The following is a 70218-nucleotide window of genomic DNA, read 5'->3' as shown; positions in this document are numbered from 1 at the left end:
TCCTGACTGAAACTATTTATTTCTCCTCACCAGTTAATTTTTTCAAACTCAGCTTTGCCACAGAGCTGACAGATCTAGCCAGAAAGGTTCATTTATGTCCATATCCTCAGCCACACAAAATTCAGGGGTCCCAGTTTACAGCCTGTTGTTGGGGAGTTTGAAGGGTTGGCACTCTTATTTGTGTGAAAACAGGAGACTACAAAACACTCCAAGGACCTGCTTTTAAGAATTAAGACCAGAGTGCATGAAACATCAAAAAACATATGTGTATTTTCATTAGACTCAAAAAGGATCAAGGGAACAGGAAATGGAAACTAGGAGAATGGTGAAAGTTCACTGAGGCAAAGCAAGCCAGACAGATGCTGGGAGGCATGCTGCTGGCACAACAGCCCCGCTACCTGGCTCTTAGGGCACTTTATATGGAGACTTTTATCATAAAAGATGTGTTTAAATTTATAGCTGGCCCTGTTTCTGTTTTTGTTGAGCTGGTGGTGCAGCTGCTTTCTCCACTTGGAGCCCTGAGTGTACACAGAAATGCATGTTGGTATTTGCACTCCGCCTGAAGACCAAAGGAAACTAAAAGCAAGCCTAGTCTGAGCTGGTACATGAGCAGAGTATTGCTGAGGCAGACCACAAGGAGGCAAGGCTGCACAGAAGCAGGGTGCAGTGCGGCACGACCAGGGAGGAAGGCGTGCTGGTCTCAGCAGTCAGGTCCCTCGGGTCCACCCAGACAACGGCCCCTTTGGGGTTCAGCACAGAGCAGCTGCTGCACCACTGACTCGTGTGTATGAAATGTCGCCACGGGCCTGCTTGTGAGGGCTAGGACCCACTTGGACAGATGGAGCCAAGCCCGAGAACTTGTCTTCATCACCTAACCGAAGAGTCAGCGTATCTTCTCCCAGCTCTTTAAGATTTCAGGTGCTGTGAAAAGTCCACAAGTTAAAGAATTTTGTAAGTGGCCCACTCACCTTTTGCTCAGGGGCTGACTTCTCTTCGTGAGGCCCCCAGCAGTGACTGAAATTGCAGCCAACACTGCTTCCTCACTCCACCTGCCCCCCACCCTGCCTAAGTTTCTTTCCCAAACTCCTACCATCTTATTCTATTAGGTCGGTACAACAGTAATTGCAATTTCAGAGTGTGAATTTCACGTCATTATAACTAGGCTCAAACACATCTTCATTAATCAAAATAGGAACCATTACAATCAATACAATTGCCAATAAGAAATAAGTTTGTTTACTCCTATAGCATAAAAATCTGTGCTTTGGGATTCAACAAACTCTTAGAAAGCATTTTATGCATCCCGCTGGTTGTGGAAGCGTTTTCCCTGCAACAAGTTTTCAAGATGCTTGAAGAAGAGGTAGTCAGTTGGCGAGAGGTCAGTGAATATGGTAGATGAGGCAAAACCTCATAGCCCAATTCAACTTTTGAAGCGTTGGTTGTACGACATGTGGTCAGGCATTGTTGTGGGGAAGGACTGGGCCTTTTCTGTTGACCAATGCTGGCTGCAGGCACTGCAGTTACCGGTGCATCTCATCAATTTGCTGAGTATACTCATCAGATATAACAGTTCTGTCGAGATTCAGAAAGCTACAGTGGATCAGACTGGCAACAGATCACCAAACAGTGACTGTGACCTTTTTTGTAGAAGTTTGGCTTTGGGAAGTGCTTCGGAGCTTCCTTCGTACTACTGGTTGTCATATAAAACCCACTTTTTGTTGCATGTCACAATCCCATCGAGAAATGGTTGTTGCATAGAATAAGAGAAGAAGACACTTCAAAATGGCTATTTTTAAAAAAATTTCAGTCAGCTCATAAGGCACCCACTAATTGAGCTTTTCCACCTTTCCAATTTGCTTCAAATGCCAAACATCTGTAGAATAGTTGACGTTGAGTTCTTCAGCAACTTCTCATGTAGCTGTAAGAGGATCAGCTAAGTTGATGGCTCTCAGCTGGTTATTGTCAACTTCAGACTGCCGGCCACTACGCTCTTCATCTTTAAGGCTCTTGTCTCCTCTGAAAATGTCTTAAACCACCACTATCTTTCATTAGCAGTTCCTAGGCCAAATGGGTTGCTGATGTTGCAAGTTGTTTCCACTGCTTTAAGACCCACTGTGAACTCAAATAAGAAAATTTCTCATATTTGCTTTTTGTCTAACATCATTTCCATAGTATAAAACATGTATAAAATATAAACAGCAAGAAATGTCATTAGCAAAAAACATAAAGCAAGAAATGTGCATTAAAATGATGTATAACATAATCACATTTAAGAACATATTCCAAAATCAAACAGCAAATTTCAATAATGCAAAACCGCAATTACTTTTGCACCGACTTAACACATCATATTTTACAGGGTGTGATTTCCTCAGCACTATCATTGCTTGCTGTCTGTCTCATGGAAGGGCAGAGGCCTTGCCTGCTCGTTCGTGATAGATCCTGAGTGAGTGGAACAGTGAAACACGTGACTGGCCCTCGGCACATCTGCTCAGTGAATAAAGAGAACTTCCTTCATCTCTAGCCTTAAATCCTTCCACAATCTTGTTCAGCCACAAGTAAAATCGGGTTGATCAGGGGGACCAAAAGCCAGAGGTGAGAGTAGATACCACCAGAAATGACCTCCTAGGTATAAATAAAAGTTAGAAAATGAGCTAAAAAAGTTTATTTAGCAAATGTTTATTTCTATCAAAATACAAAACATTTCTGAAGCAGAGTAGTTACATGAGAAGCAGTTAAACCCTAAACTTCTTGAATTTTCACTTGCAACACTCCCAGCATTCCTCCACTGGCTACACATCTCGTCTCCCTGTGTGCCCTCTCTTCTCCCATTGCTCGTTTGCCCATGTCTGTCTTTGCTTGTTTTGCCTTTTAACTCATGATATGAACATGCAGTGTTACTGGCGATGCATTGGTTAGTATCTGGCAAGCCTGGAAATGCCAGCGAGGGGAGCCCAGCATGGCAACCCAAGCCAAGGCTGGCCACACGTCCTCTCCTAACTGAGTCTGGGGTGACACTCAGCTTTCAACTGGCAGGAGCCTAAGGCCAAAAGTCACTGTCTGTGGTAGGCAGGGCAGGCTTTATTGCTTAGGCCACAGAGCAGGCATGGTCAAGGGGCACCTCCGGCTGGGTCTTTTGTGTGGATTGGGAAGAAGGGGTCGGGCAGCCTGAAGGGTGGCAGCTAGAACAGGCCAAGGCCCAGGACGGGGGGTCAGGGGACCCTGCAGGAGGAACCCCTTCTATAACAAAGCAGCCAGAGCTGAGGGGAAGCAAGTTCGCTCCCCGTCCTGGCAGTCTGTGATTTGGTGGTTGGCGGTGCCTGCCTCTTGGACAGGCCCTTTATAAATGCTTAGACTTTGGAGATCTTGAGGAAAAAGCACCTGGTTGAGAGTGTAGCTATTTCCATAAACCTCCACTCCCTGACAGAGGGGATGGGGAAGGAGACAGGAAACGGGAGGAGGAAGTACCCTCCCCTCTCATTACAACCAGCCCACTCCAGAGCCAGCCTGGGTCTCCCCTTCAGGCCCCCAGTTGGTGCAGTCACTTTGGCATTGTGCACCTGAAACACACCCACTCACAAATGTACACACACATACCCTAGTCCCCCCCCCCACATACACACACACATGCACACACACACACACACACACACAAATGCCTGGTGTCTTCCCAGAGTCTACTCAGGATGCAGATGGTGTTCCATCTTCACCATTACCCTCTGCTCCAAGGGGTCTCCTTGGCCCACAGGTTCCCAAGACCCAGCCCCAGGCTTGGCACATGCTGGCATTCCCAGGCTTTTAAGAAGAGGGTGACAGAACAGGGCACTCACCAGAGACAGGTGGTACAGAGTGTAGGATTATGTTCATATAAGGCTTTGGTACAGCACCGGTTAAATGTTCTTATCATTTGACTTCTAAGTTATCTCTTAGAAGAAAAAAAAAGCTTACTGAAAAAATAGTGTTTTTATTTACTTTTGAGTTACATACCTGAAGTTCAAAAAGTAAGCCTCTAGTTGCCATTCAGATTCACACTCAAAGGTGTTCTGTGTGCAGCTGTACAATTTGTTGATTTGTCTTTAATAGTTAACCAAAGTCAGCCAACCAGTACCATGAAGTCAGCTGCCCATGATTACGGACTTTACCCAGTGCATACATACAGGAGAGAGAAAGAACACAAAAGCCACCCCTACATCTCCCACCCCAACCCCCTAGGGGAAAAATAGAGGACAAAATACAGCAAGATTTAAGGAACCAGTGGGACGAAGGAGGTTCAGTCCAGCTGGCCTCATCAAGAACAGCACCATAAAGCACCCTAGCGCAGTTACGTGGTAGTATCGACATTCAAGAAATGGAAACGAGGTTTGAAGGGTCTTCATGAGAAGACCTGGCATGGATGGGGGAAAACCCCCAAAGAAAGTTGAAGGAAAAAGTGTGCCATGAGAGCAGGCACTCCCACCAGCACGCCGAGTCATACTCAGATTCCTAGAAGAAATGAGGCGAGAAGCCCCTGGACATCCAGAGGTGCAGAGCAGTTGGGTTCTTGGGAGGTGGCCGCGGGACCCCTCCCAGCCCACCCTCTGTGTGTCTACAGCCCACTGGGTGAAAGAGGGGAAAGAAATCCACACACATTGCTTCCAGGTGTGCTATGGAAGAATCATACCCAGGGTGATAAAGTATCTCCTGGTGGAAGAGAAAAAGTCGGGGACGAGAGGAACCAGGCATCACTGACAGGAAGCTGCTATAGTCCCTTCAGGTCAGCAGCTGTGGAAAGAAGCAGCAACTGGTGGGAGCACCACCGCTGTCCTGTGCCCCTTCCTCTGGCCCCACAGATGGCAGTTCAAAAATGAAGTCTGAACGAGGTGTTAAGACCTTTGGAGATTGATGTATACAACTTGGCAAGGGGGGCTTTAAACTGCTGTTCTTCCCTAAACCAGCCATTCAGTCTGAAGTCCCAGGGATCAAGACCACTGCACAGAGTGTCCCCCCCAGGCCCTGGGCACAGAAGAGAACCCCACAGGCCGACATCAGGGCCAGACCCTTCGGGACAGGCAATGTGCTGCGTGGGTTTCTCCTGCTCTCCCCGCGACTGCTTTGACGTTGCCCCAAGTAGCTCAGCACAAGCACCTGCATCAGACAGGAGATACAGGGTCAGAGGGCAGTGGGAACCCCACTTCCCCAAGCTACCGCTTGATGCCCATGGGGGAAGGATGCACCCACGCTGACTTTGGGTGAGGAACACCCAGTGACTCTGTCCACCCCAAACCCTGGTTCCATGAAGCAGCCGGAGGTAGCAGAACTAAAACAATCCACAGACACCCTCAGCACCCACCAAAGGGGAAGAGCACCAGCGTTCAGTGAGCCTCCCACCACGCGGGCACCAAGGCGCAGGCACAGCCTATGGGGTGGCCTCAAAGACCTAGTCAGCACACTCGTCCCACCAACCTGTCCTGTTAACAGAGGTTCAAAGGCAGATGCTGTTCCTCTACATGTAATCAGATCTCCATCATCTATTGGCCTCACGTGCCTTTGTGAAAGGCCGGCCCCGCAGAGAAATTGCAGGTCTTGGCTGGGCTACCTACCCTTTCCCACCTTCCCAAGGCTCAGGGTAGAGATAACTTTACAACCCCTCCAAGCTCTAACGTTTCAAGGTAGGGCAATGTCACTTGTCTTCCCTTTTCTTCCTGTAACTGATTTCAGTTAGAGGTAGAGGGGTGGGATGGGAAGGCTGAGGGCAGTGACTCCTTGGTGTGAAGGACCACACCTTGGGTTTCATGTAAAAAGCAGTTTCAGAGTAACCCCAGACCTAGTGCAGTACTGTGATGCAGAATACCAGAAGTGGGACAGGGTCTGTGGAGAAAGAGAGGATCACTCCGAGAGTCAAAAGAACGGTAATGAAAGCCCTCCTGTCGTGGAGGTTTGGGCAGGCTGGACAGGAAAGAGACTGTGTTGCCTTCTTGCCTGGCCTCCCTGAAAAGTCTTACAAGGAACGTCTGGCTGCATCCTCCCCTGGTCTCCTGAGAAGACTGCAGGAACAACTGGTCACCTGCCAAGCACGGACGTGGCCACTGGACCCCATGCTAGAGCTCCCCCAGTGCAGACTAGACAGAGACCACCGTCCTCCAGTGTCCTTGGGAAACGGAAAGCGTCTTGAGCAGGTATGCCAGGGGCTGAAGGACAGGCCTGAGTGAATGCCAGGGCCCCTTAAAGCTACACTGAGGCACGAGATGGGTCAGGGGTCAGACTCGAGCTGCACCCTCACCACCTCTTCTCATGGTACTCCAAAAAAAGCAAAAAAGCCCCACCCATGGCTGAGGCATGCAAGCTCCTCTAATGACCAAGTTCCATAAGACAAAACCTCTTGGCCCATGTGACGCCCTGCTTGGGGAGGAGGGGTCAGTATTGGCTCTTCAGTGGACGAGCGGGATGCGAGCAGAGACTGCACCCACAGGTGTCTCCTGGCTGCCTGCACTATGCGGCCCTGCACCAGCTTCAAACACATGACCCTTGGCAAGTCAGAGAAAGCGCTAGCACCCAGGGACAACTGTTGAGCCACGAGGTGTGAGATCCTTGCAGCGTATGTGAGGTCTCGAGTTCTCAGAGAGGTATTCTTCAGGGCACACACTTTCCTGCTCAAATGCTAGTGAGTACCTGTTCCCCCAGAAGCTCCAGCTCTGGGTCAGACTCTACGATACTCTGCTCTGTTCTAGAAGTCTCTGGCCAGGTGCCAGAAGGAGGCTTTGTTAAAATTAAATTTTCATATGTCCACATTTCCATCAGAAAGACCCAAGCGACTCTGAACAGAGAATGTCTCAAAAAACAGATGAGGCATGGAGGAAGGATGGAGGGCGCGGAGAGAGGGCACCAAGGCATGAGCTAGAACCCAGGCCACCCCAGGTGGTCGTGCTCCAAACATGTCTAAGCACGAGTACAAAAATAAAGCAAACTATGACTGCATATAGATATATAGATATATAGACAAGCTAGCTAGCTAGACTTCATATATATGTGTGTGCCGAAGGCACAACCCCGCTCCTCTCCCCAGCTGCGGTCCACTGCCCTCCCATCTCCCACTCCCCAAAGGCCCCAGCTCCCAACCACGACTATTGCGTTTGGTCCCTGCACCCACCCACCCCCTTACATAAGCTCCCCTCTCTCCTTAAAATAGAACAAATCATATATATTTATATAATTTTATATACAATCTCCATAAAAAATACACTAAAGATGGCATATTACTAATTTCACCCTCCTACCAAATTAGGAGTTGCCTCGCAAAGAAAAGAATCAACCAAAAAGAGGGCCTGCTAGGCCTGAGGCTACTCAGGCAAATTAGTGTGTCCCTACAAAGCTTTCGTACACACACACAGCACACTCAAATGCATACCACACACACACACACACCACACACGCACCACACATACCACCCTCACAAATGCACACCACATACCACACACATAGGCACCATACATACAGAACATATCACACACACACACACACACACACACACACACACACACACACACACTTACTTCCTGAGCCCAGGAAAGGAACAAGGACAAGATAGCCACCTGGGGCTGGAGGCCACAGAGCTAGTCCGGTGACTGCAGAGGGCCAGGTGAGAGAGCCCCACCTCTCTGCTCCAGCCAGGACACTGTCTGCTCACAACAGACCCTTCAGGTTCTCAGCAGGTAATAGAGATTTCCGATGAGAGTGATAGACAGTTTCCCTTCAAAGAACTGCAAGATGGCTATAAGGACATCTGTCCCCATGCCAGAAACAAGATCTCTTAGATGCTGTAAGCCAAAAGGGGCAAAAAGCCTCTCAGCCCTCATCACCAACACGAGGAGTCGGCATCAGCCCCTTCCCTCTACACGTGTGGAAACCCCACACACCATCAGAAGCACACTCACAGGGCTTCTAAGGTGGAAAATGGAAACCACCCCCACGAGCCCAACCCTTCTCCCCTCTCAGATTCCCTTCCCTACCCAACCACCTCCCCGACACAAACCATGCACGAGGTCAGGATCCCTGGAGCCACGAAGAAGTGGGGTGGGAAGGAAACGAGGTAACTACTATGTATATGGGGCGGAAAAGAGAGCCTGGTCCTAAAATAAACCCAGAGAAGCCAGGGCCAGGGAGAGACTGGTGGGACTGGTGGGGCACATTTCTTCAAGATTCAAGAGGCCCAGCAGCTGTTTGTGTCACCATCAAGGCGGCTGGGACAGACAGACGGCAACGGACCAGGGCCAGGGGCTGAGAACTTGCAGCACTTCTCCCTACCACCCAGCCCAGCTCTCCCCACCAGCGATCTGCAGCAGACACTGTTTCCTCAGGCTGCTTCAGACCCACCAAGGAAGACTGGCCCTGTGATGTCATTAATGGCTGCTGTCTACCGAGGATTCAGCAGTCCAGATGCGCCTCTCATCTGGAAGGGACAGGCGCCAGCAGGGCTGTCTGCACATCCACCCCACTCTTCCTCATCCTACACAGACACCCCGGGGTATGGGACTGTCTAGGGATCAGACTCAACCTATTTATTCTTCCAGCTTAGAATGGGTCATGAACACACTTCTACCCTCTCAGTAACCCAACATGCAAAATAGTACATTTGCTCATAGAAGCACTGATGAGAGCCCCACAAGTAAAGCACTGGACCAAGGTGGACTCACTGCTGGTCAGTGGGGTAGTGGTGGACACCCCAACCAAACTCCCAGTTGCTGAAAGCAACTCTTCTCAGAGGAGCAGTGCAGCCCCAGGGGGCTCCAAGCTCCAGCTTCCCTTTATTTGGAGAAGAAAGAGCTGATCAAGGATGCCCACTTCCTTGAGGGAGCCCCCAGGTGCCTACCTACCTCTGCCTCCCTGCTGCTCCCCAACAATCCCTGCCCCCCAAAGCTCCATCACATGCAAGCAAAGCAAGCCCCAGATTAGCTGCTAGCTTTTCTTTCCCTATGTTTCTCTATATGGTAATAAAATGTACTTTATGTACAATTCCTCCCCAGCCCACCCTCAATCCCCTAAAAGGCTTTTTCTAACAAAACTGGAAGTAACAGCTCTAGCTGTGCACACTTGGGCCCTGAATTCTAATCCTGGAGAGTAACAAGGTCGCCCTGTTGCTCTCTGAAGTCTGCCTCCTCCCTGAAGCTATTTTGTCAAACTTAAAAAAAAAAAAAAAAAAAGCCTAGGAAATTTCACATCTGATCCTACCAGGTTTCCTCTGCATGAAAAGGGCACAAAGAAACAGCTGAAATCAGTTTAACCCCAAATATTTTAGATACCAAATCAAAAAGAGATAGCATTGTAAAATAGTAATGGTGACTCCAGTCCACCCTTGCACTTGAGATGCCCCCATGCACAGGATCACAGGTCATGGGCCTCCTCAAAGAGGGGGCAGACCCTGCCCACCCACCATCCCCCTTTCAGACCCGTATCTCTGGGGAAAGTTGAGAGAGACAGGCTGAGGGCTTGTAGACAGAGATCACCGAGTGCTGGGCTGCGTCCATACTCAACCCAACTGATGCCAACAGCAAATCGAGAAAAGGCCCCACCTTCTCCTTATTGCTTGCTTTCCCCCAGACAGCCTCAAGCTCCCTCTGGCAGCACTTCAGCCTTTCCCTGGTCTCCAAGTCACCTAACCTGAAATAGTGCAGCCTCCAGGCACGATGCAGGAGGAAGGGTAGGCTACTTCTAGGCAAGGTTACCGGATGGGCCGAGGGTCAGTCTGGAGGACACCTGATCTCCCGCAGACTAGGGCCTGAAAGTCAGAGGAATCTTCAGAGTCGTCCCTGCACTTGGTGACGGGCAGAGTGCAAAGGGCATCTGGTCCTTAGACATGGCTGCACGCCCATGCACGTAAACTCACACCTGCACACGCCCAGCACTGGAGCGTGTGCCTGTAACAGCCCTGTCTCCACCTCATGGACAGAGTGGACTGTATTCTGCTGATTTCCATCACAGTCCTTACAGTAAGTGCTGAGCCAGCTCCCTGGGGGCAGGAAGGCCCGTGTCCACACACACTGTCACAAGAAGGAAGCCCTCTTGGGAGGAGTAATGAGCCCAAAGCTATTGAGAGAGAGGTCGGCCTGGTGCCCTTCCCCAGTGCTGGGGACGCCCAGAACAGCTGACACCCAGCAGCCGGCAAAAAAGCACAACGCCAACCACTTGCTCTTCTGTGCTGAGGTACCAGGCCTGGCCAGGGGAAGGCAGGCAGGCAGGAGTCAGCACCGTTGTTACCGCTGGCAACGGTACACGGCAGGGCCCTGAACACCATCCCTTCTGTCTCCTCTCCTGTTGTAATCTCAGGGCCTACAGTCCCAGCCCAGGGCTCAGATATGGCGGCCTAGCTCACCCTGAAGATACACAGCCCTGACATTGCACGCATGGTCCACCAGGACCTGCTCCACTCAAGAAACAGCCACCATGAGAGTCCAGACAAAGGCCACAACCGACCCCTGGGCCCAGTAGAGGTGCCCGCGAGCCCCCTGTCGGGCACAGCGGCAGAGGTAGTGCTGCCTCGGGGAGGAAGCAGAGTCGCTGCTTCGCTGGAGCCGCCACCTGGGTGGGGCTTGGACACGGGGTCAGTGGTGGGCAGGAGACTAGGCACAGCCACGAACACTGCTCCTGACACTTCCTTCTCCATGATGGTCACGTTTGGAGAGAGTAGTTGTGTGACGTGTGAGGCAGAGCCCCAGGGGTGGACCGGGTCCCCACTCACCAGGCGTGAGAAGGAAGCACTGGGCTGAGGATTCACCCCTAGGATGGACGCTCCCACACTCAGGTTAGCCTGCCAAGGTCCCCAGAATGAGAGCCAGAGAAGTGTCCAGTGCTGTGACGGGGCCAATATCCAGGCAGGTAACTGGGGACAGGGGCTGTCCCCAAACCCACCAAGACAGCAGCACCATGAAGGAGGTACTTGCAGGAACCTGACTGCCACCGTGATTCTCGGGTGGCCAGAAGGGCAAACTCTGGCACAAGAGGAGGAGAAAGAGGCCAGATGCACCCTAGCCACACACAGGCCTTCTGCCCACCGAGGGCAGTACCACACCGCACACGCGCGAGAGAGAGACCTCTCCTGTCGCCGTCAGACCACCTCGCAGAGGCTTCTGGGTGCTAAGAGTCTGAGTTAGGAAGAGAACTCAACAAAGAAAGGATGAAGCCCGGCTCCCACCTCCCACTCTTTCCACCTTCAACCCCAGGGCTCAGACAGTTCTATACATACAGCCCTGGGGGAAGGGGGGGCCCAGAGCACCCCCAGAACCCAGTATCCAGGCCCCCAGCTTTATCTGATCCCATCCTGTGGGAGTTCAGGTCTGCGGGGGGGGGGCACATGGGGAGCATGGAGAGGAGTGTGGGTGGGCTCCCCACACGTGGCAATTAATCAATCTGGGAAATTAGCTCCCACAAAAGGAGAGGAGGAATCCAATCAGAGCTTTGGAACAGCGCTCTGGAGGGCATGGGATATAAATAGAGCCGCAGCGCCGGGTGCTCGGCACAGATGGCTCTGGAGCGGGAGGCCCCCGGCCACAGGGCTCCGGGCCCGGCTGGACCCAAGGGGCTAATGAGGAGCTCCAGTCTGGGCACAGGGCCACCTCCAGCCCCGCTGCTAAGCAGCTTCACTTCCGAGCCAGACCATGAAAGCAAGAGAGATGCCCGCCTGGCCGTCCACCAGCCACCCTTCTCCGCCCGGGACCAAGAAATGGAGGCGGTGTTTAGTTCCATGGTAACGGACTGTTGAGCCCCCGGAGCGGGCAGCGGGCAGCATGGCAAGCCCTCACTCTGCCCGGGAGGTGATGAGGTCAAGACAAACAGGGGACCCAGCTGAGAAGGCGTGAATCCCATTTCAGGGGGACTCATTCCCGAGACAGACACCAGGGCCCCCGCCAGCTCCCGCTGGTCCTCCTTGCCCAGCCCACATGCCAGCTGCCCTCTCCCTCCTTCTACTGACCACAGAAGTGAGCATTTGCTCCCACGTACATATATATACATAGAGAAACCCACAAACTACACACATACACATTTGCATCTATAGCTATATATATGTGGAGTCTGGAAGACGGCGGAGTCCAGCCCTCTTTCAGGACTCGAGAAACAACAGAAGCAGGGCACAGCGCGAGCCACTGCTTGCTCTCTCACTCCACTGATATCTGAGGAAGTGGAGAAATCCACCTAGTGAAGCGGGGAAAGGGGGGGAGGAGGCAGGTCTCCCCCTGTCCCCAGTTCACTGCCCAAACTCCACCCACAGCCACGCTGGCCAGCGAGCCCTCTCTCCTCTCTCCTGGACACGAGGCCAGCAGGTCGGGAGGCGAAGGAGAGGCCCACTCAGGCCAGAGGGAGAACAAGTACACCAGGGTCTGAACAGCCCTGGAAGCCAACAGCCGGGCCACCGCTCCCCTGGCAGGGGAGGACGAAGCCCCGCACACCCATTGCCCCGTGCCAGCCCTTGCCCCTCAGCCAGCAGCCTCGCTCAGGGGACACTTAAGTGGCAGCATCACAGCAGAGTGGCGTGGCCGGAGTCGTCGTGCTCCACGCTACTGAGTATTGCCTTCTGGTCTTCCGGGAGCTGGCGGTGGCACAAGTCCGACAGACGGGCGAAGGGGTCGGGCCGGGAATGTCTCTTCTTCCTCCGGAGGCAGACAGCTTCGTCGGGCCACAGGACCTGAGAGTTTGGAAGGTGCTGAGCCTGGGAGGCAGAACCATCTAGGAAGGGGAGCAGGTGCACACAGGACAGGAAAGGAGGAAAGTATGGTAAGAATGAGAAGCCAGTGGTGCACCCCCGCTGCCCCCTGCAGGGCATGCTGCCTGGCCCCCAGGGCCACATGCTGGAGCCACCCTCCTGCCCAGAGACCAGAGCAGAAAGTACAACAGAGAAGTCAGCGCTCCGGCCACCCCAAGTGCTGCTCTAGTGAGAGCCGGAAAGCAGGGTGGGCATGGCTGCACCTCCTGCAGACCCAGATCTAGTCAAGCAACATCTCTCATCTTATATTTAATGTTGAATATATTCAGTACCTTTTATTTAATTTTTTTCTTCTATTTTTTTAAAGAAATATTTACCCATCTTTCTCAGTGCCTCCTGGGTACCAGGCCAGCATTCTAGGCACGGGGCTGGGACTCAGCACACTTTCCCCCCACCCAGTGCTGCAAGCAGGGATGGATGTCTCAAAAGATTTTACTTGTCCACATCACAGTCAGGTCTGGCCCACCCTGGACTGCCGGGCCATCCCTCTGCTGCATGGTGCTTCTGGGGACACAGAGGTGAAGCCCTCTCGTTCTAGAAGATTATACTTCAACGTGGGGATGGGGAGGAAGAGATAATAGAGATTTAAAGACTACAACCGTAAACCTTTCAGATGCTGCAAGTACTACCAAGAAAGGTAGCCCAGAACCCTGAGACAGAAAATCTGGGGCGCTGCTTCTGCCCTGAAGGAGCAACACCGAGGCGAGTCTCGCATTATGAACCTTCCACAGGCCTAGGGGAGGAATGTTCCCACAGTGTGACAGCCCCAAGCGAGGGGTGAACGCGACACGAACTGGAGCCCAAAGGAGGGCCGCCACACTAACACAAAGGGAGCGGAGGCGGTGAGGCAGGAGGGCAGGCAGAAGCCTGTTCTGGTTGCAGGGGGACCTTCCGGAGGTTTTAGCCAGAAGTGAGTGTGTGTACGTGTGCTGCACATGTGTGTACACACACTCACGGGACTCTCTAATACCACTCTGGCCACTGTGTGTTGAATACACTGCAGGAGCCGGGACGGAGGCTGGAGGACCAGATAGGAGGCTGCTGTTCTGGTCCAGGGGAGAGACGGGAATGACTCAGAACTTAACTTTAGCATCTGAGACAGAGAAAAGTGGCCAGATATAGTGTGTGTTTTAAAAGTTGAGTCAACAGGGGACTTCCCTGTTGTTAACATTTTGTCTTCCAGTGCAGGGGGGTGCAGGTTCAATCCCTGGCCGGGGAGCTAAGATCCGACATGGCTTGTGAGCAAAAAAAAACCCAAAAACATAGAAACAATGTCACAAATTCCATAAAGACTCGAAAAATGATCCATATCCAAAAAAAAAAATCTTTAAAAAACAAAGTGGAGTCAACAGAGCTCACCAGATGGACCAGATGTGAGAAGAGGAGGGGAATCAAGGAGCCTGAGCAACCAGGCAAGGAGGAGAGCCTTTTATGAGACTGGGCAAGACGCAGACATGGAAGATTATCCATAACTATTTGAGACAGAACACCCAGAGGCATGGGCAGCAGGCACCCAGAAATATGAGACCAGCTCACAGACAAGGGCTGGGCTAAAGACAGAGCTTTGTGGAGTTGTGAACACGTGACAATGGACAGGACCACTTAAACAAAAAAAGAGAACATAGGCAGCTCATGGGACTTTTTTTTTTTTTTTGCCAAAAAACAAAAAACAGATGATAGATATATATTATATATAGATAGATAGATAGGTAGATAGAATGGGCTTAAATGGGTTGAAAATTCAGCTTTGGACTCTTCTCTCCCAAAACCTAAAAAAATTTGTCTTCTTTCTCTAAACTTCAGTATCCTCAGCTATAAACTAATAGGATAATAGTACCACCCAAAGGCCAAGTGAGAACTGAGAGCTTGCTGCATCCCAAGGGCAAGGGCCTCAGTGTCTCATTCTCCCACATGGAAGGCTCTCTGTGGTAGATAAGAAAGACCAGCAAAGAAGCCGTGCAGTGGTCTTCTCAGACAGCCTGTCACAGCACTCCAAAAACCACTGGTAGAATGAGAGCATGTGATAAATAGTAAGGAGTTTTCTAAGTCTGAAATAAGGCTGAACTATTTTTGCAGTATCTTAGAAGCTATGTACAACTGCTGGGTAAACAGCATCCATTTCAGCAGAGATGTCCTTTCTACGAAATAAAGCAGTTTCACTCTAACTCATGGAGAGAAGTCTGCCCTGCCCTCAGACACTGAGTCCATGCCACAGGGACCCCTTAACACCTAGTTCAGTTCAGTTGCTCAGTCGTGTCAGACTCTTTGTGACCCCATGGACTGTAACACGCCAGGCCTCCCTGTCCATCACCAACTCCTGGAGTTTACTCAAACTTATGTTCATTAAGGAGCAGATGCTATCTAACCAGCTCATCCTCTGTTGTCCCCTTCTCCTCCCGCCTTCAATCTTTCCCAGCATCAGGGTCTTTTCAAATGAGTCAGTTCTTCGCATCAGGTGGCCACAGTATTGGAGTTTAAGCTTCAGCATCAGTCCTTCCAATGAATATTCAGGACTGACTTCCTTTAAGATTAACACTGAGTAGGACCCCAGAATTCCCATGTCCATCCAGAGGCCTGATAAGGAGGAAACACATAAGGAAACAGGGATATGTCCAAGGCATATGGCAGACTGAGGGGAAAAATACTATTTATATTGTTAAAAAAAAGTACACTAGGACTTCCCTGGTGGTACAGTGGATAGGAATCCACTTGCCAGTGCAAGGAACACAGGTTCGATCTCTTGTCCAGGAAGATCCCACATGCCCTGGGGCAACTGAGCCCGCGTGCCACAACTACTGAGCCTGCATGCTTCAACCACTAAAGCCCGTGAGCCCAGGGCATGTGCTCCACGACAAGAGAAGCCACACAGCAAGAAGCCCACACACCACAACAAAGAGCAGCCCCTGCTCACCACAGCTAGAGAGCCCACGCAAAGCAACAAAGCCCCAGGGCAGCCAAAAATAAACATTTTTTAAAATACACTAAAACAATGCCATATATTTTCTAAAGGTGTACACACAAAAGGGTTCTGAACACACATGCCCCCAGGAAGGATGGTCCCTAGGTTGGATGAAACAAGATTGAGAGGACAATCAGATTTTAACCTTATTTTTCTCCTTTTTTGACATGAAAACTCTATTTGTACATCACTTGGCAATTAGCACTAGAGAGAAGCAAAGAAGAAGACACTAGAGGAGCTGACTCTGCAGAGAACCCAGAGCTGGGATCTGTAAAGGCAGGTCGGGGTGGGGAGAGAGGGATGGCACGCCGCTCCGCATTTACCGGATCGTTTCTTTGACTTCGAGGAGCCCTTGGATGACTTTTTGGGCTTCTTTATCCGTTGGTACTTCAGAGCCTCCAGCCTCTCAGGTGCAGCAGCATTCCCGGGTGCAGGCGGATGTGTCCTGGAAGGGACAATTGGAGAGGCACAGGTAAGCTCGCAGACGAGGGAGTTTTGGAGGAGGAGCTGGAGAAAGCCAAGCAGCTGTCCCGGAGAAGACACCTGCCTCCCTGCTGCTCCTGGAAGAAAGAGTCCCAGTGGAGAGCTCCTGCAGCGGGAGGCCCATCTGCCGGGCCACCAGAGACCTGGGAGAGGGAGAGAGACAGGCTTTAATGGTGAACCCATCATGCGGCCCTAAGCTGGGGAAGGCAGCATGGAGAAGAAAGCAGCTTCCGTGTCTTAAGTTCTTGGACCATCACAGTCAAGACCTTTAAGTGAAAAGTACAGGGGCAGATTAAAGGGGTTGGGGGGAGAGCAACCCCACCCCTGACTGTTCCCCCCGCCCCCCAGGAAAGATAGGCCCGGCCAGACAGGGCCCTAGTGTCCCGTGAGATCAGCCGCTCCTTTGCCAAGAGTCAGGCAGAACCCTGCAGCCAGCAGCAGCAAATGGCTGTCATCCACCCACATTTCGGCAGCAGACGGGGCTCAGACTTCATGGTCACATGAGAGAATAGACGAGCGCAGAAGTGGATTACGACAGTCAGTGCCCAATCGGGCAGTCTGGCAAAGCCCGGGACACCTGCAGTGAGTGTCTCCACAGTTTAAGATACAGAGAAACCGAGGTTGTTGGGAGAGGAGACCTGTGTCGGAGTCCCCTCCTGCCCCAGCTGAGGAGTGGAGGTAGCAGCTCACTTAACAGAGTGCCTGTGCAATTAGGTCAAAGGCAACACCCAGAGTCCATGCCGCCAAGATGACAGAGAGCTCAAAGAGAGCCGAGAGGATGGGCTGCGACGACCTGCACGCACTGGAGGGAAGAGTTCAAGAGTCAGAAGAAAATCTAGAAGATCGTTGCCATTTCTTCTCAGAGGAAGCCAAACTTGGAGCGTGAGGAGTAAAGGGGGAAAGAGAGACATGGGTCGCTCTTTCTTTCCGGCCTGTGATGCTCTCAGCACGCCATCAGGGAATCAGGGCCACCCCAAAACGCTGCGGGCTGGCGGGGAGTCACTCTTCCCATCTCCCTCCCCACACCTCACTCTTCCATCTCCATTCCAATCAGTGCTTGGTAAATCCTGATTGAAGGAAGAAGGATAGCCAAACCTGTGAGGGGAAAAGAAGTCCCCAGTAGTGAGCAAGCAATCTAAGGTTAAAAAAAAAAAAAAAGAGGGGCGGGAAGACCACAGCCACATCTCCCCAACCTCGGGGATCTTTGTAGGGACAAGGAAGAAAACACAGAGGCTAACTGTAGACGAGCCTCTGATTCCTGGGGCTTCTTGATCCAGCTGACAGTAAAGCAACCTGCATCTTCTCTGATGGATGCCATCCTTCCACAGCCTGTCCACATTTACAGTGTGGGGCAGGGAAGCTCCTCCCAAGTCCAGGCCAGAGACAGCATCTCAATTTTCATCAGCCCCCTCGAAACACAGAGCTAAGAGCCCCCCTACATGCACACACGGCCTCAGAGAGAAGTAGGCCAGCTCACCATCAGAGGTCTGGTCTTCACCCCGAGACCCAGCTGCCAGCTCCCCATTCCTTCCTCTTTCACAGACACCGCCATCTACCCCCGGAGGCCCTATATGGCAGCAGCTGGAAGGAATTCTGGAAGGAGACCAAGAATGGAGACGGCCAGGCCACGAGGGAGCGTGACTCCCCAGAGCCAATGCGGCGGCTTCACCCCGCTCAACCTGGACTAAGGCTTCCTGGTGCTGCCTGGAAGGAAAGAGACATGAGTGCATGGCTCGGGTCATCCGCTTGCTGGTGCTGGCCAGCCTTTTCCAGGGGCAGACAAGTGAGCAGCACACCATCCGAGGAGGCATATGACAAGCCAGCAGGCCAGGGGCCAGTGTGCAAACAGCACAGTGCAGGGTGACCCACTGGGCATGAGAGAAACAGGTACAGGCTGCCCCCCAAAACTGCAAGGGATTCTCCCAGGCAGCTAAGGCTTCCAGGGTCAGTATCATTATTGCTCTCATCACACAGAACTGGTTCGCCACTCACCATGCCAGGCACTGATCTATGTCCTCTGCAGTAACTCCCCTGAACCCTGACAGCATCCCTAAGGGGCAAACATGAGACGGACCCCGTTTTTCAGATGGAGAAACTGAAATTAAAGTGCTTATGCCATTTGTCTCATAATCCAGTTGTCAACGCGACACAGCCAAGACTCTCAACGTGCCGTAAGCTGTGTGCGCAGCTTCTTCCTGATGGAAACAGGCACAAGCCCCACAGGAGGAGGACACTGCTCTCACCCTGCAGCGCCCCCATGCCCCCAAGCAGTCAGCCTGCCCTGGACGCCCACGCTGCCATCTTGGACATTCACCCCGTCGGTGGCAGAGCCAGAGAAGACAGCCTGGGGAGGGAAGCTGGCTCAGGTGTGCACTCAGCAAGGATTCCCAAAAGGAAGAAATAAGCCACTGGGAGGTGGACGCAGGGGTAGCCAATTTTTCTTGTGAAGCAACCAAGCTCCAGCCCTTCCAGGACACCTGCTGTCCACCTGTTCCTGCATTTGGCTCGGTGTTCAGACTCTGATGCACACAGGAGAAGCCCCGAGGCACTGGGCTGCTTGCCAGCACAGGGGACAGAGATAAAAAGGCAGGGTCTGGAAGAACGGGGGTGTGGGGAGGGGGACACAATGGGCCTTCATATTCAGTTAATTAGGCAGAAAAGTTACATGAAGCATCCCAGCGGGCTGGAAGCCAACTGCCCGCTTCTCTGGAAAAGGGGACCCTGTCCCCTGTCCAGGCTAAGCCCCTGGGGGACTTCTGGGCAATGCACTTTGATGCCAAGGAGCTCAGACAGGCAGGTGAAGCCAGAACTCTCTTTCCATTCAGCCCCAGTCCTTCCAGAACACACAGAGTCATCAAACTTGGACCCCTCTCTCAGAAAGTACGAGCATTACTGGAAGGTGAGGCCTCAAAGCCTGGCATCCCCAGTGAACTCCAGGTCTATGTCCCACAGTATTTCTCTATGGTTCAGACCTACCAAAGATGGCCTGAAATATACCTTAACACTCTTTGCCTCTTACTCATTATAAAATTCATGCAAAACCGAAATTAGTCACAGTCCCAGAGACCTCTCAGCTGCTTTCGCTGTGCCCACCTGGAGCAGTGAAGGGAAGACACAGCCCAGCTCAGAAAGGCAAGCCACAGCGCAGGATGGCTGAAACCCTCCTGGCAATGGCAAAGCAGAAGGGAAAGAGTGTGGCCTTCCTCTCCTGAGTGCACACTCTGCCTGTCTGTCTATGGGACTGGGGAGGAGACCAAGCAAACCCACTCCCATCCACGGGGTGGCCAGGACGTGGGTGAACCCGCCTTCCATCGTAGCACAGCCACCAGGACTCTGCGGAGGGGCGCCCTCCTGCTACACCCACCGACGGCCCCTCCAGCGGGCCAAGTGTGTGGCCTCCCAACTCAGGACAGGCTTTTACCAACGGGGCCGCCTTCCCCGGGTTCACCCAGTACAAGGGTCCCCAACACACTCCGACAGGCCTGCCTCATGGAGGCCACAGTCAGCATGAACAGGAAAGGGAACCTGAGAGAATGGGAGGCCCAGGCGGCTGCTGGTGTTCAGACAGGGAGCTGAGAGCCCCGGCCACTAACAGGCCGAGTCCTCCCAGAAACCACTCGCCACTGCCCGCCCTGAGAAGGGAGCTGGAGGAGGAGGAAAAGGAGAGGAGGAGCGGCCCAGGACGGCTGTGGGCTGGGAGCAGGGAGGGGGGACAGAGCGAGAACGCACGTAGACGAGACGAGTCACACCTTCTCCAACAGACCCAGGGGGACACAAGCAAAGGGAGCAAGACGGCAGCGTCCATGGGGGAGCCCGGCGCCTGCGGGGGCCCCCCGGCCTCTGCCCAAGCTCCTGACAGGCAGCGCAGCGAGGGCCTGACTCTCGAGGCCGAGGAGCTGGCCGGGCCAGGCAGAAACTCAGCTCCCGCGTCACACCCCTGGATTCTGGGTTTGTCACAACAGTGAGGGGACACTCAGCCTGCAGGTCTAGGACACCAGGGAGGGGTCACAGGGGAGAACAGGGCCCAGGCACTTTTCAAGAATGAAGGGGGAGGGCTGGACCCGGAGTCATCAACTCCTTGAGGGGGGTCAAACTGGGGTCAGGGAGGAGAGAGGGAAGGTGGAAGGCCAGCCTGTCACTGTCACTCAGCTGGCCGCTTGCAACTGCTGTCCCTGGGCTCCCAGAGCGTGGCATCAGCCAGCTTCACAGGACCCAGACCTCTGGCTGCGGACACCTTCCCAGCTGCAGACCATGAGGAGCTGGCGAACAGGCTCTGGTTTATGGGAGGCCACTCTCATGACTCGAGGAGACAGGCAGCCCCCCCCTCCCTTCCCCCCTGCTATCTCCAGGTGGGAAGGAGACGAGGCTTCCTCCTGGAAGCCAGAAGTACCCAGGGAGGCTCCCCTGCTGTCCGAGTGCCTGGTGCCCTCACTGGCTAGTCCCCAGAAGCATCCATGGCAAAAAGCAGCATCTTCTTAGCCACCATGAGAGTGATGGGGTTAAGCTGACCACAGAAGCCTCTTTAAGAGGCTCGGTACCCTTCTGCTGTCAAGTTGCTGAGATCCCCACCTGGAAGAGGAGGCACCCACAGGGGAGCAGAGGGAGGAAAGCGGTGTTTGGTCAGCCTCTTGCCAATCCCCTGCCCGGGGCCGGTTCTCTCCTCTAGGGGTCTCCTCCCAGAAGCCCCCAAAGCTATGGCCCAGAGAGGACAGGAGTGGCTGCTGCAGGGGCCTTGAGAGCAGCGAGCCTCCGGGCGAGGTCTGCGCCTTAGTCCTGTGACGGCCAAGAACAGGCTGCCGTGAGGGCTCAGGAGTGGTGACCTTCGCTGCCCAGGGCCCTCACAGGACGACACGGGGCCTGGACCAGAGAAAGACCCAGCTGGTGAGGAAAGGAGCAGGCCACAGCCCAGCCCCAAGCTACGGGGAGGACCGGCTATCAGTAGGATCCCCAGAGGACAGGGAGGGAACAGGGCAGGTCAAGGGGCCAGGGAGGGAGGGGGCCTCTGTGCTGGAGGCTGCTGGGAAAACCGGGCAGAAGAGAGCAAGGTGCTCACAGATACCCCGGGGCCCAGACAGGTTTCCCAAGTGTAGAGATGCAAAGCGCTCTAGGCATTCTAGGCCCTCAGGTGCATGCAGGCGCCAGGGCTTCTGTGGGAAGCTCTGGACAGCAGGATGCGGGTGTCTGGATGCAGAAACCAGGGGGGGCTCTGGGCGGGGCTCGGAAGCTGCAGCTAGGCGGTGGCCCGGCGGGCTGTGGCAACAGCATGATGTGGGGAGCCCAGGAAGCCGCAGGGAATCGGAACGGAGGCTGCCGCCCCACAGAGGACCAGGGGGCTATGGTTTGGATTCCCCCGTAAAGGAAGCGATGGCCCTGCCGAAGCCCGTCCGCCGGTCCGCCCCCCACCGCCCGCCCAGCCGGAGCTCCCTTACCTATTGAGCTGAAGAGAGGCTTGTCTCGACAACACTGCCCAGATAGCTGAGATCAATCAGAAACAAAGCGGTTATCAACACGGGCGCCGGGACCACCCACGCACACCCAGAGGGGAGGGGAGGAGCACGGGGATCAGAGAACCAACAAGCGAGGAGGCCAGAGAATGGGGTGAGGGGCAGGAAGGAGAGAGACAGAGACCCAGACGGCACGATGGGACGAAGCAGATGAGGGCTGCACAAAGCACAGACGACAGGGCACGGCCCCCAGCATCTCCTGCAGACAGCGCACGGCTCTCCTCCACCTCCCAAGCCTCCTCCCCCACCTGAGCCGAGGGGTGGGCGGTGAGGCTTGTGCTTCCAGGTACCAGAGTCGGGATTGAAGGGGGCAGGGCGCCGGGCTTCCTCCTCTCGACCACCTCCCGTCTGCCTACAATCAGGCCAGCCTCTGCTCTGGACTCTTCCCCTGCACAGGCAGCCACACCAAAGAAGAAGACCAAAGGACGGAACCAGAGGGGGCGGGGGCAGGAGATATGGGGTCTACAGACGGTGCAGGCTCTTCTCAGCAAGTCGGGCCAACCCAAAGAAGATGGAGGAAGAGAGACAGACAGAGAAGGACGGACTCAGGGAGGAGGAAGGGGTAGGGAGGGAGAAAGACCTGAGAGAAAGAGCACGGGCAGGCATCCAGGCTCAGTGGTACCTGGCACACCAGCTGCTACCGTTTACAGTGGGCTCCCCCAGGCCGGCTGATCGCAGGGGCTTGTCTGTCTGTCTGTATGTCTGCAGTTTCCTGCGAGGCACACAGGTTGGGGTGGGGTGTGTGGCTTGGGCTCAGGGTTCACAGGCCTGAGATGTTGCTTTCAGCCTCCAGGAGGACACAGCCTCTAGAGATGCTGGGGTGGGTGGTGGGGGGTTGGGGGGAGGGGGGGCAGTGGTGCGGCGCTCACTAGGCAGCAGAGGGCAGGAAGTTGGGGACAAGAGCCTGGGGGCCCAGGGAAGCCAGGCCCCAGGGTCCTGCTTTCAAGGAGGAGGGGTCAAGGAAGAAAAGGAGGCTGGACATGAGGTCTCCGGGCAAACCCTGGAACCACCCAAAGTCAGGCTCCCCGGGAAGCACTGGGTGACCACTCAAGGGACGCACATACCCTCCCCTATCCATGTCCTCTGCCCAGGCAGGGGTCTCCTGAGAGCTCTGGGCAGGGTGGAGAAGATCCTTCATGCTCCTGGCCAGGTACCTGGGCAGGTAAGCCGCACCCCCACCCCAGTGACCACACCCTGGCGATGCCAAGACCAGCACTCCTCTCCTGAAGGATCTGCAGCATGTCCAGACAAGCCCTGTCATTCGGTGGATGGAGGGGCAGGGGCAGGGGGTGGGGGGGAGGGGCGGAAGATGATCGGGTGCAGTGGGCACGAGAGACCAGCTCACACTCACCCTGAACTCGGTAAGGGCGGAGCGGGGGGCTCTGGCCTGAGCAGCTCCTCCCCCAACCTTCCAGGGGAAGGCGTCTGTCCAAACACATCCAAGCTGTCCGCCGGCCCCGTGGGGCCCGGCGGAGGGGAGGGGTAGGCTGTGGCCAGAGTGGTGAAGCCCACGGTGGGCCGGAAGCTGGGGCTGCCGCTGCGGCTGCTCTGGGACGGGGAGCCTGTGGACGGCGTGGACTTTCGTGAGAAGCTGACGGCGGCCGGCGGCTGCAGCGTGATCTCTGACATCTCGGCCTGCTGCAGGAGGCCAGGGCGGGGCCGGGCCCGCGCGGCCAGCTCAGGGGAGCCGGTGCGGGAACCGATGGGGCTTTGGGTCAGAGGCGAGAGCCGGGAGGGCTGTAGCACCACTTGATGTAAACTGGGCTCAGTGCGCCTGGCCTGCCGGGGGCTGGGCCGGGGCCGGGGCTGGGGCTCGTACCACCGGGTGTCCAGGCCCAGCGCGCTGGGGCCGCCGTGCGCCCCCGGCTCGGCCGGCTCGGGGTAAGGCAGCACGGGTATGCCCATGCCTTGGCTGGTGTGTCTCAGCTGCCCTTGGCTCACAAGAGGCTGCACAGGCCTGTCCTGCCACTTGGCGGTGGGGGGCACTGGGGCGGGGCCTCTGCCTGGCGATTTGCCGGCCCAGCCCTTGGGCGCCTCCAAAGACAGGATGCCTGGGTAGGCTGCGGGCACCTGCAGGGAGGCGGGTGGCAGTCCTCGGGGGAGGCCGGCCGTGGGCTGCAGGCTCTCAGCCACTTCACAAGGGTGCAGCTGGTGGGGGAACATCATGGCCGGGGTCTCCAGACCCCCGAAGGGGAACTCCGGCCGGCCCCAGGGCTCCGGGGAGCGCCCACCGGTGGGCGTCTGAGTCAAGGGCAGTGTGCTGTTGGAAGCGTTCTCTCCATTCTCCTCGGGGATGGTGGGGTGGCCGAAAGGCCCCTCGGCGTGCAGGGGCGGCGAGGACATGACGGAGCTCAGGGGGCTGCCCACCTCCGGCATGTAGAAGGGAGGCGGCTCCACCTCCCCCGGGCTGCTGCTGCTGAGGTACCCGTAATACTGGCCGTGCTGGAAGGGCCGGGGGGCGGGCGGTCGGGCTTGACCGGTGGCCTGCAGCCGGCTCTCCAGGCCGCCGGGGCCCTCCAGGCCACGGGGCTGGAACCGAGGGCTGTATGCTGGTGGTGGCAGGTAGGACTCCTGGCTGGACGACAGAGGGGTCAGCTGGGACTTGAGGGCAGCCACAGACGTGGGCACCAGCGGGTCCTCGTTCTCCTCATCCGACTGGCGGAACTCGGGGTACATGTCGGTCTCCTCGGCAAAGGGGAAGCCCTCGATGCGCCGGGCCTTGGCGGAGGGCTCCACCTCAGAGGGATCCATCACGAAGCGGCCGTCAGGGCCCCTGCTGATGAGCTCGATGGGCGTGGTGGCCTCCGCCTCAGCCTCCGCCTTGGCCACACTGTACTTCTTGCTGCTGATGGCCCTCTTGGTCTTCTTGTACAAGGACAGCTCCTTCTCACGCGAGGGGCTCAGCATCCTCTTGGCCGCCGGCTGGCCCTGGTCATCGGAGGATTCGGATGGGGCACGGAGCGTGCGGATACTCTCAGGGCTGACCTTGCCAGAGGACAAGCTGGGGACAGGGAGAGAGCAGGCGGCATGAGGGGGGCTCAGAGGACATGACTTCTTTCTGTTCTTCCCGCCAAGTACCTGAATCACCTGGGAAGGTGACAGTGAGGAGGAACGGCAGCGGGGCTATGTGTTCTGGCATGAGATACTCTGCCTGGCTCTCAACTGCCTAGGTGGGCGTTGTCCATTTTCCAAACGGACACCCTGTTCCTATGCTTATTCTGTCTGCTCCTACTGTTTGCCACCTCTCTCTAGTTACACCTGCAACTTGACTCCTAGATTGCTCAAGAAATGCAAGCTCCTTTTACTATTAACTTAACCAAAACATATTAAGAAGATACATCTGTTAGGATGGGGGAAAAAATCAAAGAAATACATTCTAAAGCCAAAGAGAAACAGTTCATCTGCTCTCTTGAGTTGTCTGCGCTACAGCTTCCTCTGTCAGTGTGGACAACTTGAAGCTACCATGCAGATCAATTAAGGTGACACAGCTGAGCGAGCCCTCCACCCTCCACCCCAGACAGCTATGCCCTCTCCTCCTGGGGAGGCCACTTACGGAGACTCCAGGCTCTTCCTGCAGTGTGTGATGGAGAGTGGAGGGTCTGGAGGGAGAAAGGATGGAGCTGGCTGAGGCTGATGCCACAAAGCCCACCCCAGCTGTCAGCAGGGCCCAGGGCAAAGCCCTGCAGGGAAGCAGCCCCCAGGCATCAGAGACCGCTCCATCCAGGATCCTGCACCCCCACCAGGCCCACCTCCACCCTCATTTCTGGTCCCAGCCACCTCTCCCACCATCAAGGCAAGTCCCGCTGGTAGCTCTGCCCACGAGGTCCAGTCTGTTTTCAAGCCGACACCCACCTTTCTTGCGCTTGAGCTTCCGCTTGCGCTGCTTGTTGACGAAGCAGGCGGCCAGGGTGCTAAACAGGATGGCTGCGGCCAGGAAGCAGATGGTGGCCACAATGCCAGCCAGTACTGGTCGGGCCAGCCCCTCGTCGGTCAGGTCCGGCTGCGGGAAGATGTCTGGGGGTGGGGGTGGGGGGTGGAGCACAGGTGAGACTCTTCCCTCCCCCAGGGCCCCAGGTGCCTCTCCGCCCGCATAGGATCCACATGTCTAAGGCTCTGCCCTAACACTGAAGAGGCGGCCTGGTGGGAAGAGGTGGAACGGCATCGGGGAGCTGAGGAGTCGCCACCTACATCTCCCCATGGGGCAGCCTCTCCAGGTGATGACCAGGCCATCACTCACCTGATGACCTCACCAGGTGCCCTCACCAAGCAGCATGCTCCACCCAGAAGCCATGCCCGGTTGACCGGACGCTGTGGGAGCCTAAGTATCACATGGCCACAGGGACTCCCACCAGCCTCTCTACAGGACCAGGGCCCAAGAGGGTGACTGCAGCACTGTGGGGCTGTCACTCAAGAATGCAGGCTCCCGTTCTACCATGACGGTGCAGGCAGGCAACCCCTGCAGGGGGTCAGCTCACCCTGGCCATCACAGGCACATGCTAGTGTGGACAGGGCCATCGGACCACATCCTGTCCTACTGGCAGAAGGGCTCAGATTCACAGAGCTTGTGAGAGACAGCAGGATTGGATGGGTCCCCAGGACCACACATCACCCAACAGCTTGTTAGGAAGTGCCGCCCCACAGGCTCATCAAAGGCAAGCCCACATATCTTTGATACATTTGGCCAGAACCCACTCCCATGTCGATGAGGACATGGATGAAAACAACCCAGATCATGCTGAGGCTGAAGGCTCAGCCTTTGCAACCAGGAGGCTGAAAGACAGGGAATGCTGAGGTAGTTAGAGGACATTCACCAGGGACTCTCGCAACTACTGGGAACCAGACATAAAGCCACTGAGCAGAACAGTTCACAAGAGGTGCCCCCAAACCCTCAAATCCTCTACCCCGGCCTGGGCTGCAGCTCTCTCCCCTAGATGGATGCCAAGACAGAAGTGTGCTGGGCTACAGCAGGCACCTCCGAGGAGAAAAAAACAAGACCAGGTTTCCTAGGGGATCAGTGGTTAAGAAGCCACCTGCCAGTGCAGGGCACACGAGTTCAATGCCTGGTCAGGGAAGATTCCACGTGCTGCGGAGCAACTGAACCCGTGCACCACAACTACTGAGCCTGAGCTCTAGGGCCCAGGAGCCGCAACTACTGAGCCCAGGCGCTGCAACTGCTGAAGTCTGCATGCCCTAGAGCCCACGCTCCACAACAGGAGAAGTTACAGCAGTGAGAAGCCCGCACCCCACAAACAGAGAGTAGCCCTGGCTTGCCACCAGCAGAAAAAGTCCATGCAGCAATACAGACCCAGCACAGCAGAAAACAAAAATAAATAAACTAAAAAAAAAGAAACCAGCCCCACAGTGCCCAACACACAAGACAGAAGTGTGTTAGGCCCGCCGGAAGGCTCACTTCCCTGCCCACCCCACCGTACCAGCATCTCCAGAAATCCCAAGCGTGAGCTTGTCGGGCCCCCTCCTGCCCCCTGCCTCCAGGGGGCCCTGCGAGCACTGCCCAAGGACGTGTGCCCCAACTTGATCGCTAAGCAAATGCCTCTTCCCAAACCGAGGGAACCACTTCTGGGGGAGGGATCTGCTATTTGGCAAGGACTGTAACTGGAGAAACACGCGTAGAATTGGGCCTAGAGCCAAGAGAAAGGAAGATAAATGGAGACAGTGCTCGGGAGTTGGCTTTATTTAGCCTGAAAAAAATCTAGGGAGAGGAAGGAGCGGAGGAAAACAACACCAAACAGCAATTTTCCAAATGAAACACCCTAATTATGAAGCTGCCTTACCGAGAGGCATCGGTAAGCACTGCTGACCCGTTTCTGTCTCTTTGCTCCAATTTGCAGCCCCCACGTCACCCCACAAGTGGATAACACCAGAGGAACAGAAATTTGACAGCAAAAGGACTGAAGTTCCTTTTGACTATTCTAACGAGAAGGTTAGCTGGATTTCCTTCTGTGGCTACCGCAGAGAAATGGTCATGAATTCGGCTCTTCAGGTGGAGAAACCCTACCCACCTGAAGGTCATGAAACAAGAGAGTCAGCTGGCGCCCCCTCCTCTATTCCAGCTCAGCCTCTCCCCATACAAGCTGGTGCGCCGATGCTGCCCCGACCCCAAGTACCTGTGCTGGAGACACCGGCAATGTTGCTGGGCTCGCTGATCAGATCCTGCATGACGGCCAGGACCCGGAACTCGTACCACGTGTCCTACAGCCCCAGAGGTGACACCCCATCAGCCGTGCAACCTGTGACAGCCACCAGTACCCCTCCCAGCTGACCCCCCCCAACCAACTCTGCAACTTGGGGTATCTGCCAACTTCCATGGGATAAATACTCGGACTGTGATAGATTCCAAGCTATACATATGAGGTCACTGAAAGCAGAGCTAGAAAGAGATGCAATGTGGGCTCTTGGGACCAATCCCAGCTCTAGAGCATCCAGGGAAGGGAGAAAGGAAGACAGGATAGATAGCAGGCACATGTGCGATAAGCGGCTGCCTCTCTCCAGCTAGAGAGACGCCAAGGTATAAGGGGAGGCAGCTGGGAAAAAATACCGTGTTCTCCAGGGACTCAGAATTGCTGAAGGAGGGCTCCCACCCTGGGCTGCCCATGTTGGACTCCAGCCCGCCTCGCGCTCCCTGGCTTTTGGCGGCATGTGGAGACCCCTCAGGGCTGGCCCTGAACTTGCAGACCTTGGCTGCCGTAACCCCAAAATCCCAAACTCTGGCAGCAGCCCTGGGAAAGCAGGAGTGCGAGTGTGGCAGTACGCAGCCAGCCCGCCGACACCTGAGCTCCCAGTGATTCTAGAAGCAATTCACGGTCACTTCCAGCAAACGCCAGGCTCCACACCTGTGATAGGTCCCTGGCAAAGAAGTCCCCTTCGGTGCCAGGAATGCCATCGTCCAGCGTCTCCCAGCGCTCTCCGACGCGGAACTCCAGGACATAGCGATCGATGGGGAAGCTGTGGTTGGCAGGTGGGAGCCAGGACAGGAGCACGCCCTGCTGGGTCCGGTTGGCTGTGAGGCACCTCGGTGGGGTAACCAGCACCAGGGGTTCTGGAGTTGTGACAGGGAATGCTGCAGGGTTGGGGAGAGATGATGAGGGGGTTGCTGAGGCTGCCGCACCCCCTTGACCCACGCGTTCCTGCAGCACAGGGACCCCAAGGCGGTGAGGGTCACATCCCCTGGGAGCAGGCATCAATTTAAGGACCAGAGTCACACGAAGAGCCCTCCTGATCCAAAGGAACGAGGCCTGGCAGCGGGCCTGAGCTTTCTGATTCTGTCTCCAGAGCACGTCCAGCAATACTGAGGGACGAGGGACAGCATCATGTCCCTCACAGGAAAAACATCAGGAACCACCAGGAAGTAAGGTGGTATCTTTAAAAAGATACTTTTGTTCCCTTCCGAAAGAGGAGGAACACCTTCCCTCAGCACTGCCCTGTCCATACAGCCCCCGACTGGCCCAGGTGGAAAGCTGGCCCCCATGGGGGGTGCTCTGGGGCAGGATGAGCCCGCCTCCACAGCTGCCCCCTTGGTGGCAATAAAGGACCCCGGGCAACACTGGTGTGGAGCTGCCTGGTCACAGCTGCCCTCGTTGGCCGCAGAGAGGGGACAAACACAACGGCAACCAGGAGGACACAGCCCCTCCTAGGCCCCTGGGTCAGGAAGGAGGAGACAGGTCCACGCCTGCCACCAAATGAGGCTGGGGGCCAAATGAAGGAGCCAGCAGAGAACAGGAGGAGAAAGGACCCCCAAACCCCCTATGAGGCCACAGGAAAATGGAAACAGGTGGTCAGCCATGAAGGATGAAACCAAAGCTTTCCCACCCACCTGAAGACACATGAGGCTGCCCCATAGCGCCCAAAGTGCTCAGCCAGGGCACTGTGGTCCAGACCAACCCCGAGGGATAGTGGGACAGACCCCTGCTGCTACATCAGTGATGGTCATATAAGGCATTTAGCAAGGTGCCTGCATATAGCGGGCAAGAAACGTCTGCTCCATCCCAGCTCCTGCAGGAGCGCCCCAGCCTGGCCTCACCTAAAGTGTTCACAGTGACCACCTCACTGAAGGCGCTGGTGCCCAGTTTGTTCTGGGCCAGGACACTGAACTGGTACGCTGTCTCGGGCTCCAGGGCTTCCACCAGCAGCCAGCTGGGTCCCGGAGGCACGGGCAGGGACAGCCAGTCATGGGGCCCAAACTGTGCCCGCTTCATCCTGCCCAAAAGGGAGAGAGGATTGGGGACAAGAAGACGGGGTGGGTTACACTGGAGACAGGAGAGGGCACACAAGTGCTGGAGGTGGGGGGCACCCTGGCCTCCCCAGGTTTGAGGTCAGGAACAGGCTGCGACCCCTCAGCTATGGCTGGCCCTGTCCCCATGAGGCCAGGTCCCTAGCCACTGCTGGTGCCTCATCTGTGAAAGGGGACCCTTGGCATTGTTGACGCTCAAGAAACTAGTCAAATTATCAGTTGCATTCTGAGAGAACCTCACCCTGGGCAGAGTCTTAAGAGTGGCCCTGCCCTGAGAGCGAGGACACTGGGAACAAGGCAGATGTTAACGTGGGAGAGTAGCTATGAGCACCAGCGGGACCTGAGGGGAGGCCAGGTGCCCAGCTACCTGGCTGCTCTGGGATGGTCAAAGCGGGCCTGCCTGTGTGACCCAGAGGGCTTGCTCTGTTCAAGCAGGCTGGTGTCACTGAGGAGGAGCTAAGCACAGGACAAAAACAAAGAGCGCTTCCCCACAATGGGGACAGGATTCTAAAGCCTTCCAGGTTAGAAATCACCAAGGACGGCTGCACTGTGGGTGCAGAATGCTGGAATTCGGTGAGAGGGTCAACCCCTGCTCTGCGGCCCGCTGCCCTCCCCACCAGCCATGAAGCCAGTGTCCAGGCGCACTGTCCAGTGCCACCACGGGGAGGGGATGGCTTCCCGCTGGACTGGCCGGGCAGCTCGAGGATCCCCGAGGAGGCCAGGTCCCTACACATCGACGGCTCACAGTTGCCTCTGCCCAGGAATCAGAGCCAGGGCAGCAGAAAGCACGGCAAAGAGAAGCCAGCATCAAAGGTCAGGATGGGAGAGCTGGAGGCAGGCAGAGAAAAGGGGGGAAGGAGCCCCCCAGCCCGAGACTGCCCCTCCCACCCGGCACCCCAGCAGGCAAGCAGGGTGACACAGCGAAGCAGAGCCACAGGCAGCAAGGGGACCAGCCCATGCCCAGATCTTCTGCTCAGGCCTCCCCGAAGGTGGCCACATGCCCTGCCCTGGCCACACAGCCCCCTGGCAGTACCTAGCCTGCCCCATGGGGGTGGGACCGGGTTCGCTTCAACTCTGAGGCCCCCCAAGCTCACCACCTAGATCCGGTTTGTGTCCAAAACTCAGAAAGCCCAGGTACTCAGAGTCTAGGAAACAGGCCAGGTCCCTCTCAACCTCCCTTGTGCTGCAAGTCCACGGAGGGCTCTGCCTGCGTCTCCAAGAGTCCCCGACTATGTCTCCTCCTCTCCAGGCCTGGTGAGCCTGGGGCAACACACACCCTGAGAAGACAGGTCTGGAGAGGAGGAGCTGAGGCTCACCCTCCCCGATCAACAATGTCGCCCCTGATGCAGGTGGCCGGCTCTGGGCTCGGGAAAACCCGAGGTGAGTGTGGACCTCAACCGAGGGCTCTCCTCCCAGTTTTTCCACACCTCCTGTCCTCAGCCTGACTCACACATCACTGAGATGCTGGTCAACCCCAAGGTTTCGGCAAAGATCTCCAATCACTGCATATCACCAAACGAATGTACAGCCAGGTACAAAGGCAATGGACACACAGTCCCAGAGAGAAAATGCACGTGTGCAGACGAGGGCAGGACGGTGAGCGCCACTTCACACTGGTTTCTGGAACCATGCGGGAAGGGTCAGGATAAAGCTAATCCTAGGCTTGCAGCTGGGCTGTCTTAGGATGCCCAAGATCAGGAGTCTCTTCCAGACTCCAGAGGACAGAGGAACCTAGAGGAGCGAGCCAAGGACACGGAAGGGCCGCAAGATCAGCTAAGGACACTCAGCACAGGATGGTGGGCCATTCGGCCCGACATCATCCCAGAAGCCCCGCCCACAGAAGCCTCCTCACCAGGCAGCACACACCCACCATTCAGAGGAAGGTCAAGTGGGCAGAGATCCACACCCTCCTCATAACCTGTCCCCGAGCCCCGGGGACTGATGGGGGAGGGATAAGCAGAGAGCGAGGCGTGCAGGGGTGACTCACAGAGGTCCGTACCAAACAGAGAATGTCTGCTCAAATCCTCCGTCGTAGCCTGGCTCCCAGGACACATTGGCAGTTGTCATTGAGACCTGGACCCGGACACTGCCCGGGGCGTGGGGGCTGGTGCCTGGAGACCAAGCAGACACCTCAGGCACGGGGAAAGTGAACCCGTGTGACCAGGGCTGTGAACCCGGGTGCCCCGCAAGCACAGTGGCCCCAGGGGAGCAGTGGGGGCCACAAAGCTCTGAGGAGCTGGGTCCAGCCCAGGGCCCTGGGGCTGGAGGAGGAAACCTGTCCTGCCAGGGAGGCTGGTTCCTCCAGCAGGAGATGGCCTGAACATCAGGGATACGGGCTGGGGGTAGGGAGTCAGCCCCTGGTCATCAGGACTGTGCTCATCTGAAGAACCCAGAAGTGCACCTGATGGAGGTCAGCAAAGCCAAAAGCCCGTCCCACACGACTCTGGCGACCCACACACCATAATGAGAGCAGCCCAGTCCAGCAGGCCCTCAACACCTCCAGCAGGAGTTTGAATCCAGGGCCCACCACTCAGTGTGGTGATGCCAGGCAAGGTGTCCCACCCAGGCTGGCCTCGGTCTCTGTGAGTGAGCCTGGGAGGAATATCAGCTTCCACTTTGCACCACTAGGTACTGAGCTTAAAGCCAGTGGTAAATGTTCAATGGCTGTTGTTAGGACAGTGGCTGTCTGTCCCAGAGGAGCAGGCATAATGTCCAGGCTGGGGTCCTAGGGACAATGTCTCCAACAGCGGAAGAGCCCCAGGGAACAGGACACCTGTGCCAGGCCCCACCCAACCCCGAGCCCGTACCGATGACGGTCAGGTGGGTGCTGGCAGTGATGCTGGTGACCACGTTGGTAGCGACGCACTCCCACTCCCCATGGTCCTCCTTGCTCAGGGCGCGGAACTGCAGGCTCCCGCTGGGCAGGACGTTGTGCTTGCTTCTGCTGGGCTTCCCTACCTTGGCCAAACACGGGGGCGGGAGCGGGCGGCCAGGACAGAAGAGAAGCCACCGACACTCAGGGCTCCAGAAGGGGGTCAGCACTGGGCTTCAGCCCACAGCCCTCCTCTGCCCCTTGGGAACAGAGCAGTCCCGGCTGTGCCCCCACTGCGCTCCTGCAGCCCCGGAGCCCAGGGGTACCTTTCTCCAGGTGATGATGGGGAAAGGGCCCCCACTGTGCTCCTGCAGCCCTGGAGCCCAGGGGTACCTTTCTCCAGGTGATGATGAGGAAAGGGCCCCCACCGCGCTCCCCATGAGCCCTGGAGCCCAGGGGTACCTTTCTCCAGGTGATGACGGGGAAAGGGCCCCCACCGCACCCCCTGCGAGCCCCGGAGCCCAGGGGTACCTTTCTCCAGGTAATAATGAGGAAAGGGCCCCCACCGTACCCGCCGTGAGCCCCAGAGCCCAGGGGTACCTTGCTCCAGGTGATGATGGGGAAAGGGCCCCCACCGTACCCCATGCGAGCCCCAGAGCCCAGGGGTAACTTGCTCCAGGTGATGACAGGGAAAGGGCCCCCACCGCACTCCCCATGAGCCCTGGAGCCTAAGGGTACCTTTCTCCAGGTGATGATGAGGAAAGGGCCCCCACTGTACCCCCTGCGAGCCCTGGAGCCCAGGGGTACCTTTCTCCAGGTGATGATGGGGAAAGGGCCCCCACTGTACCCCCTGCGAGCCCTGGAGCCCAGGGGTACCTTTCTCCAGGTGATGACGGGGAAAGGGCCCCCACCGTGCTCCCCATGAGCCCTGGAGCCTAAGGGTATCTTTCTCTAGGTGATGATGGGGAAAGGGCCCCCACCACGCTCCCCATGAGCCCTGGAGCCCAGGGGTACCTTTCTCCAGGTGATGATGGGGAAAGGGCCCCCACCACACTCCCCACAAGCCCTGGAGCCCAGGAGTACCTTTCTCCAGGTGATGACGGGGAAGGGGTCCCCAGCCGCGGCACAGGGGATGAGCAGCTCCCGGCCAGCCTCCTGCCTGTACTCCCAGCCCGGTAGCACCGTGAAGTACGGGGGGTCCTAAGAGGGCAGGCCAGGCCGTGACACCAGGCATTTCAGGAGCCCGCCTGCCCACACGGAGGCACCCGCAGCCCGGTCTCACCTTCAGGACAAGCCTCGCGGGGGCAGACTGGCCCATGGTCCCCAGGGTGTTGTAAGGCACACAGGTGTAAGTGCCAAGAGCCTCCTCTGTGGCCTCCTCAATCCGGATGGAGCCGTCCTCCATCAGAGTCCAGCCCAGGTTCTGCGGGGCACAGACAGTGGAGCGGAGCTGTGGTCAGTGCTGACGTCCAGTCCAGCCCCACTGGCCAGACCCGAGCTGCCCCTCTGTGGGCAGGTATGTGGGGTGGGGCATCTCAGGTCTGGGAGGATGGCCAGACCTGCTGGACTTGGCCCCGTGGGAAGCAGCTCTTTGCTCTCCCAGAACTCTGAGGGGAGTGGAAGGGTCCTGCTGGGAACCAGATCCCTGGAGGCAGCATCTCAAAGCCAGGGGCCTCCCGAGACCCACATGCAGCCCTCCAGCACCTTCTCAACCTGCAGGGGGCGGCCGTCCTTGTTCCACTTGACCACAGTGGCCGGCGGCTCTGCGTCCACGGGGCAGCGGATGTAGCCGTGAATCCCCACGGGCACGTAGATCACAGGGGGCATGTTGAGGACTCGGGCTGGGTCTGCAGGAGCGGGAGTTGGGGCAAGCAGGGGTGAAAAGGCACAGCAGGGGCCGAGCCACCCCACAGCCCAGGGCCCAGCACTCTGTGCAGCACCAGGTGCGAGCCCAGTGGGGCCACGATACAACACGGCCCACCCCCAGGGCTGACCACCCAGAGGCCAGCACGGCCGTCCCGTTTGTCCAGTCCTGCATCCTTAAGAACCCCCGTCTGAATGCACCAAGGCACTGCCGCTCCTGCCCACCTGCAATGCCCCCCGAACACCTCTGTCTGCAGACTTGGTGGCCAGCAGGGACCCTTAGCACCCCAGCCCCCAGACTCCCAACCTTAAAGCCAGTGTCTGGCCACTCATAAGACCGGTAAGATGATAGCATCCCTCTCAAGTAGGCGGGACCCCAGGCCTTTCCTCTCCCCACACCCTCGGGACAAGGCTGCTTCTGTGCGCTCCCTCCCGCCTCGGTCTCCCGTGTGTGTAGCTGGGGTGCAGAGTTGGCCACGGAGCCTCTAGAAGGTTCTCGGGCGACAAGAGCAGCAGCCCCGCAACGTGGGTGAGTCATCGCCCGGGGGCCATGCAGGAGAACGATCCAGAACTCCCCAGGAGGCGGTGGGGATGAATGGGCGGCTCTGTCAGCGTCTGGAGCCCTTCGCCGAAGAGCATTACATAAATACCAGGCCGAGGTGTATATTTAGACATAGCTTCCTACTTTTGCATGGTGGAGGCTTTTTTTTCCCCCTCCAAGGTTTTCAAAGGGTTTATGAATGGGAAATACTCTGAACACTGCTTTTTAGTAGAAATAAAGATCCTTGTCTCACCCACCTGAAAATCTCATTCCTTCCCCCCGCCCCGGATTCTCTTTGAAGGCAGGAAGGAGGTAAGAAAGGACAAGTGGGAGTGGGTGATGCGCTGGAAGGAGACGGGAAACCACGCTTCCCTGGCAGGCACGGCCGCAGCTGGAGGACAGGAGTCCTCGTCCAGGCAGGTCAGGGTCCTCTGGGACCACTCCTACCACCTCTGTGACTCTGTCTCTGCCCCTCTGTGCCCAATGACACAGCAGATGGGATCTGCCCCACCAGGAGTCTGCAAAGGAGCCTCTTCCTCCAGCAGGTGTGGGTGGGACAGACCTGATGCCCCAGTCACACAGCTGTCCTGGGGCCTCACAGCTCTCAAGAACCTGGGACTCACAGGACAGCAGCTGAGAGTGGTCCTCTGCTGTGGAAACTGGAGAGGAGGCCTCTGACCCCACCAGCAGCAACACTGCATGAGGGCATGAGGCCAGCACTCGGGCAGCCCCCCACCAGGCCTCTGCTCTGCTAGCCTCCTGGGTCACCAGCTGTTCTGCTCACATCCTCAGCGCAGACACCGCCTCCAGGCCCTCTCCAGACAGTCACACTCTCGCCTGCCTGCCCCTCCATTTTGTGGGGGAGCCTGGTTCTCCCACACGAGCCGTCAAGTGATGGAGTGCCTGTCATCTACCACATCAAGCAGGGCCCGTGTTGCCTGAGTGACAGAGCCATCAACCAATCAGGAGGGAGGGACAAGCCCTCATCATACATCCTCTCCCCACCACAACCAGCAAGCTGAACAATGCTGCACAGAAGCCCTCGGCCGCTCTGGGTCTCAGGCAGCCCCGAGAGCCGCAGAGGGAAGGCCCAGAGGGGCCTGGTGCTGGCAGGAGTGGATGAGCCACTGGGAGAGGGCCTGTGCCCCTCGCCGACACAGCGGGGGAGCAGAGAGCTGGCAGGACAGTCGCCCCACCAGGTGTGAGCCACACACCCTCAGATAGTGAGAGAAAGCACCTCACTCCAGGTGCAGACAGAGGAGCTGGCTGGCACCGGCACGAAGACAGTGTCCAGAAGGCCAGCCTGGCCCTGAGCCCAGCCAGGGTGAAGCCGGCGGGATGGATCAGTGGACAGGGACAACCGCATGGCCAGAAGAAGGACCCAGAGCGGGCTCCATTCACCTGCACTAACTAACCAGCCCCGGTCGGGCCTCCTCCAGGGCTGACCCCCTCCCTCGCCCCAGCCCCTCCTCTGCCCACCTTCCCCGAGGCAGCCCTCCCGTCCCCAGCATGGCCAGTGCGCCCACTCACACTGCACAGTGAGGTACGCCGAGGCCGAGGGCGAGCGCCCCAGGCTGTTGCTGGGCACGCAGGTGTACTTCCCCGCGTCCTCCGGCTTCACCCGGAAGATGATCAGGGTCCCATCGATGAGGATCCGCACCCGCAGCTTCAGGTCACTGCAGGGACACAGGACACATGGAGGAGAGGGTCTTCCATGCAATGCCAGGGCAGTGTGCCCATGAGTCCTCCCCATGGCTGATGCGTGGGATAGGCGCCCCCACACTGACACTGGTCTCAGCGCACGGAGCACAGGAAGGGGACCCCAGCCCACCCTCCCATCCCAACCAGCTCCCTGAGCCCAAAGGCACTCTGCTGGGAAGCCTCACCCCCGGGAGGCCTGGCTGGGCTCTGGGCAGGGCATGCACTCACTTCTGGAAGTAGACGTTCTCATCCTGCCAGTACCAGGTGTAGGTGAGGTTGCCGGGGTAGGCCTCCGCCCGGCAGGTGAGCAGTGCATCCTGGGAGATGTTGACAGTGATGTTCTCAGGAGGGGAGACGATGAAGGGAGGCCCTGGGGGACAGGGACAAATGTGACCTCTCCTGGGGGGAAGGGACCACAGCACCAGCTGCCAGGGGGCTCTGCCCCCTCGGAAGGGGGCGCCACTAGCCCCAGGAGAGACCAGGCCAGCAGTGGTCCAGAAGCAAGCAGCACAACTGAGCAGTTGTCATGGAGACGCATCCAGCTGCTGCCTATGCTCAGGTTCTTACTCACCCTGCAGGTCCCAAGGATGCAAGGGGCCCAGAGGTGTGGCTGTGCACAGCCCGTGGCAGACACCCACCCACGCACAGCCCCTCTGCCAACCTGGCCCCCTGAATAGCCAACTAACCCCTCCATAGATACACACACACGGCAAGGAGAAAGGCCACTCTCTCGACCCACAGAAGGAACCGGCCTGCCTCTAGAGGAGTAAGAGGCTGACCACAGGTGGAGGGGCATCAGGAGAGGAGGGAGGAGAAGCAGAGGACACGGCTGGAGTTCCAGCAGCCCTGGTGCTGACTTTCAGACACCCTGTGGATGTCACCCGCTCTCGCCCAAGTCAGGAGGCCGGGTGCAGCCACCCCCCGGCTCTCTCCAGAAGAGGTGGGGGAAGTGGAGCAGATGGACAGAGGCCACCCCTTCTGCGGGGCTCAGGGCCCCAGGCAGAGCATCGCAGGTGCTGACCCCACAGATGCCAGCCCTGACAAATGCCCTCCATGTTATTTAAGCCTCTGGGGTTGGACTCAATTCAAACCTTTACTTATTAAGGCAGTCACCAGAGGATGGAGTCTGGTGGGGGAGGGGGCAGTCCTCCCCCGGGGAAGGTGGAGACACCACAGGACACCACCTGGACATTCAGAGAAACCAGAAACCCAGTCGGCATGGCGCCTCCTGCCACCCCATGGGAGGGCCACTGAGGGTCACCAAGGGAGGCCACAATATGGGGATGAGACCCCACCCGGTTCCCCGCTATCCCCAGCTAAGCCACCCACACCCTGGGAAGACCCCCAGCTCAGTGGGACCAGGACTTCCTTCAGGAGGCCTCACCTTGGACGAGCAGGTGGGTGGTGTGCACCGCCTCCCCCTGGATGCTGTATGCGCGGCAGGTGTAGGCGCCTCTGTCCTCCCGACTGACCGACGTCACCGTCAGGCTGCCCTCACTCACCTGGAGCCAAGCAGATGGACTCAGCTCCCACCCTGGGCCCCACCAACGCCTTCCCAGGTGGAGGGGGCCTCGGGGTCTGTGCACTGGGAAACCTCCAAGGTCACAGGTACCACCCAGTCACCCTGCCACCTCCAGCCCCACCTGCGCCTCCACAATGGTGAATTGGTGGCAGGACAGGAGGCAGGGGGCAGCCAGGAGGGGGTGCAGTGGCCCGCAACAGACCCACACTCACCTGGTACTTGTTGCTAGCACCTAGGAGTGTCCCCTCCTTCAGCCAAGTGACAATGGGCTTGGGATTCCCAAAAGCTGTGCAGGTCATGGTGACGCTACCACCCTCCTTGGCCTCAATGTACTGAGGGGGTGTTTCTGTAAAGGTAGGAGGAGCTGCAAGAGACCCAAGGCACAGGGGGCTGATTAGCTGGCTGTCCCACACACGGCACCCTGCTGCAGGGCCCGTCCCACAAGTCCAGGGCACTCCTGGAGGAAGGGGGTAAGCAGGAGACAGGCTCTGTCCACCTGGCTTCTGGAAGGGAGACCTGGAACTCAACAGTCTGGCTGGATCCCAATTCCAAACTTTCTCTGTTGTATCCACCTAATTCCAAATAAAGGACTGTTTGTCCAGCACCACAGGGTGCCTCAGAGGCGCCAGGGACAAGGGGATAAATGAGGCACCCATATACCTGCAGCCCTTCACACCTCGACCATCCAGAGACCCGTCTTTCTGTAACTCCAACCTAGCCAGGCCCACGGTTGCAGGCCATATACCATCTGAGCCCCATCAGGCCTAAAGTGGATCACAAACCAGGTGACGTGGGATCACCTAGACCCTGAAGAAACAATCGTACATCTTCTCCCAGCCCAGCCATGGCCACTCCCTCCCAAATTGCTCCCCCAGCACCCGCTTAGGAGTCCTGACTAAAATTCCACCCTGTTGAAACAATCAGCTTTTAACATACCCCATCTCATCTGTCGAAGCTGCTTTTAGAAGCCACCTGATCATCCTCAACCCTCTGGACAATCACCTGGGCTCTTCTGGCCCAGCCTGAGGGTCCACAACACCGGGCTGGGCCAGGACTTCTGACCTTGTCTCAAGGCTCCAAGCTCATGTCCAAAAGCTACTCACCCTGTAGCCCTGGGCTCAGCTATTCTGGGCTCCACCTAAAACCCTGTCCTCCACACTGATGGGAGGAATGATCCAGGTAGAGTCTGTGAGAGGAGCTGGTAAAATGAAAAGCTACTGAATGGTGGTCATCTTGCCATACTGTCATCGCTGTTAGCTGCCCAGAGCTTCTGAGGCCCCAAGGAGAAGCTGTGAGAGGGGTCTCCTAGGAGGTAGCCTCGCCCCAGGCCCAAGCAATGTTAGGGGACATAGCTGTCCACCAGCCACCACACATCCCTCAAATCGACTCCAACACTCCAGCCTTCCTGTCTTTCTACAAGTGCCAAGAAATTCCATCCCTGGGACTGCTGCACCTGCCATCCCCCCTTCCTGGGCCATACTCACATCTCACCCTTCTGGTGCTTCTACACCTCTGCTAAAATGCCACCTCTGCCTCACCTGGTCAGCCGGTCGAGGAAGGCACTTGCTGCAGTCCTGTCCCCTGAGACAGTTTAAAGCACTTACGACCAAGTCTCCAGAGAACAGAGATCTCCGTAAATCCCAGTATGTGCTCAGCTTTTAGCACAGCTCAGGTATGGAAGTGAGAGTTGCGCCATAAAGAAAGCTGAGCGCCGAGGAATCGATGCTTTTGAACTCTGGTGTTGGAAATGACTCTTGAGAATCCCTTGGACTGCAAGATCCAACCAGTCCATCCTAAAGAAAATCAGTCCTGAATGTTCATTGGAAGGACTGATGCTGAAGCTGAAGCTCCAATACTTTGGCCACCTGATGCGAAGACCTGACTCACTGGAAAAGACCCTGATGCTGGGAAAGACTGAAGGCAGGAGAAGAGGACGACAGAGGATAAGATGGTTGGATGGCATCACCGACTTGATGGACATGGACAAGCTCCGGGAGCTAGTGATGGACAGGGAAGTCTGGCAAGCTGCAGTCCATGGGGTCACAAAGAATCAGACATGACTGAGCAACTGAACAGAACTGAAGTGGCAAGTAACAGAGTCTCAACAAATGGCTGAATGAACGGATGAATGCCATGAAATAGCTGCATGCCTGCAAGCGCACGTGCACACATACCAACACAAACGCAAACATAAAACTGAAGACAAGACGACGGTGAGGTGACCTTCTTCAACAATCTCCCCAGTGCTCCGCTCGGTGTGGCCACAAAGGTGGCCACGAGTGAAGGCCGGGTGACCGGGGAAGCAGTCTTCATCACGCACAACAAACATCTTTGAGAAAGTCAATCCTGCTGCTGCTGCTGCTAAGTCACTTCAGTCATGTCTGACTCTGTGCGACCCCATAGATGGCAGCCCAGCAGGCTCCCCTGTCCCTGGGATTCTCCAGGCAAGAACACTGGAGTGGGTTGCCATTTCCTTCTCCAATCCTAACCCGACATTAAACACACCAAAAGTGATGGTAAAACACATTCTTTGTTAGTTGCACAGTCATGTCCGACTCTTTGTGACCCCATGGACTACAGCCTGCCAGGCTCCTCTGTCCATGGAATTCTTCACAAGAATGATGGAGTGGGGAGTCATTCCCTTCTCCAAGGGATCTTCTCGACCCAGGAAACGAACCTGGGTCTCCTGCACTGCAGGCAGCTTCTTTAGCATCTGAGCCACCAGGGAAGCCCCAAAACACATTCTAAGCCCTTGCAAAGGGAACCTGGCTTCCGAGCCCCATACTGCCTCCTACCCTGGCCCGTGAGCCCATCCTAGCAGAGTCCTGCTGCCAAGCCTGCTCTTGAACTACAGCTCACACAGCCTCGGCCTCTATTACCTCTGTGTCACGCTTAAGGAAAAGATAATACAATAAACTATGTCCTGAAGTGACAAATTGATTACTAATTAGATAATTACTTTATTATTTAGGTGCTAATCAGGAAAGCGCTTTGAACAATTTCAAGTTTTCAGGAAAATAATGGTTGACTCCCGACTATTTACTGGATTAGGTGTGAGCCTACCAGCTGCATTTCCAGCTTAATTCTTCTTTTTTCACACATGCCCTATAATTAATCATGCAGGTTAGAAATAGGCTGGCCTCTCCTCCGAGCAGTTCACTGACAGAAAGCAAGGCCTGACTCGGCCTTTTCTAGTATTTCACATGCAATGAGGAAATAATTGGATTTGCTTCCTCCCAACTGGCCTTGAAGAAAACACAGGAGAAGGAGACAACTTGTGATTCTAATTCTTCATTTTCCCGGGGTGATCCCGGTCAGAAATGCCTGACAAGAAACATTCTAGGTTGGAAGAAATGCAATGTTTGTGCTCCAGACTCTTTCCTTCAATAACGGAAGTATTTACTCTAGAAGAAACCTCAGAATGCAGGAGGAGGGAGGGAGGAAGAGAGGGTGAGGTCGCTCACCTTGGGAGCAGGGCCCCGGTAGGGAAAGCATTCCATGATGAGCTGAGCTCCGGTGCTAAAGCCTGGCCCTTCATTCCAACAACCAACCCAGCTCCTGAATGTGGTAGCTCTGCTTCCTCTGGGCCTCCGGGCACACTGTTCCCTCTGCCCTGAAACACCCTGCCAGCCTGACCCCCCGACCCCCCTCACCTGGTCAACTCCGCTTCCCCAAAGGGTCTCTGCCCAGGGCTCATTTCCTCAGAGAAGTCCCTGTCCCTCATGCTCCCAAAGCTGTACTGCAGTCACCTGTGGACCTGACTGTCCCCTGACGATCCTTCAGAGCTCGGTCTGCACACCCCCAGAGCCTGCCGAGTGGACATTCAGGAGCACATGTTGATCATGGGTCAATTCCCAAGGGCTCTTCAACCACCCAGGCCACCTCTGCCAGCCCGAGGCCCCTCCTGGGCTGCCCGACTTGGTCTTTCTCTCCCATGAGGGGGAGGGTGACCCGTATCCTGCACAGCATGACCCCCGCACAGCCGACGTTCCAAACGCGGCACCAGGCGTCTTCATCCGCAGCCCTTCCTTTAATCTTCACTACAGCCCTGCACACAGGCACGGTTCTTGGAAACAGAATAGTGAAGCTCCCCGAGGGGAGGTGGGTGTCCTGGCTCAGACAGCGAACGAGGTAGCCTCACAACACAAGCCTAGTGTCGTAGGGCCGCGTTCCCTGCTGGTCCTCCCGCCTCCACTTCCTGGACAGGACCCAGCGGCGACGGGAGGCAGGCAGGGCTGTGACGGCATCAGCCCGCCTCGGGAGACAGCACGAGAAAGCAGGCAGCGTGGGGGCTCTTGGCTCTGCGCTCCATCAGTGGTGCCATCAGCGGTAGGCTTACCTTCCTAATTACACTTTGCTTGGACTAATATTAAGCTGAGTTTTCATTCCCGGCACAGACAACAGCTGGCATTGAAAGGAAGTTGACTCAAAAGCTCACCGGTAGTGGGGACACCCCACTCAAGGTTTAAAATAAGCCCACCGTTGGTCTCTGGGGACTGACCAACAGGAGTCAATTGCGTGCAGTGAGTCAGCAGCCTGGACCACTGCCCCAAGGCCACCACTCCTAGGTCTGTTTGGTCCCAGAGGCCAGTCTCAGGCTAAAACACTATTTTCCCAGGGCCCTCGATGGGTTTTCAGGGCAGAAGGTGCACAACCTGACCCAACCTCATGAGACAAGGCCAGTGGAAACTGGGAGCTCACAAGCCAGGACACTGACAGTTCCTCTCTGCTGAGCGTGCAATTCAGGGTCACAGACATCACACCCACAAGGACCTAAGCTGTGCCTGGGCGTCCAAAGCACATGTGCCATTGAAGCCTCGACAACCAGCTTAGTATGCATGGCACGTGGCGGCTGAATACACTATGTCACAAACTGAATCAAGAGTAAAATAAAGCAAAGCAAAAACCCTGCTCCCCTCCACCATGGGGATCACTTCCTCTTCCATTTTCTCTGGGTTCCAGTGTGCCCAGCTCCTTGGGAATTTCCCCTCCCAAGGAAGGGCTCCCAGGGGCACAGGGATCCCTCGGTCCCAGGAAAGACCCTGGCCCTGTGAGAGCCCATCACCCTTCACCCTAGGAAGTAAGTACCCACTAGCATCGGAAGGGTTATCCTCCAGGCCGGGACCAGCAGGATTGCCACCTGGCCCTGGGTTTGTCCTGCTGCTGCCCATCAGTTGCAGCTCAGTGGCTGGCTGACACTCCACGGTTACTCAGGCAAATGGACTAAAGGAAGGCTCTAACAGGGGATCCCTGAAGAGGGTCTTCCTGCAGCTGCCCTAGAATCCACCCTGCAGATGCTCAACCCTCCCGGATTCCAGAACCCAGTTCCCACCCCCACCCATGGTGACCGCCGTCTGCCAGGAGCTGCCCAGCCTCTGGGACTCCAGAACGACCAAGGGGCCAAGGGTGCAGCTGGTATCTGACCAGGGGGCCGGGCCAGGGTCTCCAGGAAGGCTGAGGAACTTGGCGCGCAGCTGCACCAGGGTCTCCAGGGCAGGCTACAGTCAGGGGCTAAGTCCCAGGGGCGTGGAAGAAGGCTCAAGCACACACAGGACACACACCAAACACGCTCGCATGCAGGCACACAACCCACACAGCGCGCACCGTGGATGGTGAGATGCACCCAGCTGCCGTTGTGGAAGGTGTCGTACTGCTGGTCGAGCAGGAGCACCTTGCACTCGTACCAGCCCTGGTCTTCGGCACGCACCTGCTCCAGCCGCAGGGATGCCTTGTCATGGAGGCTCGCACGGCCTGTGGAGAGGGAACAAGAGGGTCAGGGCAGGGCGCTGCCTCCTGCAGCCCCAGCCCCACAGGGACAGCCTCCCTCGACCCCGGCCCAGGGCAGGCAGGCCCAGCACAGGGCAGACCCAAAAGCCCTGCTCTCTCTGCCCACCAGCTGCACCAAGAAGGCTTCAGTTCCCTGCACTGTCCCATTCTCTAGGGGTGGAGGAGAGGAAGGAGCTCTGGTGAGGTGGGACAGGAGAGGATGAGCGGGCCTGGGGACCTCCGGCCAGGCTAAGCAACATCCTGTCCCAGGGGCCCCCGTGGCTGCCACGCCCAGCACCCTGTCTGTGTGGCTTCCCTACAGCGGCCAGGGGAGAGGCCACCAGGGACAGGGTGCTGACATCCCCTCCCAGTCCTGCCGCTGGGGCCAGAGAGCAGAGAGCACTAGTCCAGACAGAACCCAGCCCTGAGCTTGGCTAGAGTGGGGGTCGGCATGGGGGGTTGTGCGTAGCCTGGGAACGCAGAGCAGCTGGCAGACAGAGCACTGATCCATTCTGAGCCACCCTCCCTAACTCAGACCCCTTCCCCAGAGTGCCCTCCGGGTCCTCCCTCCGCCCGGCCCACTCCTCGTCCCAATGTCACAACCTCCTCTGCTTTCCTCCTTGTGTTTTTGACACTGGCAATCTGCCTACAAATCAGACAGTCCCAACCAACCAGGGCTGGAGAGACACAGACACAGGAAGACAGAGAGGGGCAGAGAGAGAGAAATAGAAGCTGACAAAAATGCAAGGCGGACCTCAGAGCCCAGAGGTAAAGATAAAACCCATGTCCTGCCAGCTTCTTCTCTTCCTTTAAACCCCAGCGCACACACACCCGAGCACACACTCACACTGCCCTGTGCCCTCCTCCCTGGTGGGCAGGCCCTGGCAGTGACTCAGTGAGGCCCAACTGGCAAGAGTCGTTGCAGAACAAGACACAGGGGGCCAGGAGGAGGCAGAGCGGGTGCCCAGACGCTCCCTCCACCCGGGACGAGAGGCCCCAGCTTCAGAGCCAGAGGGAGGGAGTGGGCGAAGCCAGACAGAGCAAACCCCGTGGCTGCCTGCCGAGGCTCTGACTCAGCTGCTTCTACTGAGCCGCCCTCCAGCCAGCCTCCTCTCCCACGCGGCGGGCTCTGGGCCTCCCTTCTCCTCTGGCCTCCAGATCCGCAGGGGCCCCTGCGGATCAGTAAGGCTGTTCAGGAAGCCCTGTGTCTGCCCCACCTCCTTGTCCCTCTCCTCTCGCCACTTAATTAAAACCTACCAGAGTGCAAAGGATGGGAGGACAGAGGCAGCGACTGGAAAACAGAGATAAGAGGCCCATCGGAAAGGACGAGAGGTTACAAGACACACGCAGGAGGGACAGGGCGGGGGCCCCCCCGGAGCCAGGCAGGAAGCTAGGGCAATGGGGCAGCCCTTACCTGCATATTCAGGGTCCACATGAGGCGGGTAGTAGCCGAACTTGATGAAGATGGGGATGGGCACCCCGAACTTGAACCACTCCACGACATAGGGCGGGGGCTGCCCCGTTACCGGGTGGACCACGTCGCATCGCAGGACCACGCTCTCGCCAGCCCTCGCAGTCACAAACTCGGGCTCCTCTCGCAGGCCGTGGGCACCTAGCAGGACAGCCACGTTGGAACGCGGGAAAGGAGAGGCCAGGAGATCCTGCCCGGCTGTCCCAGAAACCACCTCTGCCCTCCCAACCCTGAAGAGCGCAGCCCAACCATGCCTTTTCCCAGTGACACGCCTACCAGCTCTGAGGAGGGTGGCCATTGGAAAGGTGGAAGGGCCTCGGCCCCTCTGTGGACACCAAGGTCCGGGCAGGTACTGCAGCCAAGGGTGAATGGGGACCTCTTCTTGCACCAGGATGCTTCCTGCTAGAGCACAGCGGGAAGACTCGGAGACGGCATCCTCCCACGCCCCACCCCCAGCTCAGCCTGATGTTCACAGCACCAAACAAGAGCGTTCCACACAGAAGTGGGGAATCCCCAACAAGCTGAGCAGAGGCTGCTCCTGGCATCGCCAGAGGGAAAACCCCACCGGCCTGAGCTGGCCTCTCTGCCCCTCCTCCCTCTGCCTGCCCGCCAGGCCTGCCGCAGAGGAGGGAGTGGGAGGGGCCTCCATCCCTCCCGAGTACAAGCCCCAAGTCTATCAGCAGGAGAAGCACCAGACACCACCATTCGGACCGCAAGATGCTGGGGACACAGGAGGGGGACCCTGGGGCCACTAACCTCAGCCAGCTAAGGGGATCACCCCTACCTGGCAGAGGACAAAGCATGTGGCTGGATAAGGCACTGACATCCTCCAGAAAGGGACTGGAAGGGATAGGAGGTGAGACAGGGAGAGGCCCACACCCCCCAGCCCCAGCCCCAGCCCCAGCGAGAATAGGTTAACCCAGTCTCCACCCCAGGCCTGCGGCCCCACCTCCAGCCTGACTCGGGCTGCCACACCAAAAGTCACCTTGTCCACCTTTGTTCCCAGTGAAAAAGCCCGCTGGGAGGCCCCTCCCCCCGCCTTCCCGCCCAGCACCCACGCAACCCACCAGACCCCGCCCCTCCCCTCCAGAGCTGGCCGGGCCCCTTCAGGCAGCACCACGGACAGCGGCTGCTCCACTCAGGCTCTGGCCTGACTGTGAGCACACATCTGACCCCTGTGGGCTCCTGCCAGGCGCCTCTGTCTGGCTCTCCTTTGTGTCTCGGTGTATCTGGCTCTTTCTATGTATCTTTCTGTTTGGTTCTGTCTCTCTCTCTCCAGTGTCTCTTCTGTGTCCATCTCTCTCTGGTTCCTCCTCCATGTCTGTCTCTCTGTGTCTCTGTCTCTCTAGCTCCCACCCACATGAGTGATGCTGTCTACCTGCTCCCCTCCTTTGTGTGACTCTATCAGCGTGTGTTGGGGGGGTACATGTGGGGTTCCATTCGCCTATGCTGGGAAAGGGGTTTTGCTTTTCTGCTGCCTGGCCCCTGCGTGCTTGTGTGCTCTGCCTCTCCAAGTCCATGACTCTCCTCTCCCTCCCGCTCCAGCTCCCTCTCCTCCTCCTGCAAATTGCGGAAGAAGGAGGAGGCAACCCTTCTGGAAGCTGATTGGCTACTGGTGACATCACTGTTTTCTAGAGAAAGAGCTAAGATCACAGAGTATTTTTGGAGCAGAGCACAGTGTTGCCCTCACCTGCCTGAGGCCCCAGCAGGTTTCCCAACCCTCCCAGACCTGCTTTAGGCAAAGGCTAAATTCCAGCCCCTCAGGGAAAGTATAGCAGGTTCCTCCCAGCCCCCACCCCACCCCCTGGGGGCACCAGGCAGGGACTGGGCCTGCCTCACAGCACCCTGGCACAAAGGCTAACCCTGGGCCCTAGAGGGCTGGGCAAACAACAGACGTGTGCACATGAGTGCATGTGTGTACACATGTACATGTGAGTGTGTAGACTTTGGAGAAAAGAAGAGGAAACACAGGAGCCAGGGCAAGAGGAGGGCATGCCTCCCAGGGGCGGCCACCTGGGACAGGGGGCAGGGTTGCTTGCCCTCCTCTCATAGAAAAGGTTCTGGAGGCTCTGGGAGGCAAGACCTTGACTGCTTTGTTCTCCGCACAGCAACTGGGCAACGAGGCGGCCTCTTCCACACCCGTCCAGGCTCAGGGCTGCGCACCCCACCTGAGACCCAGCCAGACCTGGGCCCCACCCCACAGCTCTTCCCACATTCCTCCACCAGAGACAGCAGCTGGAGGAAGACACGGTGAGCCCAGCAGCACAGACACAGTGAGCAAAGCCAAAATAGACGGGCTTCCAGGATGAAGGCAGCGGAGTGGGAGGCCCTGTCCCAGCCCCCGCACTCAGGCCAGTCTTCCTGGCTTTCAGAATCCTAAAATATTTATCAGCTTTCCTCATCTCAACACACACACACACACACACACACACACACACTCTGCGTGTGCTCTCACTCCATCACCCACGAGTACTTCCCCCTCAGCCTGAGCCTTTCTGAGCCAAAGCATGTCTAATAAAACACTTTCTCCAGAAAAGCTTGCTGCAAAAAAAAAAGTAAACAGGCTGGCAGCAGAGATGGAAGAGGGGTTTGATGGAGGAGAGAAATGCCTTCAAACCCAGGACACAGCCCAAGTCAAGAGCAAACGAGATTCCAGGGGCAAGAATGGAGACAGACGGTCAGGGTGTGAACAGACAGGCAGAGACAGAGAGAGAGGTCAAGGGCACCCAGGATTCTGCCAGGGACACAGAGACACAGGCCTTCAGAGGATGGAGAATCAGGAGAGTCAGGAGGGGACAGAGCCAGGTCCCAGGAGCAGCAGGGAGGAGGAAGGAGGGGGGAGGGGAAAGCAGGGATGCATGGTGCCCAAAATGGGAGGGCTGCAGGAGGGGAGGCCCCAGACCCCTCCCCACCACAGAGGCCTGCAGCAGCCTCAAGGGGACTCTGGCACCCGCAGGGTGAGCACCGCAGGGAGCAGGAGGTGTCCTGGATTCCACACACTCTTTTCAGAGATGGCAGGACCCAGCTGTACCCGGAGGAGCAGAGCAAATCTGCACTTTGGGGTTTTGCCCGGTGCTCCCGGTAGGGAGAGCGGACACAGGAGGAGGAGGTGCCCCGCGGTCTGGCTAACCTTTCCGAAAGCCCACAGGGTGCAGACCTCCTGCTCTCTGGGCCAGGTGGTGCCCAGCAGGTCGCCGGGTCCAGGGCTGCCACTGGATCCCTGTGAGCACAGGACCACGAGCCCTCCACAGCCTGGCACAGCCCCCACCCCCACTCCCAAGCTGGAGCTCTTCCAGGGGCGGGGCTACGAGAGGAGAGGCAGCAGGACTGCAAAATCTGGTGGCAGCAGCCAAGGTCTGGGAACCAGGCAGGGAGGGCCAGCTGCCAGGCAAACCAGCTTCCTCTAGGTCACTACTACATACCAGGTCTTTGTGGGACCCCAACACCCATCTGACAAATGTACCACCATCTCTGTCTCACTGGTGAGCAGACTGGAGGGTCCCCTGGCTTGGCCAGTGGCCTGGGGGCGGGGATGGGGGGGGCAGGGGCGGGGGGCAATTAGGTAGGGGCAGGTTCCAGCTGTCCTGTCTCCCCTTTGCCCCGACTTGCTCCCCGCCACCAAAACACAAGGCCCCTCCCACACTGACCCAAGAAGCAGCCCCCTCCACTCTGTTCCCTGAGTTGGAGGCCAGCCCCTCTACAGCGCACTCAGGACAGGTTCTCACAGCCAGACCCTGCAGTCCTGAACCCGAGACGGCCAGCGGGGCAGACCTGGGTCAGTCGGCAGCTGTGGGTACAGGGCTGAGCCCACTCTGCCTGGGACCCAGGAGCTCCGGCCCTGTCCAGCTGTGACACAGGGAGGTCTCCCCACCTCAGGGAGTGAGTACACGTCCCCAGGGAGGCTCCCCCCTTCCCCCACCCCCTCGGGCACCAGACTCCCAAACCACAGGCCTGTTGTCTAATAATACCAGCGACAGCCACCGCCACCTCCATCTGCCAGCCTAAAAATAATCCCTGCTGAGTCCAAAACAGGCACAGCCCCCAATAGTCCCCCAGTCGCTCCTCTGTGACAAGCCAGGGGGTTCCAGGAGATCCCAGGAAGCTTGAATCGGGCTCCCCTGGGACGTCCTTTCCCCCTACCCGGGAGATGCAGACCCAGAGGCTTGCATGAGGAAAGCAGAGGAGAGACTCCACACACATGTAGCCAAGTGTGAGATGGAAAAACAGCCATGTCCACATAAGACTGCACCCTGGGTGTCCTCTGCAGAAGGTGGGTGGGCCAGAGGTCACTGGGACATTCTGCCTCCAGCCAGGACCCCCACACCCTACCTAGGAGGTCCTTGGAGAAGTCCCCACTTTTTAAGGTCTCCCTGTAGCTATTCTTCTGCCCCCACTCCCCATCAACCTCTGAGGATAGAAGTCAGAGATCAGGTGAGCCCAAACTGGCCCTCCCGTCAAGGCTCTGGGGGAAGGACAGGACACCCTTCCTCTGTGGGTGCCTCTCCTCCCTAACTCTCTGGCCCAGGCAGCCCAGGAGGCAGCAGCTATTAGCCACCTTAATTTGCTGTCGGCTAGATTGTATTTCCAAGAGCCTGTTCCCCAGGAGCCACTGGCAGGAAGCAGTCAGTAATCCAACCTCCGCTCTGCTCCTGCAGCAGCTCCTCCGCAAAGAGGCCCAGCCACACCCACCCTGCCCACCGCTGGCGCGGGCCTGGTCCAAGTGCCCCCAAGCTGAGCCAGGGAGGGCCTCGGGTGAGGCGCCAGGTGGACGCAAGTAAGCAGGGGATCGAAGCCCGAGTCTACTCACAATGAAGCGTCAGCACTCCCTACTTGGAAGCCGGAAAACCAGGACAGCAGCTCCTGCATGTTACCTGGACAGTGTATTACCTGCAACGGCCCAGCTGGCCAGGGGCCTGGACCAGGAGGGAGTTCGGGGGTGAGGGCGGGCAGAGGGCACCACCCAGTCACCGCCCTTTCAGAAGGACAGGCAGGCTGGCTGGGACCTTGCTCGTAGCCTGGCCCACAAGGAACTGTTCTCCAAAACTCTCCTGGAGGCCCTGACTCTGCTCACCAGTCTCCTGCTTAATCACGCAAGAGAGAACAGAAAAGCAGGAAGATTCCTAAGAAAAATAGGTCAGCTGCCTCAGGCAGGCTGAGCTGGTTCCCTTGGGCAGTGCCCCGGCAGGCCCAGGCTACAAGCTGCCTCTGCACCCAGCTCCCAGCCCCCAGGGACCAAGTCCCTTCTCCATTCGGGAGTCTGGCCTACTGGGTAGCCAAGGTCAGAGCCACCTCTTAGCAAGTCAGACCCGTCTTCTGCGTCCCCTGGCTCTGCCTGTGTGTCCCCCACTGAGGCTTTCTCTCAGAGCTCAGTCTCCCTTCAGCCCAGCCCCAGGGCCGAGCCTCCAACTTTGGGAGCTTCTGCGCTGTCCATACTCAGATGTGGAGCGAGGGTGGGAAAAGTCGGGCGTCTGCTCCAAGTCTAGCCTCACTGCCACCCACGGCCATCAGCAATCAGACAGGAAAGATGCCCCACCTCGCGCCTGGAGACTCTGGGTCTCCTGTCTGCTACATTCATGTGCATACGCATACACACAGTTGCGCACACAGGCAGGCACACACACACAGATGTGTGCAGGCACTTCTAGCAGCTACCACCAATGATGGCTCTTTCCACAGTTCGCATTCACTCTCTCACACAAACTGCTTTACCCATCACTGGGCACAGACAGGAGAGAGCTGCCCTGGGACCCTGGCCTAGCCCAAGGAGGCAAAGGACTGGAGGGGGTTGGGGAGCGGGGGAGGGAGTGCGGCTCTCCCTATGGGCCAGGTCCATTCCCACCCCCTCAGTGCAGCAAGGCCCTGACAGCTAGGCCTGAGGCAGAGAGATCTGAGGATGGAGAGCACAGGGCTCAGAGCCAGGAGAGGCCAGCCAGAGAGAGGCTGGAGTTCAGCATCTCCCAGCCAGGCAGCCTCTGCTCCTTTGCGTAACTGGATCCTAGCTTTCTGTCTCAGAACCTCAAACCTGAAACCACCACCAGCCCTGGGACTGGCAGCTCCAGGTCAGCACACAAGACGAGCTTGGGGCCAGCAGCTGAAAGCTGACTCTTCCCACACATCCCCTCCTCAGCTTCTCCCAAACGCATGCTGCCAGACACACCCCTGCCTGCCTCCAGCCGCGGGTGCTGGGGACACAAACACGCATGCCACGTCCTGAGCCAAGTCCCGCTCAGCTGAGAGGCTGCCTGTGGGGGTATCTCTAGCAGATTCCAGACCTAAATGCCCTCCCTCATGCCTTCACCACCAAAGGGAGGGAGGGAAGGCCAGGCTGAGAGCAGAGGGCATTAGTCCAGCTACCAGCACTGTCCGGGTTAGAACCCGCTTTATCTGGGGACAGCAGTAAGCCAGGCACAGAATCTGTGGTCCACAAGAAGAGGCAGCCTTGGCGATAGAGGCCGGGGCCCTCCGCACCAGTTTGCTCAGAGAAGGCCTTGGACGCAGACTCCACTCACCACCTTCCAGGCTCTCTGCACGCCCTCCCCAGCCTCCACACTGCCCCCAGACACACAGGATTCAAGCCCACCCCTCTCTCTGTCCCAAGCCTTTCACTCCTCTGCTGGAGCAACCCCTGCTCAGCCAGACCCTGAGACCAGCATCTCAAAGTCCCTCCCATCAAGAATCTCCTGGAAGTCACCTCTGCCAGTTAGAGAACAGCTGAGCTCTCACAGCAGCATCTGAAACGCTAGCCCGTCAGCCCATCTCCCATTCCTGGAGGCCGTAGAGATGATGCCTCCTGGGTATCCTGCAGCTTCTCCACCAGGTTCCAGCCACTGACACAACTCCAATTCTGCAGATCTTTCAAAGGATTTCTGAGCAGCCCTCCACATCTCCCTGGGCAAGGTCAGCGGGGAAGGCAAACTTGGTTCTGGACAGAGGCAACTGTCTGAACTCTCCCTGAGGACATTCCCAGCTCCCAGTGCCCTGAACCATTCAGGGGAAAGAATGGAACCAAGATCATCATCAGTTACTTACTCATGACTTAGCAACTAAACCACCACTACCACAGAACACTCAGCCAGCCCCTCATTTCTTCATGGCACTAATGTTCACAAATACCCCACAAGCTCATACTGTTGACCCCCAATAAGGCAAGTGACAATCAGAGAAGCGAAGCAATGTCTCCAAGGTCACAGGCCAGCAAGTAGCAGTGCTGGAACTTGAGTCCAGACCCTTTACCACCACACACAAGAGCCCCTAGGCTAAAAAGACACCCCCCCCCCCAAAACCCACAGGGATGGCAGGCAGGGGTTCATGTCCAGCCACCCCCGGCAGAAGAACCTCTCCATTCCCAGAAAGAAGTCAGAAGCTCCAGAACCAATAACCTTCAATGCTGCGAAGTCCTTCCTTCTGTCTGGCCCTTCTGTGTGCTGCTGTAATATAAGCACACATTTCCCTTGATTCTGTGCTGAAACTTGCAAAAAGTCCATCCTCCTCCCTGGACTTCTCAGGCTGGGATCCTATTTCAGAGCCTCCCTTCGACGTCTCTCTTTTATTCATACATCCCAATACATCCTTTTGTGAGACAGTCCCATAGCAGGAATATACCACAAACTGAAGGGGAGAAGATGCTGGCATCAGAAGAGTACAAGGCAATAGAGAAGAGGCGAGCACTGAGGCTGGAGATAAGTTCTCAAGCGCAGCTCACCTCACACCCCCCACCCCACCCCACGAGCTTCTGGTTTGTTTCCCCACCTGACAATCCTGAGTTTTAAAACCACCCGGGGTCACACACCATATAATAAAATCACTCTTCTCTTGGCCTTCCTCTGCCTCTGTTTTCACACCCCCGCAAACACCAGCGAGACCGATCCCATTCCAGAAACTTTCCCAAATCACTCCCCCTCCCCCTACAAAGCCCCAGACAAGGTGAGCAAAGGGTCCTCCTGCGCGAGCGCGGCCGGGCGCTGGTTCTTCCCCTATGGGTTCTCCTACTGCTTGCTGTCCACCGGCCGGTTCTCCCCGGAAGCCATCCTGGCCGGCCCTGGGGACCTGCCCGCAGCTGGGTCGTGTCTGCGCGCTGAACGTCGCGCGCTCAGAGTCCGGGCACCTCCAGCTTCCATAGCAGGGCGGAGAGCCGAGGTGCCACACAGAGGCGTGCGGGCCGCTCTGCGGTCTCCAGAGCAAGAGCCCGCGTGCTCACGCGCGCATCACCCAGCTCACTGGCTTCCCTCTGCCCGCTTCCCAGCTCAGACCGGAAACACAGAAAGAGGAAAACCTCCCTCCGCCCCGAGACGCGGCAGTGGAGACCCCCTCCCGTTGCTCTCGCCCACAGCAGCTGTGGCCAGCTGTAGCCGGCTGCGGCGCGCTCCCGGGGAACTTTTGCCCGGCCCAGGCCGGGCTCAGGTGCAGCAAAGCCGGACGCGGGCAGAGCCAGCCGAAGTCAGCTGCTCCTCAGAGCAAGCGAGAGACCCCGCACGGAACCAGCTCTTCTCTCGCGGCGCTCCGTGCGCCCCGCCCTGCGAGGGGATCCGATCTCTGGCTGCCACGACGTGTGGTCCGGAGGGACTAGAGCCCAAGCCGAGCCCGCACCGGCTCCCCTGCGGACCGGTGGCACTGCGCGGGGTCCAGCGTGCCGCAGCCAACCGAGGACCCGAAAACTCCCTGGCGGCAGAGTTGAGAAAGCCGCCGCCTCCCCAGCGCTCGAGGCGGCGGCTGCGCCCGCGAAGGGCACCGGGCGCGGCATTCGCGGCAAAGCCCTGGTGCCAAGGGTGGCGGCGTGGACCCTAGCCCGAGGCGTTCTCTCCGGAGCGCCGGCAGCCCGGGTTCAGGCCCTTCCCGCCGACCGCGGATACGGCCCCCCCGCTCCCCGCGGTGCCCGGAGCGCGCTCGCCGGGAGGGCGCGGGCTCAGCAGGAGGACGGAGCCAAGATCCGCGAGAGGCGCAGGGGAGGGACGCTGCACTTCAACTCACCTTGAGCCGCAAGACCTCGGGCGCTGATCACACTTGCTATCAAAGTGGCCACATACCAAATCATAGTACTACCGCGCGCCAGCCAGGAGCCTCATCCTATCGCAAAGTGCCCCGCGCCGCCTACGCCCCGCGCCGGTGCTCTCGCGGCTCCTGCGGCTCCTGCAGCCCGGGCGGCCCGCTCCCCATCCCTCCGCGGATCCGCTCGGCTCGGCGCGCAGCCTCCCGCCCGGCGCAGCGGCACCTGCACTGGAGCCCGGGCGGAGCGCAGCCAGCGCCGCGGAGAAGCCCGGCCGCCCCGCCCCGGGCCCGCCCCCGCTGCCCTCCCATTGGGCGCGGCCAGAGAGCCCCGGGCCCGATTGGCCAGTATGCATGCCCGTCGCGTCGAGGGGGGCGAGCCCATTCAAGGTGCGTTGACGTGTGGCAAGCCCAGAGCCGCAGAATCATGCGCATTGCTGGGGAGAAGGCGCTGCCGCGTCTCCGCTCGGCTCTGCTCCCTGCTCCCACTGCATGGCAAGTTTCTGGGGGAAGGAATGTGGCCGCCGGGCCGGCCAACGGGACCCTGGAGTCTCTGCTACACTGTAGGTCTGAGGGGTCGGTGCCCCCGCCCATCCAGGGAACCCAGCATCCGGTTTCCATCCAGCAAAAAGGCGTCCCGGGAGGACGGTACTGATTCAGTGATGGGGAAACCCGGGAACAGCAGCCTGGGGAAGCTGAGAATGTCCTTCACTGGAGATCTTTTCAAAGGGGTCACGTGCTACCGCCACCTCCCCTCCTCCCTTCCACACTCGGCCACTCTTTCCTCCCCAGCGCACTCCCTGCCACCCAAACTTGAGATTACGTTAAGTTCCATCCAGCCTGAAGGCAGGGGGATGACTAAAATGACCTCTAAAAGTGGCTAAGATTTGGGGTGAGTCATTGGCTCAGCTGCAGGAGTGTCACGGGCCCCCCTCAGGAACACACGTGTGCACACTGCCACCCCCAGTGCGGGTCATAGTTGCTCATCGCCAGGAAGTCTCCACTTTGAGCAATGAAAGTGTTCCTTCTTCTTCTAAAAAGACTGCCTCCTCAAGCACAAGATTCCTCCCCCGTCCCCACCTGCCTGGGAGCCTGGCCCCATCTCAGCAGGAAGAAGCCAAGATGGATTTCGGGAGCAGCGTAGGGATCTGGAACAAGGGACCCAGGGAAGGGGAAGGTGGTCTTCTTATCTTTATAGAAGAGGATAAGGAGGAACCTAGAAGGTGTTCATATTTCTCAACCTCCCCCCTCCCCCCATTATAGTTGTATTTGCAGAAGAAGTAAACCAGTGTCATGGAAACATCTACAAACAGTACCCTCACACCACGATCTGAGGCTGCAGTGAAGATGACCTTTCACAGAGTGAGAGCAGGGGTGAGAGGGGCTCCGTTCCCCAGGATGGGCAGCAAAGCGGGCTCAGGAAGGTCACCCTCGTCACCATCACAAAGCACTTGTCAGCCACAAAGCACTGGCTCTAGCATATGAAGCCCAAAGGGGAAAAAAATGAGGGAAACTTGCTTGTAAGAAACACACACATACACACACACATTCCACACATGGAATGTGGCCTGAACATGGGAGGAACCCCCTTCCCTGAAAGGTGGTGAGCCTCTTAGCTCACCACCAGCCAGGACATGGAAAGCTGGAAGGCCCCTTCCTGGCACAGCAGCAAATACACTGGGCAATCTAGCACCTGGATGTAACCTGGAGAACCAGAACGCTTAAATGACCCCCTGCCCTGTCCAGCCACTCTAGTTATGAGATGTAACCTGCTCGTGCAGAGATGCCTCCCCCTGAGCCCTCACTTGAGGGTCTCTTTCTCTGCCAAGATGCCTTTCTTGGGGATGTGAAGTGAGTTGGAAGCTAATTCCCAGCCAGCATGCCCAAGAACTAGAGCTCCACCCTCAACATATACATGAACCCACGGTCCTAGGGCTTTGAGCCTCGCTAGGATCCACTTGGAGAACTGGCAATAACAGGATTCTCTTTTCAGAACCTCTAAGCATCTATCTGGCCTGAAGAGAAATGCTGGACCCCCAGGGCTGCCCATGTCCCTAGCCCTTTATAGGTATTAACATGGCTGAGTGGGAAATGTTCTTCTAGGGACCTGAAAGGTAGGGAAGGGGGTAAAGCCACTATCACCATCTTCTTGATTGTTTTTTCTTGGCCATTGACTTTTTCCCACTTTGCATGGTAGTTTCTCGGAGAAGGCGATGGCACTCCACTCCAGTACTCTTGCCTGGAGAATCCCAGGGACGGGGGAGCCTGGCGGGCTGCCGTCTATGGGGTCACACAGAGTCGGACACGACTGAAGTGACTTAGCAGCAGCATGGTAGTTTCTACTAGGAAACTAAAATTGTCAAACTGAAAGGAAAAAGTAACACAAAGAGCTTAAGAGCATGAGTTGAGTTGGGAAGGGGTTCAAAAGAACTATCTGAAAAGAAGACTAATTTCTTCTGGATAAATCCATTGGAAATGCAGTGGAAGAAGGGGGTGAGGGCAGAAAAGAAAGGGAGGAGAGCTGAGATTCAAAAGGAAAAAGTTAGCTTCATCATCAGATGTGTCTCAGATTTGGTTTCAGATCAGCTCAAAAGAGATACAGAGTATCGGATCACAGTGAGGAATGAGACTAGAGAAGTCTTTCCCTCTTGCCACACAGCTTATCTCCAGACCCAGGAAGGATGGGACACATCCAGTAATAGTCTCAAGGCGAGTGTGGACCCCAGCATCCAAGAGGGACATGAGGGAGGGTGTGAGCCACTCCCAGGATGTACACCACTCTCAGCGTACCTGGTTAGTTATCAGCATCTCTGATAATACAGATGTGTGATAATACCTTACATCAAGTAAGGGAATAGATGTCATCTCTCCCACATTTTGGAAATGCAGTATGCTAGTCTTATGGGTTTCTCCATGTAAAACCAGCTAGCCACCTATCCACACCTTCCCCTGGGCCCCTGGAGGATAAGTGTCTGCAAAAGCTTCAAGTCTAGGAGAAGAGGAGGCAGGGACTCCTTCTTCACGTCCGTGGAGCTGTAGGACTCAAAACCAGGAGTTCACTCACCCTGCTTGCTCAGTGGTTCCAGACCCCTTGGTGGAATCCTAGTGAGGATGTTCATCGGAGCAGGTACACAGTTAAGTACCCGAGAGGGTATTCATATCTCTATAGTCAGGGAACCATATCAATTTTCTTGCTATGCAAAAACCACCCCAGGGCTTTCCTGGTGGTCCAGTAGTTAAGAATCCACCTGCCAATGCAAGGGACACAGGTTCAATACCTGCTCTGGGAAGATCTCACATGCCACCAGGCAACTAAGCCCTGCCCCACGACTGCTGAGCCTATGCTCTGCAACGTGAGAAGCCACTGCAACGAGAAGCCCATGCATCACAACTTGAGAGTGGCCCCCACTCACTGCAACAGGAGAAAGTCTGCAAAAGCAATGAAGACCCAAAACAGCCAAAAATAAATAAATAAATGTGTTTTGTTTTGTTTTGTTTAATTCCAGAATGTAACGACTTATGATAGCTCAGTTGGTAAAGAATCCGCCTGCAATTCAGGAAACCCTGGTTCAATTCCTGGTTCAGGAAGATCCGCTGGAGAAGGGATAGGCTACCCACTCCAGTATTCTTGGGCTTCCATTGTGTCTCAGCTGGTAAAGAATCCGCCCACAATGCGGGAGACCTGGGTTTGATACGTGGGTTGGGAAGATCCCCTGGAGAAGGGAAAGGCTAGCCACTGCAATATCCTCGCCTGGAGAATTCCATGGACTGTATAGTCCATGGGGTAACAAAGAGTTGGACATGACTGAGCAACTTACACTCACTCACTCAAAACAAGAGTCATGTATTTGCTCACACATCTGCAGTTTGGGCAGGGCATGGTGGGGACGTCTGACCAACCAGGTGAGGGAAACTGTGCCTCGTAGATGCTTACTCATATGATCAGCAAGTGATGCTGGCTGGCAGCCAGGGCTTGCAGGCAAAGAAGTGCAGTTCCCCTCCAGGTGAGCTTCCCCGTGGGTGCTTGGGCTTCCTCACAGCATGGTGGCTGGGTTCCCAGAGCTGGCATTCCAGAAGAACCAGGCAGAAGATGTACTTCCCTTATGTCCTTGCCCTGGAAGAAGCATAGCATCTCTTCCACTAGCGTCCAAACCTTGCTCTGATTCCAGGGCAGAGAATGTAGATCTCTCTCTCAATAGGAGTGGTGTCCATGGCTTCTGGGCTGGGAGGTCGTGCTATATCCTCTGAGGGACGATACAATTTGCTGTGAAAACAGTCTCCAAAGTGTAGCCAAAAATTACTCTAGAGGGAATCCCCAGAAAGAAAGGGTTTGTAGACAGACAGCATCTAGATCTTAGAATTTTCTCACTTGAATGCAAGCTGCCACACCAGTTCCAGGCACAGAGGGACAGAAGCCTAGACCGTTTGTGAAGCAAATTCTTTCACCTTGTTTTCTCTCAGTATGCCAGAGACCAGTCAGCATGTTTAAAAGAACTTGGAAGGAGAGAAGAAAATAAACAAAGGAAATTGGATTTCCGAAGTATAAATATCTCATCTTAAGATCTGATGCAGGAGGAGTGGGGGTGGGGGAAGCTTTGCAGGATCCTAGACGTTCTCATCATAAGAATTTTCCATCTCTGTTCAAAACGCTCACAGTTCTTCGTAGGCACCTGCAGCCTCCGGCCGCACGTTGTTTTTCTGGACTTGAATAGCTACTCTAGCAGTCCACTTTGTCCTCTCCAAAAATAAATTCCTGGAGACTTTCCTTATTAAAACTCAAACTTCATTGTGATTCAAATTTCCCAGAATAGCCAGTGTTCCCCTACTCGGTTACAATTTCCCTGAAGGCCATGTCTTGGTTAGATGCAGGTGCTGACTAGCCAGAGTCAGATCCAGTCCTTCCTGGCTAAAGACAGCTCTTCCAGCCGCATGGGATCATGTTATGATGTCTCGTCCAGATAGGTCCCCAGGCATGGGAGAGGGTCCACCAAGACCCCACCCATTACAGAGTGTGACACTGCCACACTGTGTTCACGGTGGGATCCAGGAGATGGGGAGCACCCCCCTCCCCAACCTGCCATGTATCTGCAGAGCAGACTTCTCACACGCTAAGCCTCAAGTCCAAGTCCTTAAAGATGTGTTTATAGCATCTTTCATAGAAATTACATGATAAATCAGTTCTTAGAATTTTAGCCAAACCGTATCTTTTTCTTCTCTGGCTGAAAAGCGATGAAGTTCTTGCCTTCGGAAGAAAGCAGATCCATAATTTAGGATGATTTTATCTGAAAATTAGATGATGGTCCTCTCAGCCTTAACAACCCCACTCCACTTCCTTATGGTTTCCTGGCCAATTCTGTGAACAATCTCAAGGAAGACATGTTTCGTGTTCTTGTGGCTTAATCTAAGAGTGCCAAAGAGAGGCTCTCTTCCTTGCATCAGATCTGTCTTACAGAGCTCAGGAACCCTAATGACAGCCCACCCTGTGGCGTGTCCACGGAAATACGCGGCTGTCACTCTTCAGAAACCCCTCACCTTGCTAAGGGCTGCGTCACCAAAAATGTGATTCACAGGACTCCACCTGAGTCTGCCCTCACCTGCCCAGAGCTGAAGGTGGACAACTGTGGTCCCCACTTACTGCTCTGGCTTCCAGGCATCTAAAGGAGCCATCCAGCTCTGGCCCAGGCAAGCTGGAGGTCTGAGTGATCATCTCTTCATCTATAGAGAGGCCAATGAAGGTATTAAGTAGAAAGGATGAGGGTCTGCAGGAGAGGAATCTGAGAGCTGCACGTGCTATCTCTCTGTCCCTGATTCTGTGCCCCAGCTGCCTTACAGCCGAGGGAGACTGCACATGGCCTCATCCCATGACTGTTGACGACCAGGGCTTCTAGTGTGGTGTGGGGGCTTCTGTAGAGGCATGTGCAGTCATGGAGGGGAGCTCCAGGCATCGCTGGAAATGGCAAAAGGCTAATGTCAGCAGAGGATCAGGAATTTATGGGGAATCCAGCAAAGAACAAGTCACAAAAGCACACAGAAGATGGACAGATCCGGGGGCTGGGCTCCAGACCATCGGAAGAAGGAATGCTGCAATGGACAGGCAGCTTCACGGCTGGCTTATAGTCAGCACTGTCCCAGGCACCCAGGAGAAGGGCAAGGGAGTCACAAGCACCATTCCTGTCTCCCAGGAGTGTGGCATCGTCGAAAGGATGAGGTCGAGCACTCGAGCAACACTGAATACTCTGTCAGCAGTAGCCTGGGGAAAGGCTGTGGCCCAGGCCTGAACCTCCAGGAGGTGGGGATGGTGGAGACTGTGAGAGCTGAGTAGAGGGCACGAGGAAAGAGTTTAACCTTCAGTGAAGGAACTGAGGAGGCAGGATGGGGAACGGGCGCTGCTGCCTAGGGGCCCCGAGGGCAGAGCAGGTCTGCCTTGCTCCCTGCTCTGCGTGCCATGGTGCCTGCCAGGCAGCAGCATTCAGTGGGCACACGTGAGGATGGAGTATGGAAGGATGAAGGAAGGGAGGAGGCAGGGGCAGCAGAGACTCCATGGGGGAACTGAGGGACCAGTAGGCCAGGACAGGTAAAAAGGTGGAGGCAGTTAGAAGAAAGGAGAGGAAGGTAGTGGTGAGAAGCAGGCTGAAGAGAAGCATCTCAGTAGGTTTCCGAGGGGCAAATGGGCGTTGGGAGATGGAGGAGGGGGATGTGCTTCTGCTTTGGACCCGCAGATGGATGGCCGGGGGTGGGTGAGCAGCCACAGCTGGAAGGCTCCAGCGGGTCTATTTCTGGCACACATTCGACCCCCAGACCTCTCTCTCAGGCCCCTCCATGCTGGGTTCTCAGCCCCCACACAAAAGGGCCTTGTGCGGGAGAGCGAGGGCTGCCCAGCGCATCTTCATTCCACACCCTCACCCTTTCCCGGAGCCTTGGCAGGAGTGTGGCTCTGCAGGTGCAGGAAGCAGGAAGAGGGGCTGCGGACCAGATGGAACCAGAGGTCAGGGTGCAAACGGCAGCCCCGCCTCCTGATCCTGGGGCTCCCCTGCTCCCGGTGCCTCCTCCCTGAGTCTGCCCTCAGGCCCCCAGCCTCACCCCTGCCCCTTTATCCCTGCACCCTCCTCCGTTCACAAGCCCTCACTTCCCAGTTTTCTCTCCTTCTCTCCCTCTCTGTTCCTCCCCTGGTTGGGTTTCCGAGTCGTATGGGGAGCCTGGAGACAGACCCGGATTTATTCTTGGAAAAAGCATCCATGACAGAGGGTACCACAGCAACAAGTTGCCATGGTGCTTGGACACAAGGTAAATACGGTGTAAAGAAAGAGTTGCTGGACTCAGAGTCGGGAGACCTGAGTCCCCTCCCTGCTTGTCTCACCAACCAGGCATCCTTAAGAAAGTTGTATGGCTTCCCTCAGCCTCACTGGGGATTCCATGAATGTCCAACCATGTAATTGGCAGCTGGCATTCACAGATGTGTACTGAGCACCTATAGTGGTGCAGGAAGAGCAAGGCAGATACATCCTTGCTGTCACAGAAAGTAGAGCTAACAGCCTGTAGGACTGTTCAGAGCATCAGGAGAGCTAAGGGATCAATGCAGTGGCCTGTCTGTGCACAGGTGTACCGGAAGCCGCTGTGGGAGGCAGTTTGCCCTGGTGCCAGTTTAAATGAGACGATGGAGCTGAACCTGTGACCTCGCTTACAGCCTATTGTCTATTTCTAGGTGGTTAGAAGCGAGGATACAATGTGATACACTGGAGATTCATCTGCACAGTGATAGGACTGCCCACCCAGGAAGGCCCAGCTCTAGGGAGATTCTGGCGTTTGTGCTCAGAAGGGTATGTTCCTGGGAGTGGGGAAGGAGAAAGACATAGACAGTGATGGGCACTGTTGGGGAAAAGAGGAGAATTCATCCAGAGCCCCAACTTCTGGGGCTTCAAAGGCTAAGCTCCCTCCCCACTCCCTTTCTAGGAAACCCACTTGGAAGACCCCATGGCCTCGGTGGTGGTAGTGGGGGGTCACAGGCTGCCAGGGATGTCCAGGGCTGGAGGGCTTATGGGAAGAGACCAATTGAGGCACTGCAAGAGCCCCGGGGGCCCCAGGACAATGAGCCCATAGAAGGAGGGATGTGCAGAGGGGGGCACAGGGGCAGGCTGCGTGCCGGCTGCTCTCCTGGCAGCGTCCCAAGGTTAATTGAGGAGCACCAAGAAGGCTCTGCTCCATTCCAGCACGAGGGAGGCTGGTTTGAAAAGAGCATTTGCTGCAGGGAGAAAGGGCCTTTCTGTGCCCTGGGCTGCTGTCCTTTGTGGAGGTTCTTTGAGGCATGAACCCTGCCAAAAGGCACAGGGCGGGGGCCGAGTGCACAGGCTGCCATCTCAGCAGCAAATGGTTGGCCCTGGGTGGACAAGAAGGGGGTCAGTGGCTGGTACCACTGCTTTCAGGCCCCTGACATGTTAGGCTAGGAGGTTTCTTCCAGTGGAATTCCAGCATCTGACTGTCCCCCGTGGATGACAGGTATTTACAGTGGGGTATGGAGGGGTGGGGTGGGGAAGGAAGCAACTGGAATTCAGCCAGCACCTTCAGAGGGCAGGGACAGGGTTCACCGCCCAGGAGGAATGTGGGCGTGTCCCAGGGCCCTGGCGAGGTGGAAGGCATGAGCACACCAAAGCTGTCAGCTGTACCATGTGGCATGTTCCTGTCACTGGAGCCACATCTCTCCACAAACACACACAGTGCACATACCTCCCAGCGACTCACACACGAAAGTGACACACTTGATACAGAACACACCTGTGCCCTCGTCCACAGGCAGGATCTCTTCCAACAACCACACACACATCGTGTTCACCTGTGTCCACGCCTGCAGAGTCCACATCCTCCTGGGCTGCCATGCGGCAGGTGGTGCCACAGCCTCTTGCCCCGCCAAGGGTCCGAGGTGCACTGACCTTCCCAGCCAGGGACTCCAGCACCGCATCTGGTCTTGTTACCCAAGTCAGGCCCCAGGGAGTCTTGTCCAGAGACATCCACCTTCCTCAGGCTCACCCCAAACACCTTGTCTGCACAGCCCTGGGCTTCACCCCAATGCTAGTCTCGGGGATGGGCCCAGCCCTGCACCCTAACCTGTGCAGACACTGGGTAGTGGCCACCAGCAGGTGGCACCAACAGGAGCCTCCTGGAACCCGGCTGGTGTTGAGGAGAACACGTCCTAGTCTTTGAAGGAAAAACCACGTTGCAGGTGAGTAACCCTCCTCTTGGTGTCGCTGAGCTGGTGAGCAGAGCTGGCATGAGCACCGGGCCAAGGAGCACACTGCCCAGGGGCAGGAGCGGGGAGAAGGGCAGGAGCCCCGAGAAGAGGAGCCGAAGGCCAGGATGGGGAGACGCAGGGCAGCAGCGTGTGCTTACCTCTGTGTGTGCGTGTGCCCACCTCTGTGTGTGCGTGTGCCCTGCACCGCTGCTGTGCGATCAGTGTCCGTGGATGTGAAAGACACAGGTGTGGACAGGACTCGGATGCAAGTGCCTGTGTGTGCATCTGTGTGTGAGCTCGGGGAGTGGCAGAGACGAAGCCCAGCTCGCGGGGCTCCACACCGCACCCTGCACCGCATTCGTTCATTCCACACCACACACTCTGGGGACACACGCTCTCGCCGCCCACAGGGACAGGTGCTGTGGCTCCACGTACGGACCTGCCCGCCCACATGCTTTCACACGTTTTTGCAGCCCCGCACAGAGCCAGGGGGATACATATAGATGCCAAGACGCTCGCCGGTGCCTGGCGCCCTGTCACATGTGTGCACACTTGCACGTTCCAGGCCCCCACCCCCAGGAGAGGTAGCTCTCCCAGCCCCACTGCCTCCCAGTTTCTGAGCCACCGGAGGCCCTGGTCTGAGAACTCCGGGAGAGCAGATTCAACACTGTTGCAGATAGGCCTCCACCTTTGGGACCCCTGACCTGCACCCAGGACAGCGCTGGAGTCAGAGATGTTCAAACCCCAATCTGTGGACTTTGGGGTCTTATAAATGGACCACAGGCCCCTAGCACCAGGCCTGGCTCAGCCCAAAGGATAGCGACCCTAGGTTCTGCCCCGTGAACCCCCAGCCCAGAGCTGACTGGTCCATGCAGTGAACATTGATTTCACTGGTAATAGGAACTATGACAGAGAAGGGAATGGCAACCCACTGCAGTATTTTTTATCTGGAGAATCCCATGGACAGAGGAGCCTGGCAGGCTACGGTCCATGGGGTCACAAAGAGTTGGACATGACTGAGCAACTGAGCACCAGGGGCTACGAGCTGGTGATCTGGGTTTGAGCTCCAGCCTTGTCAAAGTTTTGCTCTGAAACCAGGCAGCTCACTCACCCCACTGAATCTTGGGTTCTCCTTTTATTACCTGAAGAGTCTCACACTAGCTGATCCTCCCACTCACCCGACCCCGTTCCCAGCACTTTACAAAGAGCATATCGCTGAATCCTCCTGATAGCAAGTGGAACGATCTGTTATCATCCCCGCTCTTACAGAAGAAGAAAGGAAAGCACTTCCTAAGACTCCAGCAGCAGTAGGAGCCAAGTCACAGTCGGAACCCAGGCAACTGCCCCTGGAGCCTGACCTGGGGCTGCAGCCTTCACAGGGTCGTGTGCACCAGCAACATCACGGGTGTAAAAGTAGTCTGTGGACGGCGCTTCCATGGGGAGGTTGTCCTACCTCCCGGCCCAGCTCTGTCTGAGTAACCCCTCGGGAGGAGGAACCTGAATGGGGCAGGCAACAGCGCCCCCTGAGCCTGGCACGTCACTCCAGCAGAGAGAGGCCTCAGCCGTGGTCATCCTTCAGTGGGGCTACACTCTTCTCAGGTCACTACAGGCCTGGCCTCAAACGACTTTGTGGAGCATTAAGATGATTTCCAAGTCTCCCTGAAATGCGCCTCTCAGCTCTATCCACAGCCTCACCAGCTTCTTTCCTGTCTGCAGCCTCAACTACTCAGGCCCCCGGGGTAGACCGTGTCGCCTGCTGTAACATGTTTGCGAATTGCTGTGATGGGATAGCCACTGTCATAGGTCAGAGCATCCCAGGAGGATCTCAGAGCAGAGCCAACTCGAATGTGGATTAGAGCAGACCTCTGCTGTCTCAGAGAGCAGGAACTCTGTGTGCAATTCACCTTGGGAAAAGGAGACCCCTGGACATACCTTGGGGGCTTCCCAGGCGACACAGTAGTAAAGAGTCTGCCTGCTCATGCAGGAGACACAGGGGATGAGGGTTCGATCCCTGGGTTGGGAAGATCCCCAGGAGAAGGAAATGGCAGCCCACTCCAAAATTCTTGCCTGGGAAATCCCACAGACAGAGGAGCCTACAATCCATGGGGTCACAAAAAGTTGGGCACAACTGAGCCACTGAGCATGCACATGGACACTCCTGGATCCCCAGCCTGACTCATGCTAGAGAAGATGCTCTGATTCTCTGAAAAGAATTGCACACAGAAGCCCCGGCTCCCTTTCCTCACTTGGCTCCACATAAGACAGACCAGTCACTGGCCAGGGCTGGAGGGGCTCTCAAACCCCTCACACCACCCCGACTCCTACTTTTCCCAACCCTCCTTTCCAGAATGTTCCCCAGCCTGGCCCCTCCCACCTTCATCTCCTGCTGATGACCTATCAGGACAGAGTTATTTCCTTCTGCCCCTCAAGCTGGCAGCATGAACCCAGGTGCTCTCTGGGAATGACTGTGAGCCTGACGCCGTCAGCAGAGCCTTGAAGGTGCACAAGCCTCCCAAATAACTGTGTTTTCCCACCCCTGTCTCCTATTGTGTCCCCCTCAACTCAACCTGGATCCCACTCCCACATAAGAAAGACACAATACCTTCTCCTCAAAATGCCGAAGAACGAGGTTCTCCAGGAGCGCCCAAAAGACTGGAGAGGCTGGAAACACCATGAAGGGTTAGCAGTGAACCCCAGATATCCTGGGCTCTAAAGGACTGTTGTCCCACCCCCTCTATGTGGCTGGGACCCTCCCCAACACCTTCCCTTCACTTTCCACCTACTACGGGCACACAGGGTGCCCACCACTCATGCTTCCTGCCAGCTGTCCTCACCCTGAGCTGGAACACACTTTTCCTGATCTCCTCCTTCTCCTCCTCTCAGCCCCTAACCCTGAGTTTCCACACACAGGACTCCTAGTCCACATGAGTTCGGACCACCTGGAGCATCGTGAAAGGCTCAGATCTGAGCCCAGCCCTTCCAAGATGCAGGAAGGGCCTGAGGACTCACCCTGCAGAGTCCCCTGTGGCTCCGGCCCACATTCTGAGGACCTGCTGCCCTAACATACAAGAGCCAGCCTCCAAAGCCACTCTAACTCACAAGCCTTCCCCACCAGACAGTCTGTGCACTCTGTGCCCCACTGGAGAATTGCCCCTGCAGCACTGTGCCAGGCTGGGGTGCCACCAAGCTCCACCTCGACTGTCCCCGAGCACATGCCCTCTGCCTCCTCCTTTGTAAGGTGGGGGCGATGCTTGTTCTCTCACCCCATAACTATGCTCTAAGGTTCAGACGAGAAAAGTGAAACCTTGTTGAGAAGCCAGAAGCCTTGATTAATTACACGTGTTTTGTTATTATGAAAGCGATGCATGGGAGGGGGCAACAGAGCATCTGTCAAGGGACCCTACTCTGGTACCACCAGCAGCCAGGCCAAGGCCAGGAAGCGCAGCCCCGGTCCTAACCTCAAGCCCATCCCAAACCTAGCAAGGAAGGAAAGCACATGGACACGAGGACTTGAGGGAGAACCACTGGGACCCCCATGAATGACTCGCCTTTCCCTGGCTCCCCCAGCTGCCCCCAGATGCCCAGCCCATCAAGGGCAGGGACCAGTCCTCTGCATCAGCTCCCCATCTCTAATTACTCCACACTCACTCTGGCGCCAGCCCTGCAACCAAATTACGATTGATCCTTCACTCCTCCTGAATCAATGCCATCGACTTGGAACAGGGGGACCAACCCAAACTCCCCTCCAGGAAATGGAGGACTGCAGCAAAGCCCAGCACAGGCCTGCCCACCCAAACCCTGCACGTGCACACACGCACACACACTTACATGCACTCCTGCACACACATGCACCCCTGCACACACATGTGCCCAGGAAGGCACATGGATGAGTATGTGCACACTGGCCACAAGTAGGTTTTCTCATGGAGGCACAGAAATAGTCTGACCCCCACAAACACACACACACGTGAGGCCTCACACACGCTGCTGGCTAGGAGAAGAGGCACTTCAGCACCACAAGCACACTCTGGCCAAGTGGAAAGCAGACCTCCAGTTCCTCTGCAGGCCTGCTCACCCCCATCCTGAGCTACAAATTCGGGGCCTGACTCACACTCACAGTGTGGGAGACCCATGCTTTGACATGCCCCAGGCAGAAACCCTTGCTGTCGTGTGGGACGCAGTACCCACATCTCCGGGACGTGCCCTTCGTAACTTCTTCACCTGGCAGAGCCAGTTCCAGCCCCTCCAGGTGCTCTCCACACCTCCATCTACAGGGTCACATGGCCTGTGTCTGCTCCTGCACCCCAAATGATAGGAAATGGGAGCCGAACCATCCAGAAGCCAAAGCACAGTGACAGCCAGCAGGCCACTTCCGCCTGGCTCAGGTATGGGAACGAAGAGAGGTCAGGCGTGGAGCAGAGAGAAGGCAAAATGGGACCCCCACTCAATATGGCCCATGCAGAAGTTCCCTGCCCTCGAGGTCAAGCCCCAATATGGCCTCAGATTGCCGGCCCGCTGCCCTTGAGGTCAAGTTCGTCCACTCACCCTCACACACACACACACTCAGGCCACCGGCCTCACCCCAGACCCCCTCTGGGTCAAATCACAGAAGCACAGAATATCAGTAGTAGAAACGGCACAGGTGTTATCAGGGACCCTATCCCATCCTCTGAAGACCCACCTTTCCTCGAGGACTTTCTGGACAAGTGATCTTCCATCCTGCCAGCATAGGCACTGAACACTTGGGGAATGCAGAACCCTCATCGAGACTTGGGATGAATGGCTCTCATTCCCTCCAAATAGAGTCAAAACCTTGCTGCCCATAGTGTCCACCCCGTGGCGTCAAACAGAAGGAAAGCCGTTTGAACCACAAGTGGCCAGCCCTGATACCATCTCGCAGAATCTCTGCTCACAGCTCCCACTGGCGGCGCTGTGCAGAGGCGGACGGCCAGGACTGGAGGGCGGTCTGCCCCTCCGAAGGACGTGCAACTGGCTCCGACCTCCCTCCTGCAAGAGTCGCCTTCTTCCCCTGTCAGCTGAGAATAGCAGGTGGAGAAGATTCCCACCAAGATGGTCACAGCAATGACTTGGTTGTGCCTGCAGGTGTTTGGGGATTAATTAGGCCCCATAAAACTGCAGGCTGTGGCTTTTATTACCAGCCACAAGCAGATCAGTTGTTTGGGTGGCAGTAAACTGTGAAAGTCGCTCAGTCATGTCTGACTCTTTGCCACCCCATGGACTGTAGCCTGCCAGGCCCTTTCTCCATCCATGGAATTCTCCAGGCAAGAATACTGGAGTGGGTTGCCACTTCCTTCTGCAGGGGATCTTCCCAACCCAGGGACTGAACCTGGGTCTTCTGCATGGCAGGTAGATTCTTTACCGCCTGAGCCACCCGGGGAGCCCCATGAAAACTATGAAATGACTCCCAGGGTGGCTCAGGTGGTTAAGAATCTACCTGCAATGCAGGAGACACAGGTTCAGTCCCTAAGTTGGGAAGATCCCCTGCAGAAGGAAATGGCAACCCACTCCAGTTTTCTTGCCTGGAGAATCCCATGGACAGAGAAGCCTGGCGGGCTACAGTCCGTGGGGTGGCAAAAAGTCGGACACGACTGAGCGACTAATACTTTCACTCTTCAAACTCTGAACAGCGCAGTGACCCGTGGCCACGAAAGGGAACAGCAGGTGGAAGAGGCCTCACTTTCCAAGGCCACCTGTCTTAGAATCTTCCCAGGAGGCAAGAGGGTATCAGGTACCCCCTCTTTCTGACCAGCCTGTAGGGAGGTCTATTCCATCCAGAAGCCGGGGATGGACAAGCCAGGGATGCACTGACCGCCCTGTTAAGATACAGCAAACAGGGACCATGTGACCTGAGTCAGTCCTTTGTGTCCCCTTAGCCCAGAAAGAGGAAGAGAAGAGCTGGTTTTTCCCAGAGGGAAGATACAGCTATAGCCCAGGAGCCCACAGGGCAGCCTGGGCCCTTGGGCTTCAGGCTGGGAGGGACAGGGCCAGAGCAACCTGATGTCTGGGCTTCCCCTCCAGAGGACAGACATCAGGGCCATGTGCTGCTTGCCTTGAGGAAGCTGTAAACTTGGCCTGATTAATTTTTCATCTCTAAGCCAGGAATTGTGAGTCCTCCACCCTCTCCAACAAGCTTCCAGTGGGACCAGAGTGACCAGACCAGGAAGGATCGTGCCCTGGGGACCTCTGCCTCCTCTGCCCTCAGCCCTACCACCTCCCCTTCTCCATCCTCCCTCAGCCCTTTTCTTCCCAAAAGAAGCAGGTGGGTGATTCCTCTCCAAGCGAAACTGACCCCAAGGATGGTCTCTCTGGCCAAGAAGAGAAGGTGAGGGCAGCTGGTCCCAGAGAATCTGTCTGGAGACTAGATGTTGAAGCAATGATGCCCACACAAGCCC

General features: G+C 56.8%; 1 protein-coding gene across 1 annotated transcript; it reads right to left on the bottom strand.

The window, feature by feature from the left end:
• Positions 1-12484: 12484 nt before the first annotated feature.
• On the bottom strand, positions 12485-54631 carry IGSF9B (immunoglobulin superfamily member 9B). The gene is made up of 20 exons (XM_052662328.1): positions 54568-54631; positions 45544-45741; positions 43968-44114; positions 38576-38727; positions 38226-38343; positions 37070-37211; positions 36671-36816; positions 34441-34583; positions 34019-34159; positions 33820-33936; positions 32732-32882; positions 31924-32035; positions 29715-29890; positions 28528-28754; positions 27802-27886; positions 25529-25690; positions 25230-25275; positions 23028-24677; positions 16013-16134; positions 12485-12693 (listed from the first exon to the last, which is right to left on the bottom strand). Exons 1-20 carry the CDS (start codon positions 54629-54631, stop codon positions 12485-12487), a joined length of 4308 nt encoding a protein of 1435 aa, XP_052518288.1.
• Between the last annotated feature and the right edge of the window lie 15587 nt (positions 54632-70218).

Source organism: Budorcas taxicolor, chromosome 25, assembly GCF_023091745.1.
Source record: "Budorcas taxicolor isolate Tak-1 chromosome 25, Takin1.1, whole genome shotgun sequence".
In the NCBI taxonomy this organism is placed as follows: Eukaryota; Metazoa; Chordata; class Mammalia; order Artiodactyla; family Bovidae; genus Budorcas; species Budorcas taxicolor.
The sequence above is the reverse complement of the archived record's forward strand: the minus strand, read 5'-3'. Positions and strand labels throughout refer to the sequence as shown.

Excerpts from the sequence above, each read along its gene's own strand:
- IGSF9B (XM_052662328.1), bottom strand. The coding sequence starts at position 54,631 with ATGATTTGGTATGTGGCCACTTTGATAGCAAGTGTGATCAGCGCCCGA. Across the intron at positions 38,344-38,575 it reads GTGCTAGCAACAAGTACCAG|GTGAGTGAGGGCAGCCTGAC; the intron begins GTGAGTGTGGGT and ends GCTTGGCTCCAG. Across the intron at positions 25,276-25,528 it reads GAAGCTCAAGCGCAAGAAAG|ACCCTCCACTCTCCATCACA; the intron begins GTGGGTGTCGGC and ends TTCTCCCTCCAG.